Here is a 72,089-nt window from a genome sequence, read left to right as displayed (position 1 = left end):
ATGCATATTTATATCAAGTTTTAGGGGATGCTTGTGACCAGTTTTTTAGTTGGGAGGAAGGCCTTGGACTTTTCAAATGCTATTTTTATGATTTGGTGTATTATGTTTTATGTTTATGGAAAGGTTTGGTTGCTTTTTGCATGATTTTGGAAACAAAGTTGTTTCCTTTTTATAGCTGTTGTCTCTGGTCTCTGTAGACCTTGGAAAACTACATTTGGGTGGCCGAGTGGGCTACGCTATTCAGCCTTTTTCTTCGAGTAAGCTGTGCCTTGGTGTGGAAAATGGAGTTGTGTTGAAAATTAGGGCACAGTCACCCAGAGTATGGAGCCAAAATTGGGGTGGAAATTTCTGATACTAGACCTCCTTTATGGGCCCTAAATGCCCCCAACATCCCTAGCCCACTTCATGGCACATACGAGCTGGGCCTATGTAAAGAGTCCAATGGGAACTAACCCATCCACCAAACCATTCCTACTTAATTCCCCAACCGTTTGCATGGGCTTGGGCTATACAACAAAGCAAATACGCTAATAAGATACATTAGTTGGATTCGCTAAGCAATTGAGCTTAGTCGTTCTAATCGAACCATAAAAATTGTCGCGAAAATGACCATTAACAAAGTGCATTTTTTATTATTATGAATTACAGAATATGAATGTTATTAAACCAAGTCCCACCGCACTATAAAGGGTGTGCGTGTGGTGTGACTTTTCTTGCACAACTAGTGTAAGTCCAGATCCTCAACCCATGTCCACTACAATCCCTCTCCCTTCCTTGCTATGCTTGTCTTACTTCCTTTTGATCCTCGGTTAGTTCCAGACTTTTTCTTTTTAACCTTGGAGATAGATTCTCCTCGTGTTGAAGTTGATTCAATGTATCCTCCACAAACTCTACTTGATGCAGGAGCAAAACCAAAATTATTTTAGATTTTATATTTTTAGATTTTTGTATTTATCTTATAGGAAGTTGAATAATTGTAGACTTTTATTCATATAGGGATTAGATTTGAGATTAGATAGGGATTAGTATTTGAATTCAATTAGGTTTAGTTTTCATTAGTTGTTATCTTTTATCTCTTTATTTTGAAAAAGCTCTAGCTCTATATAAGCTCTTGGTTTATTTGTATTTGAGAAGAGCTGTAATTAATGAAATTTAGATTGTATATTTTCTAATAGTTGGGTGCTGATTCTTAACACCTTAGGTCTCGCATCAATTTTGGTATCAGAGTAGGTAGTATTTTTTTTGCAGCAACCATTTACCGTATCATATATGGTGATGATGCCGAAAATCTCACCAGTGAGTTGCACGACGCTTGTACACTCAAAACAACACCTGCACAACAAAAAGGAAAAGACCTCACAGAGAGCACCGGTGTGGTGTCGGCCAAATACCCTCCGAAGGTCAAGTTAGAACTTCTTTCAACTCTAGAGTGCTAGAGAGGGGTTAATTATGCGTACCTCGGTTTATGAGGGTATTGGGGTTTTTATAGTAGTAAAGGGTGGACCTTTCTTCCTTGGAGTAGAAGTCTTTTCCTTATAGGAATCCTTATGCGCGTAGATTACGGAATCCTTTCCTTATAGGACTCTGATACTAGGCGTGGAATACAAGCAATTTCCCTAAAACCCATGCGTGATGACCAAGTTATGGTCTTCATAGAACCGTCAGCCTTTAAACCGTCAGCCTTTAAACCGTCAGCCTGTACTTCCCTTCAGCTAAGTTAGTATCAGCTTCACGCTTCGTTCAGTAGCCTAGGGGCTTCAAATTGCCGTCAGTTAGACTTGGGGACTTCAGCCCGTTGGTTTCGTCTTGATCTAATCAGCATGCATTTCATTACGTTTAGCTTACGTCACAACTTGACCCGTCAGCCATAACAGAAGCTGACGGGTTAGGCTTATGGTACTTGCTATAATTCTTCCATATCAGTTGCCCTCTACTCCATATCTCCGTCGGCTGTACCTGACGGGTTATGGAGTTTGTATTCGTCACTTGCTGCTACCTTGATTCAAGACAAGAATTATTACTGCTGACACTTTTAGCATTAAATGCTAGGACAGGTGGCGTGCTTGGATTGGCTCCGTGTTTGAACGCGGGCGTCGCTTCGTCTTCCGTGCGTTTAGCTTATATATATGTGGTCCCCTCTCCTCATTTTCACTATTTCATTTCACTTGATTCCTGGAGAGCACATCTGTCGTCCACGTTCCGTCAGCTCTACCAACGTTCCCGCCGTTGCTTTTTCAACCGTCACTCCAGAACTTGTAAGTTTCCCTTCCTTTCTCGCATGCTTTCAATTTCCTCCTCTTTTAAAGTGAGGTCGTCATCCTAGGTGCTTAGTTTACACCCGTCACTTGTAGGTAGATGTCGAGTGATCAGTCGTCGGTCCGCGAAGGAGCGGGCTACGACGAGGTGTTTGGTTCAGGCTCAAGTAGTGAGTCTGAGAGTTCCTCCTGGTCGTCAGAGAGGGAGACGTCAGCACATGTAAAAAAAAAAAAAAAAAAAAAAAAAAAAAAAAAAAAAAAAAAAAAAAAAAAAAAAAAAAAAAAAAACACGACACTACAGCAAACAAGAAGCCTACAAGCCAACTAGAAATTAATAAAGAACAAAGATTCTACTTACAAAGTCACAAATATTCTACCTACAAAGTCATAAATCACCGGAGGGAGTAATACTAGGAATATAATTTTTGTCATAACTTTTTTATGTGGTTAGTTGTGAGTATTGGAGTTGTGAATCCATATGAATCCATCACTTTTACTTTACTATTCACAACTTGTTATGCAAACAAATTGTGACAAAAGTTATGGTCATAATATTTTTCTAATTAAGAAGGTACTTAGAGACCTTGGAACCTTGGTCCCTCTTGAATTTTTTTAAAAACTTCATTAGTGTGTGTGTGTATATATATATATATATATGAAAGTTTAAATACATAAAAATTGTTTTTAGCCCCCAAAATTGACCAAAAGAATCTTAAAAATAAAATGGTGACTTGATTTATTTGGGTTTAGCATTACAATTTACTAGTTCGATGTTTGAGATTTCGGAGTCAAACTTTTGAGTGATGTCTATATTTGATTCAACTTAATCAATTATTTGAGTGCATTTTACTTTTTGTCTATATGTTTGGTTTTATTTTGGATAAATTACAAATACTATTTTCCTTACGGTATACCCTTAAAATATGGAGTTATCCCATTCTTGCATTTATTTTGTGACACTTACCTCCCTTGTGGTTACTTTACGAGAAAATTACTTCCCTTGTGGGCTATTACTTTGCTTTATTCCACTTATTTTAATAGAATTTGATGATGTAGCAAATGCCAACAACATCCCTAGTAAAGAATTAAAGAAAATTATCTATTTTGAAGCTTTAATATTGTAAACATACAAAAACTTATTTGAGAATTGAAAGAGAAAATTAGAGAGAGAATAAAAAATGTTGGGGTAAAATGATCTTTTCCTTCAACGTTTCTCTATATGTGATGTTGGCACTTGCTACGTTGTCAAATTCCATTAAAATTAGGGGAGATGCTTCATAAGGAAAACTATAAAGGAAGTTAGTATCACAAAATAAATCACATGATAGTTCTATGTTTGAAGGGTATACAACAATGGTGGTATGTGTAATTTGAAAAATACTAGGGACACACCCAAATTTACAACATGTTTTATATGTGTCACACCTTGTGATTGGTGCACCTAAATGTTTTTCATTAAGTATAAGGTGGTTTTGTGTGTAAATGTTGAAATCTAATTACAAAATGACTTCCAAGAAAGTTGTGAAATTAGGTGTGGGTTTGGGTGTGGTTGTAGGCGCTATGGTGTAATTTACTCCTTTTTAAAATTGTTTATGTATATAGTTATTGATGATGCCGTAAATCTCACCAGTGAGTTGCACGACGCTTGTACGCTCAAAACAACACCTGCACAACAAAAAGGAAAGGACCTCACAGAGAGCACCGGTGTGGTGCCGACCAAATACCCTCCGAAGGTCAAGTTAGAACTTCTTTTCAACTCTAGAGTGCTAGAGAGGGGTTAATTATGCGTACCTCGGCTCAGGAGGGTATTGGGGTTTTTATAGTAGTAGTGGGTGGACCTTTTTTCCTTGGAGTAGAAGTCTTTTCCTTGTAGGAATCCTTATGCGCGTAGATTGCGGGATCCTTTCCTTATAGGACTCTGATACTGGGCGTGGAGTACAAGCAATTTCTAAAACCCATGCGTGATGACCAAGTTATGGTCTTCACAGAACCGTCCGCCTATTAAGGCGTCAGCCTGTCCTTCCCTTCAGCTAAGCTTCCGTCGGCCTTCATGCTTTGTTCAGTAACCTGGGGGCTTCAAATTGCCGTCAGTTGGACTTGGGTACTTCAGCCCGTCAGTTTCGTCTTGCTTTAGTCGGTATGCATCTGCATTCCGTTTACCTTTCGTTACGTCTTGACCCGTCAGCTAGAACAGAAGCTGACGGGTTATGTTCATGTCACTTGTTATAATTCTTCTATATCAGTTGCCCCCTACTCCATGTCTCCGTCGGCTTTACCTGACGGGTTATGGAGTTTGTTTTCGTCGCTTCCTGCCATTTTGGTTCTAGGCAAGAATCATTACTGCTGACACTTTTAGCATTAAATGCTAGGACAGGTGGTATGCTTGGATTGGCTTCGTGTCTGATACGCGGGCGTCGCTTCGTCTTCCGTGCGTTTTAGCTTATATATATATGTGGTCCCCTCTTCTCATTTTCACTATTTCGTTCACTTGATTCCTGGAGAGCACATCCGTCGCCCACATTTCGTCAGCTTTGCCAACGCTCCTGCTGTTGCTTTTTCAACCGTCACTCCAGGACTTGTAAGTTTCCCTTCCTTTCTCGCCTGCTTTTAATTTTTTCTTCTCTCTTTTTAAAGTGAGGTCGTCATCCTAGGTGCTTAGTTTACACCCGTCACTTGTAGGTAGATGTTGAGTGATCAGTCGTCGGTCCGCGAAGGAGCGGGCTACGACGAGGTGTTTGGTTCAGGCTCAAGTAGTGAGTCTGAGAGTTCCTCCTGGTCGTCAGAGAGGGAGACGTCAGCACATGTTGCCGTCGAAGAAATGGAAAGTCAAGGAAACGGCGGCCAGGAGGAAGAAGTAGGCGAGGGGAGTGAAGTTGAATTAGGGGGGAACAGTGACGGGGATGAAGGCGTCGAGGAGTCTAGTGAAGGGGATTCTGTAGGTCCTGAAGGTAGCCGTCCCTTCATCCTTCCCAAGGACTGGGCTGTGAATAAATTCTCTCCAAAGATGACGCTTAAAATTTTTAGTGAACTACGTACCCGTTTTCAAATCCCTGACCATATTCCCATCCGTCTGCCTATGGAGGGTGAGAAGTGTTACACGGGGAGAACTGCAGACGTTGGCATGTATGACGCCATGTTTGCTGCCGGGTTGAGATTGCCCCTGACGGCTTTGCACCGTCAGCTAGCTGATTACCTCGGCATCTCAATTAGTCAGATTGCCCCAAACTCCTGGAGAATTTTTATAAGTGCCGAGGTGTTGTGGGGTCGTTTAAGCGGAGGTCATCGTCAGCTTACCTTGGATGAATTCTTCTACTGTTATAGACCTCGGCACCTTTCTTCATCAAGAGGGATGTATCACTTCGCCGTCAGGGAGAAGGATTTAAGGCTGGTATCTGAAATGCCAGATTCCAATAGAGCCTGGAAGAGTAGGTTCTTTTTCGTAGAGGGGACGGACTGGGTGTGCCGTCAGGATGAGTGGGAAACAATTCCCCATGGTTGTTTTGACAATACTTGGGGTTTTGTTAAGGAGACAGGTCTTAGTCGTCACCTTTTATCCTCGTCAGTTTGCCATATATATTTTTATCTTTGAAAGGATACTAACGCAGCCAAGTTTTTTTTTCAGCTTTCGCTCGTCCATCAATAACTGACGAGCAGGAAGACTTCATCCGTCGGCTTTTGGAGATACCCATAGGAGAGCGATCGTGCCGGGACTTAATCACCCTTGATACTCTTTACACATACTGTGGGGGTCCCGAACCAACGCCTGAAGCTCGTAGGTTGGAAGATTTTGCCCGTCACCGTGAGTCTTTACCTATCCGTCAGCTTTTAAACTTTTAGTCGTCGGCTTTCCCTTATGTTTGCTTTTGTTTGCCTTTGCAGAAATGGATGCTGCTAAGGAGCGAATTAAGGCCGCTGTTGCCCGTCAGCGGGAGGAGAAGAAAGCTAAGGGCGAGGCGACGTCTACACCTGCCCCCAGGACCGTTGCTAAGGGCTCCCAGAAGAGGAAGACTGACGGAGTGGTCATTCGCCCGCCGAAGAGACAAGCCGTCACTCCCGTGAAGTCGCCCCCTACGTCGGGTCATGGAGCTGGGAAGGGCGTCATGACCTCTTCTGGTCCCGTCCTGCAGGGACCTCAGAGCTTGCTGATGCACAAGGACTTTGCCGTCGAGGCCATCCAAGCACTCATAAAGCCGACGGACATGGATCCTTGCGATCAGCTAGGGACGGAGGAACTGGGGTCGTCAGCCTTGTTCGACCTTTCTCGGGTAAGCCGTCAGTTTTACTTCTTTCTCTTTAACTGTCGTTCCCAATTTTTTCTCTTTTACTAACTGACGGTTATATCACTTTTTAGGCTTTGGTTCGTGTGAAGGCGCTGCAGGATCGGTGCGTGGCCAAGGAGGGGGTCGTCACTCGCGTTAATAAGCACAACGCCAATATGCGAAACCAACAGGCTCAGTATAAGGAGGCGGTGCGCACACTTAACGTTGAGCTGAAAACCGTCAAGAATGATTTGGAAGAGGCGAAGCGTCAGCGGCTTGAAATAGAAGAAAAGCTGACGGCTTTTTATGGTCAGTTGGAGACGGTAGGGGCTGAGGCTGTTGAAAAATTTAAGGCGTCAGATGCTTTCATTGATTCCTGTGGCAGCTATTATGGCACGGGATTCGACGACTGTCTTAAACAGGTAGCGTCAGCTTTTCCTGATTTGGACCTGTCTGGTATTAATATCGACGACGCTCGGCCCATGACGCCTGCTACAGATGCCGTCACCCCTGGTGTTGACGACTCCGTTGATTCCCCCCCTCCTGAAGATAGTGGGGTTGTGTTGGCCCAACCTGCTGCGAACCTCCCGACGGCTGCAGCCACTCCCCCTATGGTGCTGCTTGATGAAGAGGAGCCTGTCGTCAAATAGAAAATTTTTGTTGAAGTGACGTTTTCTTTTTACTTTTATCATCATTTTTATCTATGTAGAAGACAATTTTATTTAAGTGCCCTTTTGGGCACCGTTGTGTAATATTTTGACAGCTTTGTAAATGCCCTTTTTTAGGCTTGGATTTTATAATGCCGTCAGTTTTCTGTGTAGCTTATTTTGCTTGGTTTTCTTGTATGTTTTGCAAACAAGGTCTTTTTGTTAGTTAATCCGTCGGTTAACTTTAATGATCCCGTCAGCTTTTGATCACTTAATGATTGTAAAAATTTTCTTGGCAAGATCCTGCTGCCTTGTCTTATAGACTTGTCTATTTGTGGACTGATAGATTTAGCCTTTTTAAGACCGTCAGCCTAATGGCTGACGTTACTGTCTTATGAATTCCGTCAGTCTTTACTTGGGCCGTCAATTTTGTTGCTTAGCCCATCTCTGTGGACTTGATTTCTTTGTACCGTTGGTTTAATTTTTGGTTTTTTAGACCGTCAGCTTGGGGGCTGAAATGACTGACCTGGTCAGTTTCTTTTAAACCGTCAGCTTGAGAGCTGATGTTTTAGGGGTTGTGGTTAATCTTTTAAACCGTCAGCCTGAGAGCTGAGATGATTGATTTGGTCGTCAGCTTGAGAGCTGAGATGGACTGGTCAGTCAGCTTGAAAGCTGGAATGACTAACTCGGTCACTTTTTTATACCGTCAGCTTAAGAGCTGAAATGACAGTCAGTTTCTTTTAAACCGTCAGCTTGAGAGCTGATGGCTTGGGGTTTTGGCCAATCTTTTAAATCGTCAGCCTGAGAGCTGAGATGATTGACTTGGTCGTCAGCTTGAGAGCTGGAATGACTGACTTGGTCATTTTTTTTTTAGACCGTCAGCTTGAGAGCTGAAATGACTGACTTGGTCAGTTTCTTTTAAGCCGTCAGCTTAAGAGCTGAAATGACGGGGTTTAACCCATCTTTTAAACCGTCAGCTTGAGAGTTGAGGTGGTTGGGGACTTGGTCATTTTTGGGCCGTCAGTTTTTTGATCCCGTCCATTTCGTGGATGGTCAATTTGTCGATTTTTAATGTCCCCTTATTTGCAAGTAGAAACATCAGTAGTTCTAAGTAAATTCCTCTTATTACCATGCATCTATATTAAAAAGTAATTCGAAAACAAAATCTACCCATTTCGGGCTTATTGTAGCAAATACTTAAGTAGGAAAAAGAAAAACTGCCCTTTGGGCTTATTGTGGCAAATATTTGAGAATGTAGTCCGTAGGTCCTGGCGTGAACGTCGCCCCTACTGGTAGTATTTCCGTAGGTGCTCAGCATTCCATGGATGTGGTAGCTTCCGTCCGTCCAGTGTCTCTAGATGGTAGGTTCCCTTCTTCTGCCGTGCCGTGACTCGGTAAGGTCCTTCCCAATTAGGGCCGAGCTTCCCTTGAGTGGGGTCCCTTACTAAATTTTTTTTTCTAGTTTCTACATGGAATAATTCCACTTTTTTTTTTTTCTCTGACAACATCTATGTTGGAATGTTACAAGAACCAACTATGAGTCTGCAAAAAAGCCTTCAAATTGGAGAACCGTTGTCTTTCTTAGTTCACTATTGGCCTTCAACTTCTCCGTCTAATTCCTGCTAGCCCGCTAGGCAACCAAAGTCGAGATAATTATTGAATATTAGCTCTGATACCATGTTAAATGGAGAATATTATCAAACGCAATGTGTTATACCATGTTGTGTATGCTAGAGTGGATGCGGAAGAGGAAGCATAGAATAGGAACATCAAGAACATGAGGGTTACGTGGTTCAGCCTTGACAGCCTACATCCACGGAGGAATCCCTTAAGGGCTACATCTTTATTGTATAGGAGTGTAGTACAATAACCTTTTTTATAATGAATCCTAACATGAGTATATATAGGCGACTAAACCCTAGACTACTAGTACAAGCAGGAATGGGCTTGGACCTATTACATTGGGCTAATATGACTAATATATATATCTCTAACACCCTCCCTCAAACTCAAGGAAGAATCCCTTAAGGGCTACATCTTTATTGTATAGGAGTGTAGTACAATAACCTTTTTTATAATGAATCCTAACATGAGTATATATAGGCGACTAAACCCTAGACTACTAGTACAAGCAGGAATGGGCTTGGACCTATTACATTGGGCTAATATGACTAATATATATATCTCTAACAATAATTAACAAGTCAATATAACAACTTGGGATCTCTGAACGAAAGCTTTCAAGAATCGGCTGGGAGACGAGGACAGCATGGAGGAGGCCAGGGATGACACGGGGATCGATGCTCTCGATTTGAGTGGAGGCGAAGAATACGATGTATACCGGATGAAATTACTAAAGATCCGATTCAATCCCATCTGGGATGGCGAGTCTCCAAGAAGATTTATTTATTTTGTGGATGAGTCTGAAGTATTCGGCATGGACGTTAAGAAAGAAGAATTTATGAATATCTTGCTGTCCCATGATACATATGATAAAGAGTTTTCTGTAATTCCAATACAGGGTGAGTCTGGAATAGGCAAGACCACACTTGCTCGGATCATTTACAACGATCCCATCGTAAGCCAACATTTTGATCTCAAGGCCTGGTTTCGCGTTGGTGATTTTGAGTTGGCCAGAGTGACAAAAGCAATCTTTGAGTCCTTCAATTTGCAGTCTTTTGATCTCAAGGAATTAAATTTGCAGTCAGGACTAAATTCGGACCTACTCCAAGTAAAATTGCAAGAGTACCTTAGGGGAAAGAGATTTTTACTCGTTCTAGATGATGTGTGGTCTGTTAATAAAGACTGGAAAGTCTTTCGATCTACTTTAACAGGAGCTGCTGCCAATAAATGTTGTGTTATTGTAACTACACGCAAGGAAGATTATGCATCATTGATCAGTACTGTCGATGCTTATCGAATGGAGCCATTATTATATGATGAAAGTTGGTCGCTGTTTGCAAAATTTGCTTTTGGCAACCAAATCCCTAGTTCATATCCAGAACTAGAATCTATTGGCAGAAGAATTGTGAATGGATGTGACGGTGTGCCTTCAACAGTAAGAACACTAGGGTCTCTCTTGCGATTTAAGCTACAAGTTGAGGATTGGAAGACTCTACAGCAAAAACTTGAGACTTTTCCAAGATCTGTGTATTTTCAGTTTCCCGATGAATGGATTCCGGGCTTAGATGATCTTCCTACAAATCTGAAGCAATGCCTTAGATATTGTTCAATATTTCCCAATGATTATGAGTTTGAGAAAGAGAAATTTATCCTTTTATGGATGGCAGAAGGTCTTCTAGATAGACACAGAATGGAAAGATTGGTTACGAATACTTTGATCAATTGTCCCCAAGAAAATATTTTTCATCATACTCAGGTGGTGTTGGTGTTGATGCGCCTTTCAAGATGTTCAATCAAAAGGAGGACTCTAGTTTCTCTTCTAGATATTTCTTCAGATTGGAGGATAACTCTATTTCTCAATTCTCTGTAAGTATCAGGCATTTGTCACTTTTTTTCGGAAGCCAATATGATTCCACAGTGATATTTAAGGCCATTGATAAATCCAATTTTTTAAGAACCTTTTTGCCACTGGGTCATGGATCATGTCATTTAAGTAGTGATGAACTGAATAATTTGTTGTCCAAACTGCAATTCTTACGATCTTTATCCCGTTATCATATCACCATGTTACCTGTCTCCATTGGCAATTTGAAACATTTACGGCACATCGATCTCTCTCACACCCCAATTAATATGTTACCTGAATCAGTTTGTGACCTTTGCAATCTACAGACTTTAATATTGTCAAATTGTCATTCTCTAACTGAATTGCCACAAAACATGTGGAAGCTTATTAACTTGCGTCATCTCAACATTTGTGGAACTGACTTAAATGGGATGCCAAAAAAAATGAGCAGATTAGAAAGTCTTCGAACACTGTCTGGCTTTGTTGTGGGCAAAGAAAGCAGCTCAGCACTACAAGAGTTGGGGGCGCTTTTTTATCTTCAAACACTTCGCATTTCAAATTTACAGAACATGGTCTCTGCTGAAGATGCGGCTAAGGCCAGATTGGAAAAAAAAAATTTTCATTGATGAGCTTGTGTTAGAATGGGGTGGTGCTATTGTTGATCCAGAGAAGGATGAAGATGTGATTGAGAAGCTACAGCCTTCTTCATTTTTAGGGAAGCTCCACATTAATCTCTATTTTGGTACAAAATTTCCAGAATGGCTGGGTAGATGCCTAAGTGTGCTATTCTCACATTGTTCTTTGAATGATCACCTATGCCATATGTGCATATTTCAAGTTTATTCTTATTGAAGTAGTGACACCAAGAACTACAATAGAGAAATTTGCCCTAGGGATCTCTCATCTCTCATTTCCTGTGCAAGTCTTGTTCGGAAAAAAGAGAAAATTATTACAGATAACTAGTACAGATCCATGCGATGCGTGAGAATATACAACTATTTTAAAACGTGGCATAATGTATGAATTATTCTATTAAACGTATTGAAGATATTATTTCTAAAAATATTTTTATTCTCTCCATCTCTACAAATATATCATTCTATTATTTTGAGTTTTTTTTTTTTTTTTGAAAACCTTAGGTGTATTTTCCCCCCCCCTACAATTAAAATTTTTCAGTTCCAAAATTAATTATTTGAATTTCTACTCTAACCTAATCTAAGTGTATATATATTTGAAGCTCCTTCCTAAAAACTTAATTCCTAGCCCTTACCCCTCACACCCTATAAACACTTATACTTGTAGAGTGACATCATACCAAGGGTGTGTGATGATAATTTCTCATTCCCTTAAGAAGATTATTGTAATAATCAAACCCCACAAGCACTTATACTTGTGGAATGACCATCACACTAAAGGTGTGCGGTGGTAATTTCTCATTCTCTTAAGAAGATTATCATGATAATTAAACTTCATCACAAATTTACAGTTGATATGACTCAAATAATTTATAGAGAAATTCAAATACATAATCATCTCACTTCTAAAATATCTAAAAATTAACTCAAACCAAAACAATAAGAGGGATAATAAGAGGTTTAGAGAGTACATGTGATAAATAACTCAAAAAAACACGCCACCAAAGTGTATCATCCAAAAGTAGAGACACAAAAAGAACAAAAAAAAATTCATCAATCTAAACTAGAGTTGCAAGAAAGAATTAATGAGAGAGAGAGAGAGAGAGAGAGAGAGAGAGTATTCACCTTTTTGTGTGAGCAAAATATGAATGGAATGGAAGAGAAAATAACAAATTTTTATAGTAAAAAAAATGGGGAGAAGAATAGTCAAAATAAAAGGAAGATAAAGGGATGGAGAAATTATAAAGTTAAGATATAGAGTAGTAAGGAGAGAAAAAGATAAAAGTAAGTAAATGTTGAAGAATGTGTAATTGTAAAGTGACAAATTAATAAAGAAAAAAATAATTTAAAAGGACAGAGAAAGTATTTAAAATAGGTTAACGATGTGGCGCTGATGTGGCTTAACGGGAGCGCAGCAACATTAAACGCTGCAGTTCAACTTTTACATATATATAGATAGATTGGTGATTATAAAAAATTTTATTACTATAATCACTGGTATAAATACAATAAATTCTGTATCGAGAAATAGATGATGATGATGATACTTTTTTTTTTCTTTTTAACACAAATTGAAATTTAAAATAAATAAATGAAAATGAAATCACTTCCATCTTAGAAGCCGATTTGCTGCAAAATTTTATTTTTTCGTGAGATATTTGGATCCAAGTTGAAAATGCAAGAATTCGAGCACTCAAATGAATTTAAGTTGAAAGTAATGTATGCAGTTATGCACTAGAAGTAGTATAACACCAAGCACCATGGAGGAAAGCACTTCAAAGATATTGGTAACTATTATATTACAGCTAAAGAAGTAACAAAGATGTGTATATTTTGCACTTTAAAGATTAATAATAAAGTCAATAGTACCAAAAATTAGTCCAGGACTTTTTACAGAAATAGAGTGGTGTTCAATTTGGATTAAATAAGAAAGTTAGAGGTTTGGAAACTAGAAGGTTTGAAAAAATTAACTTTTTAATGAGAGGTTGTTTACCACTTGAAAAAATAATTTGCTACACCATGTCATAGAGACATAAGTTTATTGGATAAGAGTCATGAGATTATAAGAAAGCTTGAAAATTTTAAAATTTTCTTATTTATGAAAACTTTCTCCATTATTTTGTAAAGTCAATCAAAGAGATAAAAATCCATAATAATGTGAAACAACCATTGAATGGATCCTAGAGGTATGTGCATGTTTTGTTTCTATACCGCAAATTCGGGTGAAATTTTAAGAATGCTAGTTCACCGCTGCAATTTGAGTCTTTGAGATCTCCGAATGGTCAAGCTCAGCCTAAATACAAAGCATAGTTATAAAAACAGTACGGAAAGTTGATTTTGCTAAAGAATTGGTTCACTGGTTCATTGGTTCAACCAGTAGTTTAGTGGTTTAATTGTGAGTTTATTAATTAATTAAATAATATATTTTATAATTATAAAAAGCAACTAAAATAAAATAAAATAAAATTCCATTTAGGTAAATTAATAAATTATAACAATAAAAAATTATATCATATGACATAAAGTTAGAGAATATAAAATAAATAAATAAGCACATTATTCACATAAATCATCCAATAACCAAGTTATATAGTCCAAAAGTCATGAAACAACATATTATATAGAAACTCAAAATAAATTTTTAGCTTAATCATTAAACCCTAGAGCATAACAAAATTATTTAAATCTCAAAATATAATTGATGATTAAAATCAATCAAGTGTTATCGTTGTGATATTGGTCGCTTGTGTTCCATGCAAACCAATTGTTATTTTTAGTTTTATCCATAGTTTAAAAATTAACCTGTGCAATCCTTCATTTTACCTGGTTTGATAATGGGTCATTTCATATTCGGTATTTTACACCGAACTATTCCAAATAATGTTTTGGTTCACGGTTTAGCTGGTGGTTTGATATGGTTTTTATAACTATGATACAAAGCTTAGAGTCTCCCACTTCCTAGATTCAACAGTGCAAATAATATTTCTGGATATATAACTATCTTTTATCAAGCAATAGGGATGACAACAGAATCTCTATTTATCTTTTATTAGAAGCTAGCAGTGATAAATTCAATTTTACAAGGTATTGATTACATGTTAGTGTATATGACAGCTTTTTCTTTTCCTTTTTTGGGTAAGTAGTGTTGGGTGGAAGACATTTTGCACCAGAATTTATAGGATAGAAAGAATCCAATAATTTATGGAACTGGCACCAGGCTCAACAGACCTCAGCCCAGGTCTTGAATAAAAATATAAATTAGGCCCAGTCCACCTATTGGTTCACTGGACCTAGATTGAAATCAATGAAAATGGATCAGGCTTATGAGTTTTAAAGTACTTCTACAGTCCAAGTAAATCATGCAGAATGTAGTAAATAGTAATGCCTCTAATGTATCTTTTCTTTTCTTTTCTTTTTTAATTTTTTGCCATTATACAGCCAAATCCTTTTTTTTTTTTTAATTGTTAGTTCCTAGGTCCTTTGGTCTATGGACGATATAGAAGAAGTTAATTTTCCTTCTTCTTTTATACTCTCTTTCCTTCTCTCTTAATATTAACTAGGATTGAATCTCACATTTATTGTTTTTTATATATATAAATAATCTCACATTTATTTTACAAGAAGAAAAAACTTTATTAACAAGACTTCATCCAATATCCTACACTCACAAGTAGTCATAAGAGATAAAGGTATCACTTGGCCAAAAGTGCATTAGCATCCGACATCCTAATTTTACTACAGTTTAAAGAGGTTGAACATGCTTATGTGCCTCTGCACATCTGAAAGCATAAATTCAATGTAACCTATTCAGCCAAAAATAAAAATCATTTTAACCCCACTTCTTTGGTCAAATTATTAAAATAAGTAATGCTCCAACATGATCATTTTTATTTATTTTATTTTTTTACAATAGTAGAGTTGGCAAATTTTTATTGGTTCTCATGTAGTCTCATTGCCAACATCTCTATTTTAATTACATTTAACATTTACCAACTTAGCAATTGTGAATTTATAAAAAATTTTGTGTCTTTAGAGTTATTGTATAAGAATTAGGTTTTGTAGATCAAAGTTCTTGTTCGTATAAGTTATAATTATCTCCTTCCTTTTGCTAACAAAAATAATTTAAATCATTAGGTGATATGAAAGCAATGGCCTGCCCCCACGTGCACCCTACCAAGGCCATGGCAGTCTCCCGTGAGCATGCTGCCAAGGCCATGGGTTAGAATTTAATTTGCCTATGAAAGTCAACACAGATACAACATCTATCTTAAAATAACCACATGTTAACTCTGCATTCCATCTAAAAGCACCGGACGGAAGACTTACCTATGGCTCCTATGTCCTAACGCTAATAATACTTGAAAACAGGGTGAAAAAACAAAATTAATTAAATTACTTTTCACTGTTTCTTTTTTGAATATTTTGTTTTTTTGAAGTAGTAGGTCAATGTTTGGACAGAAGAGGCAACTAAGCGGTTAGTCTGACACGTTATGTACACCAGGTTGACATTTTTGTATCTTTTGGGCCTACTATAAGATGCGAAAACATATAAAAATTGCCTTATGCCTACGTCCATGGGCAGCGTAGACTTCAAAAAACAAAGTAAGGAGACTGGGTACACAAATCTCGTCTCTCTCTCTCAATGGCGGCAAAGAGAATTTTCTTGTCCTAATATCTAGTCATGCACACAAGACAGAGCACTACAATCAAAAGCACAATCTGAATATATACTCCAAAGTTGGCACAAAACTCCAATCCGAATAAAAGCCAAAGTCAGCTGAAGGTGTAAAACATATGGGATATACTATGATAATTGATATGGGTGTACAGCTGATGTTCAGCAACTTAACACCAATTCAAGCATCAACAAACTCATATACACTCCCCATAGGATGCTAAATAGGACATTGCAGCCATTAAACCAAAGATGAGTATAATACCATAAAGGACATTGCAGCCTTCAAAGCTCTACTCAAATGAATAGTCAAATCTCCACCTTCTTCCAGCAACACAACCCTGTAGCATAGCCCATGCTATCAAATTGGCGTACGAGAAGGAACAATAGAGGAATAATGAGGGAACAGAATAAGTAAGAGCATTTGTTGCTGAAGTAGCAAGAGTAATTTAAGTCACCATATAGACATCCATTAGGGTGTTCACTGGTCAGTCAAGCTCAGGAAGGGGTTAAAGCTACCGCTCAACCCAACCATGTCAATTGGGAGAGATACGAACCTGCCACCAATCGACACAATTAGGCCACTCAACCGGATTGAGTGTTCAGATCACCAGTAGGTTATGACAGTTTCATCTAGTGGGATGGCGGTTGAACGACAAGGGAGAGAGGAGAGTTGGCATTGCTCCTTGCCAATCTGGATCATTGGTGATGATCTGGGCTGCCTGTTAGGAACCTGGTGGTTCCAAAAGGAGATGGATGGGCAGTGTATGGAAATGGATGAAATTATATGGATTTGACTTAATTCATTTTATTCAACCTCCAAAGAATTATTAAGAGAGAAAGGAAATGCCAAAAGCAACAAATTGCTTTATTATTCAACACGATTCAAAGGGACTACATGGATCTATTTATAGATAACTAGCCCTAATCTAATTGGCCCACATGGCTTAAGACTATTGGTTAATTAATCTCCCATGTGCTCTAACTAATATCACATGTTATAAGATACACGTGATAAAAGTGATTAGTGTGCTAGGCTACTAACCAGCTTCTTACTTATCTAATTGTAACCAACTTTCCTAATCTAATTCAACCCTTAGGATCTCATCCATCTAAACTATATTTGGGATTCCTAACACTGCCAGATCTGAATATAGGGACACCAGTGCCAAGGTCAATTGGAAGGTTGTTTTTTTTATATAAGTAATAAAATTTATTAATAAAACAAGTTACTTCATGCTCACAATGATGAGCATTATGTAACCTAAAAGAACTACAAAAAAGTAGGCACAAAATGAAAGTGATTTTGTAAACTCTATAAGATTGTTGCTAGCTGTAAGACCCCCAGACACGAGACCAACAATGCTCCAATTGATTCATTCTTTCAGTTGTCTGTATCTTCAAAAGTATGTTACATCTCTCCTTCCACAATAACTATATCAAGCATAACGGTATAATGTACCAAATCTCCAAATTTTTCCTCCCAAACCAATTCCTCCACCCAAACAAAAGATCAGCCACATGCCTTGGTAACACCCACCGGATCCCAAAGGTTCTAAAAACCAAGCTCCACAAATCATAGGCTACTCACAGTGAATCAACAAATGATCTACCATCTCTCCATTCTGCCAACACATACAATGCCATCCAACTTAGGTAATTCTTCGCTTGATAAGATTATCACAAGTAAGAATCTTCCCTCAAGCTGCTGTTCCAACAATAGATAAGACCTTAAGAGGCTTAACACACCAAGCACTCTTTCAGGGAAAAAGTTTTTTGGTGCACCTCGAATAGCCTCATATTATGAGAAAATAGTGAAGACCGATTGGAAGTTTGAAACAAGAGAGAGGGGACACCATAGAAGGGCGGGGGAATATATGGGAGAGTCGGGTTATGCAGGTGGCAAGCACCTACACCCCACCAGCCGACCGATAAAGTCAGGTTTAAAGGCCAAAACAACCCATTGCAGATCAAGTTGAAACCATTTGTTTGCCATTGGGTCAAGTCGGATCAAAAGGATGAATCGAATGGTTGAATTCTGTGAGCAACACTATGATCCATTAAAACTCAACTATATATAGATTCCATTGTAGCTATCAAAACCAGCTCCAAGCTTTGCAATAAATTTGGGTGCGTATAGTAAAACATGAAAAGTGTAGTATAGGACCAAACAAAGCTTGGTTACTCTATCTAAAAGCAATGATGAGTGAAGCATAAAAACATTTTATTTTTATTTATTTTTATTCAATTCTAGAAGTCAATTGCATATTCATTGCTCAAGTAGATTTTATTTAAGGTCTTATTAGTTAATTAAGTTAATTTCTATTTTATTTAATTTCCTAGAGTCAAGAGTGTATTTTTGTAAATCAATAACCAGGCTTCCCTAAGTCAAACATCAATACACCATAAAAGATCATCCAAAAAGACCTCAAAAGATCTTAACAAGAAACTTTTTAAATGTATGGTAGATAAGACTAGCAACAATCTCATTAACAAACAACGATCAAAGATTCCCACAAGTACTAAGTAGAAGACTTTAATTAGATATCACCAACTGAACAACCAAAGTCAAACATTAGAAAAGCAGAACCAAGACTAAAGAGAGTCATATGAGCACAAATAGAACACAAAAAGAATGTTTAGTTATACCTTAGAGTTTCTGCATCAGCTCTAACATCAATTTTCTCAATTTCTCTAGAAATAATAGTCTTCAGCCGTAAAGCATATGCAGTAATTAACTGAAGCAACTGAGGAGGACTCTTCAAGCAATTTGCAATAATGGTTCTAACCTCATCAGGTATTTCACCATCAAAATCAAATCCTAACTTGGCTGCTTCCAATTGAGGATTCAAATGAATGCCATTTCCTTCATAAGCAGGAAAAGAATTGCGTATTTTTTCAATCATATGCATAGCAAGAGATTCACATGCCTTTCGGATATTTCTTTCCTGATTGGTTTCGATAACAATGACGTCATCTGCAGATTTACTGCCCTTAACAGTTGAATAAACGGCTTCTTTCTCACTGTTTAAACTGAAGCTGTTAATAAGCTCAACTGAAGAATCAACACTTAACCTTTGAGAATCCCTTGCTTGATTAACATAGTAACAGAGTCGTTTGTGATACTCTGCAAATATTTTTGCTGCTTCATCACACTGTTGATCATAAGCCTTCAGCATCACCTGCTTGTGCCTGCACTATGTGTAAGCATATATGAGACCTGTCCACATTGAAAACTCCAGATACATATTACCCTTTAGAAAAATCCATTCACAGAAAAGGCCATGAGTTTCACATATCAATGTGGACCACATATCTCAAAAATATACATAATCATATGAAATTCAACACTACAGTTTTATTCTTGAACATGTAGCCATGCACTTATTTGTTTTCATATGGAATAGATTCTCTATATATATGAATAAGAAATAAGATGGTAGCTTATTTGAAAACGCTTCAGCACCTGATTCTTCAATAAAATTTACCAGGAACAACACATAATGTTTAATTATTTGAATATCCATTGCAAGTAGGGTAGGTGTAAATAGGCTATGAAGCCAGCCCAATTAATTGCAGTATATTGCTTTGTAGGATTGAGTTTAAACATTAAATTGACAAATTACGAAAACACACCAACAGAAAAAGTAACACAGTTAAAACATTAACTACCAATATTGGGAAAAGGCCTATGCAATTCAATTTATGGTAATTCATACTAATGCTGCTTATCTTCTTTCTTTTATTGATAAGTTATACACATTATACCCAATGGGTCTTGCAATCAAATCCTCACCCTCCACCCCATTATTATCAGAGCAGGAAGTGCCAGTTGAGCTATCGCTCATTGGCATCCTCCATCTACTTCAACAAACTCAGCGCACTTTCTCTTTGCTTACAATAAGTGGGTTGTGGAGATTTGAATTCAAATTCTCTACATGGGAGAAACCCAGTAAAGCCACTAAACTACAAGGCTCTTAGCACTCTATCCACTTTCCAACGACCAAGAATGTGTTCAAAAATATTAAGTCAATATAACTATGTAAGTACTAACACAAACTACGCAATGTGTAGAACTACAACCCTACATAATACACTCATTCCATTCCCCAATCTCTTCAACAAGCAAAAAATACATACGGTAAATGACACATTTTATAAAAAGTGAACAAACAAACCTGTAATTGGTGCGCTCATCAAGCATTCTCTTCCGCTCGGCCTCTTCTCTCGAAACCTCCAACATCTTAGCCCTCAAATCTTTTCTCTGTCTCCTCACAATATTCCTCAACCTCTCGACTTCCTTCGCCGCCGCCTCCCTCTCCTGCAAGGCCGCCTCCCTCGCCTCCGCCGCGCCCAATCCCTCATCCACCGCCACCGCCACCGCCTTCTCCTTCCTCCTCCCACCTCCTCTACTCCTACCCTCCTCTTTCCCAAATTCACCGAACTGCCACCCTGCCACTCCTCCACCACCACCGCCACCGTGAACCGTGATGTTGCGGCGGATATTCTCGACGGTCTTCTCGGACTTGACGCGGGTGAGGAGGAAATTCCAGACGGGAATCATGTTACCGCGGCAAATCTTGCGGAGCGAGTCAATGGAGGGTAACTGTGACTTGTTGCTCGACCCGGTGTACGGACCTAATGGTCTGTAATTCATCTCCTTCTGAAGCCATTCCAGTATGGCCTCCGGTTGCGCCGCACGACGACGAGCTCGTCGAGCCCTGATGCTGCATTGTTGTTGTGAGTGAATCAACCAAAACCCTAGGGCTTGCTTCGATCGGCGACTAAATCGGCATTAGGGTAAAATTTGAGACAAATCTATCGAAAGAGAAAGCGGAGCTGTTCGCATTTCGTGGAATTCGAGTTAGATCCGATTCAAATTGGTACTACGACTTGTAATTCCCAATTTTGAAAATGATAATATATAGTATATAATAGAGAGAAGTGGCCGGCGAAGGAAAGAAGAGCGAGTGTGTCTGTGTCTGTGCCTGTATGTGTACTGTTTGTCCTTCAAGGCTGAAGAAGAGATCAGAATCAGATTTTTTTTAAAAATTGCTAAAATATATATAATTAAACCGTATGTTATTCCCGCTCTTGTATTTGTATGTACAGACAGACTACAGTCATTGGGGTAATTTTTAATTTTATTACTTAAATTTCAAATGTTTTAATTTGGTCCTAATGTTATCTTATCTACTGTCATTTTAATTGGAGACATTCAATCCATAATATCTGTTACTTTGCTCCTAAGGTCATTTGCTTAGGAAATACTTTTATAGACTTTCTATGAAAAAAATAATTTTAATTTATTATTTAATAATTTTGTTATATTTTCTATAAAAAGTTGTATCAAAATATATCTAAATTAGTTCATTAAAAATATCTTAAGAGCATTGGTAACCTGACCAAAAAATAAAGATATAAATTAACATAACTTTGTTTTTGGATATCCTCTTAGTATATTGAGATAACCAATTTTACAAGATCAATAATTTATTGCAATCATCAACACAAACACTCCAAAAAAAAAAAGGAAGAAGAAGCATTGGATGACTCGTAAAATTAGTTAAAAGGTAAAAACTAGAAAGAGGTTGTTGAGACTTTGGTTAGAATGACCAGGTTGATGCCACAAATCGATGTATATAGCAGCTTGGATCTCATAACATAAATTATGATTTATCTTGATGTAAACCTTATTAAACTAGTATGTAAACTTTTTTTTTTTTTTTTTTTTGGATAAGAACTAGTATGGAAACTTGCGTTAAGAAAATATAGATGTGCGGTTTCAAGAGGGGCTATTTGATGAAGATGGAATTTAGCAAAGAGGTTGATAGAGCTGTGGAGGGTGTGGTGCTTAAATATTATTCTGACTTGCTCAAGTCTTCTTGCCCATCAAATTTTGTTGAATTATTGGAAGCCATTGTTCCAAAGGTCTCTACAGATATGAATGAAAGACTTACAGGTGATTTTCAAGGAATAGAGGTTGATAAAGCTCTTAAACAAATGTATCCTCTTAAATCTCCTGGTCCAGACAGTATGCTCCCCTTATTCTTCCAACATTTTTGGCCTGCTATTGGGAGTGTGGTTACTAAAACTGTTTTGGATTTCCTTAATCTTGGTACTATTTCACCAAAAATTTAATGTAACTCATATTGTTTTAGTACCAAAAAATAAATATCCAAAGCATGTTACTGATTATCGTCCTATTAGTCTTTGTAATGTGATTTATAAATTGGAGACTTAAAAAAGTTTTATCATAAATTATTAGTGATACCCAAAGCGCTTTTGTGCATGGAAGGTTAATTACTGATAATGTTTTGGTAGCTTTTGAGTGGGGAAATGGAGAGATGGCTTTAAAGCTGGATATGGGTAAGGTATATGATCGAGTGTGATGATGCCGAAAATCTCACCAGTGAGTTGCACGACGCTTGTACGCTCAAAGACAACACCTGCACAACAAAAAAGAAAAGGACCTCGCAGAGAGCACCGGTGTGGTGCCGGCCAAATACCCTCCGAAGGTCAAGTTAGAACTTCTTTCAACTCTAGAGTGCTAGAGAGGGGTTAATCATGCGTACCTCGGCTCATGAGGGTATTGGGGTTTTTATAGTAGTAGTGGGTGGATCTTCTTTCCTTGGAGTAGAAGTCTTTTCCTTGTAGGAATCCTTATGCGCGTAGATTGCGGAATCCTTTCCTTATAGGACTCTGATACTGGGCATGGTGTACAAGCAATTTCTAAAACCCATGCGTGATGACCAAGTTATAGTCTTCATATAACCGTCAGCCTTTTAAGACGTCAGCCTGTACTTCCCGTCGGCCTTCAAGCTTCGCTCAGTAACCTAAGGGCTTCAAAAAAGCCGTCAGTTGGACTTGGGGACTTCAGCCCGTCAGTTTCGTCTTTGGTTTTGTCTTGGTTTTAGTCAGCATGCATTTTATTGTTCAGTTTACGTCACAACTTGACCCGTCAGCCAGAGCACAAGCTGACGGGTTAAGCTCATGGCGCCAGTCATAATTCTTCCATATCAATAGACATCAACCTGTAGCTCCTCCTGTCATGGAAAAGCTCTGAGAATTAAATATTTCCTTTTACTTTCATATACATTTGCTTTTGTACCGACAATGGATATGGATCTTGCTTGTATGGCAAGAAAGATCAAAAGAAATGAAAGATAAATAAATAAACAGATAAAATTATGTTTTTCTAGAATATGGTAATTTAAATATAACCTATTACTTTTAATTTTTTTTTTTTTTTTATGAAATAGTTTCTTGACTTCAAAGTTTTGGGAAATATTAACACTTCCTAAATCCTAACTAATTTCTTACATATTACCTTATTTTTTAAGGTTTAGGATTTTTATTCTTTTTAAAATGTGGACTCATTAGGATCTCACATTATGACAGAGGACCCATCAACGTTTGGAGCACTCTTTTATTATTGAGTTTAAAATTTTCATAATCCCGTTTCTCAAAAAAAAAAAAAAAAAAAAATTTCATAATCCCTAAAATAGAATAACTAGTGTACGCATATAATATGCTTTAGAGTGTGTCGAAATTCTTCGAACAGTTTTAAGACAATATTGTTATGTTAGAACCCACTTTGCACTTTCTTTTAGCATTTAAAAATTAAACAAGTCAACAACATGAATATGTCACTCCTATGAATTTATTTATTTATTTTTTAATTTTCTGCTAAGTTGAGTGTTGAGTTTATCATATAAAGTTTGTGATCATTCACTATAATCTTGTTTCATTTCTCAAATTTCTTCTTAAAACTCTTATTGTAAGGCTCAATTTGCTTGAAAGGTGACATCTTCGGCTAGTCCATATCAAATTTACACTAGAATCTAAGTTCTCCGTTCTGTATCTGCTAGTTGTCTGACACAACATTTTATTTCCACCTTTGTCTCTTTACGTATTTTTCCCCATGTGACCATTACTTTCAACGGTCATAAAGCTTAACTTTCTCCCTCTATTTCCATAATGTTCTCCCTCTTTTGTTCTTCCTCCTTTTCAGATTCCCACCATGTCAATACTCAATACCACTTTTTGTCCAAAAAAGTCACAATATAACATTTTTCACTTTGGGATCAAGGTAATCATAAAAATAAATTAAGTTTCCCCAATTAAACACTAAATTATTCAATATCATGAATTGAGGGTCAAAATGACAAAAATACTACTTTTGACCAACAGTCAAATGAAAGTAAATTTCCATTCAACCACCAAATTACACCTATACATCACACTCAAATACATAAATCAAAACACTTTGACCAAGGTCAACCAAGGGTTGACTAAAATCTATTAATGATTAAAGCAAACTCTCGCTCATATAAAAGATAATTGAATTCCTTTTTAAAAAAATCGTTTACAAACTTAGATCGGATTTAAAATGAGTAAAATATTACAAAAACATTGAAAATTTAATTAAAATTGTTATAAAATTTTATCATAATTTAATTATCAAATTTTAAATATATTTCCAGGGGCGTAGCCAGAATTTTTTACATAGGAGGGCCAATTTTCAATGACGATGATTATCATCATTGTATGGACAGTCTATATATTTAGGTTAATATGAACCTTCTTTGAGATAAGCTCGTCAGATTTCATTTTGTTTGTTGATAAGAAATTCACATATTTGTTTACATGATCCTGGATCACAATCTATCTCTTCAGATTAAATTCTTGAACATTTGGAGGGGTGTTCATTAGACATTGAAGTATCAACATTTATTTCTATAGCCACATTTGTTTCTATAGCCACAGGTGTTCTAAATTTTTAATTTCTAACATATTTTTTCATTAAAAATGCATCAATTATTTTTCATTTGCTCATAATTCTTTTAGCTTCAAGAATATGACTCAAAAATTAACCTGAAAAGAACTTAAAAAATAAAATCTTAATTGGAAATTTTTACTTCATTATATGGATGTTATTCAGACTCAAGAAAAAAAAAATCCACTATAATTTAAACAATCAAACCATCGTCATTCCTATTTTTCAAATTTTCTTGTATTTTAATTTTTTTTTTTAATTAAGAATAACCCCTCAAATAAAAGCAAAAATTAAACACACAAGTACAGAACATAAACCAAACAATTTAACAACACTCACTGCCACATGATATCTAACTAATCAAAAATAGGTAATAAATCAAAAAAAAAATTACCTTAGAAACTTTATTTTCACAAAATGCAAACTTTACCTTCCCTTCAAGACTCATCGCAAACAAGCTCCCCATACCCATGCCTTCAACCATATATTTCTCTAAAAATCTATGAAAAATTAAAAAGCATGTGAATATTTAAGTGTAGATAGTTGAGGGAAAAAAAAAAAAAAAAAAAAACACTAAAAAGAGATGAAGCGGAAACTCTTTTTATAGTAGTAGTGGGTGGATCTTCTTTCCTTGGAGTAGAAGTCTTTTCCTTGTAGGAATCCTTATGCGCGTAGATTGCGGAATCCTTTCCTTATAGGACTCTGATACTGGGCGTGGAGTACAAGCAATTTCTAAAACCCATGCGTGATGACCAAGTTATAGTCTTCATATAACCGTCAGCCTTTTAAGACGTCAGCCTGTACTTCCCGTCGGCCTTCAAGCTTCGCTCAGTAACCTAAGGGCTTCAAAAAAGCCGTCAGTTGGACTTGGGGACTTCAGCCCGTCAGTTTCGTCTTAATTTAGTCGGCGTGCATTTCATCACATTTACCTTACGTCATGTCTTGACCCGTCAGCCAGAACAAAAGCTGACGGGTTAAGTTCATGGCGCCTGTTATAATTCTTCCATATCATCATGTAAAGGTTTGCATTTTGAATTTCTCAACTCCAAATATTTTCCTTGTTTATGACCTTTATTTGTTTTATTTATTTTGTATATAATACAACAATCACACTCATTACTTAAAATTAGGACTCAGATTCATTAACTTATAATTAGAAGATTTTTAATGCACCAATCAAAATGAATACTCATGGCAGTCTCAATTTTCAATCAATCTTGTATTCCCAAAATAAGGCTACATTGAACAAAGCAGAAATCTAACAAAGAGGCAAATGAATTGCAATTTGCACTTCAATTTTCTTCAATTGGACAAAGACATAGGAAATGAAAAGATGGAAAAAATGACATCGACAAAGACAGATGTAAGCAAGAATCTAACTAAAAAACCCTATCTCTATAACTGAAATTTTGCAACCAACATTAGGAAAGAATTATAGTTGGATTCAAAATTGGAATCACATATATTACAGCACTTGCAATCATGTTGATATAAGAGTCTAAGGATGCTCAGAACATCCTATGACAAAACTTAAAATTGAATGAAAAAGATGGCATAAAGAAATTGAAACAAATCCTCTAACAATGACAAAACCATAACCTAAATAAAGAAAACTTTAAAATCTCACAAAAGTATACCAAACAAGGAAAAACATTCTAACCAAAAAACAATAATTGACAAAATAGATCCCCATAAATTGGAAAAATAAAATGGGAAATCAAGGTACCTTTAACGTTGATTCAATTATTTTTTTTTGGCATATGACCCAATGTCTGGTACAAAAACACGGTATATTGCAATTGGAGAAAAAGACAAAAAAGAATGAAAATAAGAAATCAGAAATCAATTAGAAAGATGGAATCTTAATAACAGTGAACAATATAGAAGTATTAAGGCATAAACAATGTAAGAATGGAACCTCTGTTGTTGCAGGGAAGGAACGGCACAAAAGCAGGAGAAGAAACTATACAGCATGAAAGAAGGGAAAAAAAAAAGAAAGAAGCTATACAACAGTAAAAACTAATTTGAACTGTAAATTTAAAACTATCTTCACATTAAGACATAGTTTTGATTGAAATTAACGAAACCCACTACGGGCTCCAAACCCATCAATCTAAAAGAGAAAACACTCCCAAACAAAACCCTAAATCATATTTAACAAGAAAACTTATAAAACAAAATTAGAAAACTTACTGGTAATAGTGTCTGAGAAAGACTGGTCTTTGATGGTGGTAAAAAGAAATCACAGAGTCGACCTAATTTCTGAGCTTTTCTCTACAACCAACGGCAACAGCTAAATATACATAGAAAACATTGTAGATAGAAAATAAAATTGTAGTATGCCTCAACTTGATATACAAACCTTGTAGATATCAACGGCTCGACATCTAACAACTCCTTTGACAATGTGGAAAACATTTCATAAATAACTTATTGACAATGTGGAAAACTATTAATAATTGATGAAAGTTTTTAAATAATAACAACTTGTATAAATCAAAAGTCTAAATTACAAAAATTTTAAAATAAGAATATAGTTCTTGTAATCTAGATTCAATGTGTACTAAAAATAATGAATACTCAACAAAGCAACCATAATATACATAACTATAAAAAATAATACTCAATTCTCACACGACACAACAACAATAGCAAAAAAAAAAAAAAATCAATAATACAAAGCCAAGAATAGCCAATAAATATTATAAAATGATATTTATAATACAAAAATAATTCTAAATTTAAGCGTGATTGGAATACAAAACGTGATGGGGCTAGGAAAACAATTAGTATTAAAGTGGGTTGCGCTTGGAAACATAAATTTTAAAAAAATTACCACGAAATTTGCCTCCGTTGATTTGGTTGGAGGGGCGGTGACAATCTTCAAAGAAAATTGCAAATGGGTGTGTTCAAAGTTGAGGCTTTGGTTGATTTTGGAACTTGATAAACAGAAAGGCTGAGAAGAGGAGGGTGTGGGATCTGAAAATTTAAAGCAATGCAAATCAAGATCAATAACAAAATCAGAAACCAAACCTAACATACCATATCGTCCCCCCAACAGCAAGATGATTCTGGCGAAAATCCATTAAGAGAAATAACTGTAGCCCCTCTCCAATGGAATCGTTTTAGTCTTTGAAACTTGATTTGTCCCAATGTCCCATGAGAGATGGTCTGTTAGATCTTATTGGCGTTTGGGTTCTGGGGAAGGAGAAGGGTAGAGAGATGTAGAAAAAGAGAGAAGGGTATAGGTCTTGTAGTGTTTGTTGGGCTGAGTTTGCATTTGGAGGAGAGACAGAGACTGAGAAATAGGTTTTCGTATCGGGTATTGTTTAGAAGTTGAAGATTATCGGGTTTGTTTTGGGGAGAAATAGTTATTGGGTTAGAAATAGTTTCGGTGTTTAGGGTTTTATTTTTTTTTTTAAATATTTTTATTTTCTATACTCTATACTATTCTTTAAGGGGCTTTTCCTGTTTGGATTCCTTAATTTTGATGCCTAAAATACCTTCATCATACTCACTTACAAGTTTTCTACATCCTCTTTCTTTCTTCTTCTACTTTCAGATTTGGTTTATAAACAATGTCAGAGGCTCCAATGGCATTTCAGGTTATGTCTTTTGCAAGTTCCTTTTTTTTTTTTTTTTTTTTTTTTTTTTTTTTTTTTTTTTTTTTTTTTTTTGTTTACCATTGACTTTCTTTGAGTTCATACCTACCATAACTGCCAAGTATTCATAGTTTGAGGAGTACTTACTTTTGGGTGAATGTGATTAGGGATTCAAGGGTGTTTGAGGGTTGCTAATTACCTGTGATTGACTTTGAAATTTCAACAAGGAATGTTTGTGCTTGAACTGTCCTTATGTTACTCTCTATCAATTTATTCTCTGTGTCTACTCTAGACTGTCGCAACCCCTTTCTATTTCTATGATTGATTTATTGATTTTCAGCATATTTCCAAGTATTGGCTCTACTTTCATATCAAATTTTTAAATTTTGATTTTTTTTTATTACACATAAAGATGGTGGATGTTAACCCCACATCCTTGCCCTCCACCTTAACTTTTCTAAATTTGTTGTGGGCTTTCGATCTAGATGAGTTCTCTAATTGAAATTGTATATGGGTTTTTTTTTCTTTTTTTTCTTTTTTTTTTTTTGGTATATGCTACATTTTTTTGAACAAAATTATCAATTTTCGTTTTCTTAATGATATTAATTTTAGTTAAAAATTTAATTTAGTGAACAACGAGATAAACAAATTTATTTGTATCACAGTTGCTAATCCTATCCATTCAATCAGTAGATTAACTTTTGTAATGTGATGAACGTTTTAAAATAAATTCAAATAAAAAAAATTTAAAAATTAGTTATTTATTTAAATAGTTGATGATGTGGTGATAAGATTTTAAAGACTCCGTGATAGAGTTAAACTCTAAAAATTATTTATCTTTATTCTAAACAATTTTATTAGGATTTTCAGGAAAAAATATTATTTATTTCCAAACTTCCACATTTATGGTAGATCTCATCAAAAAGTTTTTTTTATAGTATCTCATCAAAATATAAATCAAACACAAACTCTAACAAACCTATACTATTATCTTTAATAACACGCATGCTAGCTTTGGTTTGTAGATTAATTTTTTTTTTTTTAAATACTTGGTGTGGGGTCTCAGTTTGTGGCCCAAACCCAAAAGATATGGGATATCAGCCCAACAAGCCCAACACAATGAATTTGTAGAGAGTGGGTGAAAGAGCTAGATTGAGTGATCTAAGCAACGTCTCATACAGATCACCAAGGATGAACACTCATAAAAACTTACGTGAAATTCAATTAAATTGACGCCCGAAGAGACAAATTAATGTTTGAAAGGCTAATACAATTCTCAGAGCTACATTCCTCTTTTTTTCTCTTTTTTCCTCCCCCTTTTTGTAAGGGGTCTCTTACATTTATATAGTTTTCTTTTAGACTATCTTGATCGTCCACTTGTCTCCATCTAAATGTTCACTTGAGTATACGTCCCATCAGGTAGCTTCGTCGGTTCTCCATGAGTGGCGGTAGTTGAGATTACACTGTTCAGAGGTCTTCTTCACATTAATGCAGCCAGAAAAGTTGTTGCAGTGCATTTAATGCGGTTAGATATTTCTCTGTTCTTATCATCTCCACACATGCCTGAAGTTCGTCTTTATCATTGGAGCCACTAGAAAGGTCAATCGAGCCTCCGAGGTGCTTGCTTGATCAAGACTCTTTATGTTCGAGGAGAACATACTCTTTGGACTATTGATGCTCTCTTCGAACTACATTCCTTGGTCATTTTCAGGTATATCTCTCCCACCTGGGATCCTTCTCAATCATTTTCTCCTCTTCGGACATACCTTAATCTTCAAATAGGGCCTTAGGCCCAATAAACAATTTTGGGCTTTTACCCCCACACTTGGTTTAACCCTAATTCTTTTATCTCTCTCAAGTTCACGTATACACAGATTTTTTGGATTGCATTGAGGAGTCATTGGAATTGAATATTAGATAAGTTCAGGTGAGAGACTTTACAAGAATTATTATATGATTCAAACCTCACATGAATTTGTTGTTATCTAAGAAATTGTTGTAAAAAAATTTCTTTTGTAACAGAAACTACAAATTTTACCGTAACAAAAATAAATAAAAACTATTCAAATTTTGTACCCTTTTTTTTTGTAAATGTTAGGATTAAAGATAAGTACTAATAATAAAAAGGAATAGATATGGACAAAACAAAATACTAACACAAAAAAATGGCAGCCTTTTACCATAACAAAAATAAATAAAAACTATTAAAGAGTAACTAGACATGTTTAAAGATAAGTACTAATAATAAAAAGGAATAGATATGGACTAACAATTTTAACTTAGTAATACTATTATTTAAGCATATTTTATATTTTAGATGGTAGACTTGAGTTTAAATATATTCTCAAAACTTCTACCTAAAATAATAATTTAATAACTAGCCTCTAAGCATGCACTCACGTGCGTGCTCAGAGGTTCTTCTATTTTTTGGGAGAAAAGTTAATAATTTCCATCCATTATAATTTGGGATTACTACATTTTTTAATGAAAAAAAAAAAAAAGGGTGTAAACCTCAAATTAGGATAAATGAAAAATTATGACACTAAACCCAAAAAAAGAAAAAAAAAAAAAAAAAGAGAGCCTCATCGCACGCGTGAAGCGAATGCAATGAGGCTAGTTTTAAATAATGTTGATGTGTAAAAATGTGAGAGCTTCAAAAGTTTCGGTTATATATATATATATATATATGGATAGATAAAGCTAATTATAAATTATAAGAGTAATAAATATTTTTAACACACAAGGAAAGAGGGGATAAGGTTTCTTAAAGAAACTTATAGTAGTGAATATCCAAAAGGGCCTTTATAAAAGTAATGTTATTTTTGTTGTATGTAACTTTTATGTTTCTCATCTAAGTTCATTATTTACATCACTTTTTACTTACTAATAATAATTACTCACAATTGATTATAAAATAATTTATAAATCTAATATTTTCCAAATTATATAATAACTCTTATTTTTTAATATCCTTTGACATCCTCGTGAGTCGTGGCCACTTGTAAAGTTGCAAGTTGCTGAATAAGAGCTTATAATACCAAACTATCAGTCTTATATTAAGATTAAAAAAAAAAAAAAAAAAAAAGGTATACCTCACATGATTTTTTTTTTTTTTAAACTCCCTCACATGATTTTAATGTTCCCTAATCAAGTACTTTTATTATCTCATTCTCAAAAAAAAAAAAAGTATTTTTATTATCCTAATGAACTCAATACCATGTGAAATAGTAAAATACTGCTATTAAAGGGCAAAAATAGCCAAATAACATGTTTTGGTAAAATTTGTGTTAAACTAGCACTGTTTTGAAAATATGTAGAAATGTGGCATTTTTTGGTACTCGAGTTCAGTGAACTAGAGTTCCTAAGTGAGTCACCAGCATGGCACTGTTGACCTAAAATTTGATCAATTAAAAAAGCAATGCAGTACTCGATATTGTGAAAATCTAGTACTTTTTTAAGGTACTCGAGCTTAAAAAAGTCAAGTACCTTGTTTTGTTTTGTTTTTTGTCTTTTGTTTTTGTTTTTTTTTTCTTTTTTTAACCTTTTGTCTCGAAATCCCTTTTATCCAAAGCATTCATGAAGAACTACAACATCTCTCGAGGGTCTTCAAACAAACATAGTATATACAAACAATTCACTAGATGATCACAACCATCCATCTGGAGAGGGTGGATCCCGTCACCTATCCTTTCATGGTCTTTACGTCCAGGTGCCAAGTTCCACCCCCTTCCTTTCCTTGCTTACACCACACTAGCAAAGTTATCTAAGCTCCATACTAACTAGAAGTTACAACACTTAACTGAAACAAAAGAAAATGAACCAAACCAAAGAGTTCAACTTTTAAAAGTAAAAAACTAGCTGACTGACTGACCCATAATGAGAAATGACAAGCATATATAGAACTTTGTCAAATCAGAGCCACCAAATCCAACAGAGCTAGATTTGGATAGTCCCAAGTGCCTCTCAGTACACTTCCATGCCGTTACATTTTTACACAAATAATAATTAGGTCTATACTTTCATCCACACTGCCATCAACAGCAACCACCACATTCTGTGTCAAAGAAGATGGCTGTAAAAGCCTCCTATCCCTAGCTGACAACCATTCTGGCCACTTAGGTGCGGTTTGGATAGTTGAAATGCGTTCAACGTTTTGCGTTTTCAACCTTTATTTTTTAACCAACGCCTGATGCACTGTTCATATGACATGAACAGTGCAATTAGGCAAATGAACAGTACCAACCAATGAACGATAACTTTTTTATTATTTTTCTTTATTGTTTTCAATTTCAGCAAATAAGCTGTATTCAAACAGACCCTTAGTATGCAATTGGGAAGCGTGTTTTACTTTTCCCACGTTTGCGTTTTTACGTTTTTCCTTTTTTTTAGCTGTGATTGTTGACTTTTCTTCAATGCACAGTGCACACTGGTAGGTCCCATGCACTGTTCACGAGACCCACAAACTTCACTTTTTAACAACTTTTTCATTAAAAATGAGTCTCATGATACTATTCACTCATTTAAAATTTATATTGTTACAGTGTTTTCAGTTTTCAATTGTATCCAAATGGACCCTTAATCCTTTCATCCACGCTATCATCCTCCTCCTTCAATTTCCGATTTTGCATTTTTATTCTCTGAAGGGCTATATCAGTATCAGTCATGTTTTTTATCATGGCCAACGCATTACTACACATATGCTCCATATGCATCTGTCACGGTAACAGTTAAATGATTAAATTCATCATTTCCAAAGAAATTAAATTTTCTATATAAAAAAAACATGACATCAAGAAATGATTTTGAGTTTGAATATTATTTACATTTGATCTCATATTAAAAAAGTTAAAAACTTTAGAGAGAATTAGAAAATTTATAGATACCTGCCCAGCTAGCAAGTCCTGGCAGACGTGTTTATCAGCATCATCGTGAGAGAAGCCGTCTAGGCAAGTTTCTTGGTTGGTAATTGTAACACCCTGACCCAACTTTATAGTTAAACTATGTGTTTGAATGGTTAATTATTATTTTAAGCCATCTTCTTTCTATAATTAATAGAAGAGTATTTAATAAGCATATTATTTTATGATATCTTTGAATAAGAATTGTAAAGATTATAAATAATTGAATGGCTAAGTGGTTTAAGTTTTTTTCTTTTTTCTTTTTTCTTTTTTGGTTAACAGGGAATTTTATAAACAACAACTACCTAGCAATAAGAGCAACTAGGTTAGAACAAAGTCTAGTACAAACAGACCCCGAAGAGTCTCTAAACAAAAGCTAGATAATCTCCACAGGCGGAGTTTCCAATATAACAAAATCCTGCCCACCTCTAGAGGGGTATATGGCTATCAAGATAGACCTTGAGAAAGCAGATGATAGATTGGAATGGAATTTTGTTAGAGACGTGCTCCTTTTATTTAAAGTCCCTGATCTTCTCAATGGTGGTCAGCTTGATCCTTTCCTCCCTTCTCATGGCATAAGATAAGGAGACCCACTCTCCTGGGTGGGAGATTGACCATCTTCATCTTCCATTTGACTTTCAATGGTTGGAGCTTGAATGGTGTAAGGACATGCCTCACTTTTGCGACCAACTCTACCATAAGAGAAACATAGGGTACTAATACCTTCATAAACCACAGCCTATACCAACCTTCCTATTAAAATAGTTCAAATGAGTGGGTTGTCAAGATTCACTTGAACGCATATCCTTGCATAGCGGCCACGCGATTCCGTGGCTGTTTGGGCATCAATTCTTAGCACCGGGCCAACGGCTTGCCCAATCTCCCTCAATACACTTGGCTCATAATATTCAATAGGAAGTTGTGGAAGGTGGGCCCAAACAGATTAGATAAAAGCCCATCTCTAAGTCAATGCATTCCAACCTCCCAGTAGGCTACTAGAGGGCCATAATTCTAGAATGCAAGAAATGAAACCCCACACTTCGACCAAAAGGTTTGATGATAATGGCATGTGCCCATCTTCCCCTGATTAAGCGTTTAGAAGAGCTAGAGAGCTTGACAGCCACAATACCATCAAATATCTCCTTTACCTCCACCTCAGATGAGTCTAGATTAGACACCTCTTCATGGAGATTAAAAGCTTGGGCATAGGCCCCAGGCATATCTTCAACTAATTTATCCTTGTAAGGCCCATTCCCATGGGATGATCCTGGTGGCTTGTCAATGCTGCCCTTAACTTTCTTCGTGCTCTTTAGCACTCCGATAGCAGCTCAGCTTCTTCTTTGTAGGACTTTTTTAGTATCCCCGTGAACTCACACTCCATGTGGTTACCAGATTGGAGATAACATCGGAGAGTAGTGTTGGCAGAGGCGCAAATGAACCTAGCGTCGTTTCCCCAGAGCTCTGTTTTTCAACAACGCTACAGAGTTAATTAGGAAGACAAATTTCAATTGTTTAATGGTTTAAGTTATTAGATACATAGATGGTGGTGTTTTAGTTAAGTATGATGCATGAGACATTATAGTTGTAATTCTACCCACACATGCAACCAATTGAAATTCAACACATGTAAGGCCAAAGCATCATGCATGTTGACACATGTTATCCCCTTTAACCTTGGTAAGGTCAAAAAAATCATGAAACCAAGGCCCAAAGAAATAACACAATGGGCCAACCTCATGACAAGTAATCATAAAAGGGATGAATTCACCATAAAGAAAAAGGATGGTAAGCCCAAAATATTTGAAGCCCACGAAAGGAAAAGCTTAGCCTACCAAGATCAAGGGATCGAAGGGAGTACAGTAGAAAAGGCTAGGCTAGGATCCCTAGAAGTTACCAAAGGTTTGGGATCCCTGGGACGCACAGCACAGCTGAGGTAGGATTGAGACAGCTCAAAGGAAGTACCAAAAAAGTGCAAGGAACAAAGGACAGATGTGTCCTTCTCAAGCACCCAGTGATATAGTAAGGAATCAGAAGGCGTGAAGTAGCCATTCGTGAACAAATGGGGTGGTATTACAGGGAATCCAGAAGGAAGAACTATAAGGGGAATTGGCTGGAGAAACCTTCAACCCAATAGGAAAGGATTCCAACCAATTGGGAAAAATGACAAGAAAAGGAACAGCAAAAAGCTAAAAAAGTGAGGAGCTAAAGCCTGCGTTCGGATAGCAATTTTTCTTACTCAAAGTAAAGTTGCGTTTTGTGTATTTTTTTTTTTTTTTTTGGCCGGCTTTTTTGATTTTGGGGGACAAAATTTACTGTGCATTTACTGTGCGTGCACTGTTCACGCACTATTCATGCACTGTTCACACATTAAAAATATTAAAAATGGGTCCCACGGTACTATTCATATATTTAAAAATTATTTTGCTACAGTGTTTTCAGCAACAATCAGTTATTAGCAACTTTCAGCAACAATAAGTGCTATCCAAACAAACCCAAAAAAGTTGAGGTCAGCTACCTAAAGGCACCTTGGAATGGAAAGTCAGCGCGGGACTTTCAGGGAGATAGCACCAAAAGGAGAAAATTATGAGGAATAAAGAAAGGACCAACCCTCTGAGTAATTGGCAAAACATGAGCTTTGATACTTAGGGGAGCAAAAGAGAGAAATTAGTGGTACCCTAGAATCCTACCATGACACTATCAAAGGGGAAGGCAGCCAGCATTGAAGGGGCAATTCGGCAGTAGTGAATCATAGCAGATTCGTTGAGAAAACTCTATCAAAACTTAGAAAAAGTAGTAAAAAGAAAGAGATACTCCTCAGTATCCCAACACTGCCACTATAGAACATACTCAGATTCAAAGAGATTCAAACTTTGCAAGTCTTGGAGGCTTGAATAGCCATCTAAGTTTGTGATTTTTGAGCTTATTTGGACCTTGTAACACGTCTTAGTGAGCACATTGTAATCCATAATTAAGAAAATTATCAAATATTTCATATTGATTTGAGGATCCCCAATAGTCACTGTGTGCTTTTCCTTATTACATTGTTTTCCTTTTGCTATTTTTCTTGTTGTTCAATACATATATTCTTACTTGCTAGTGTATACGTGTTGTAGGATCTTTGCTCTGTGCACCACTTGGTTCGTATATAGCCTATTCAGCTACGGTGAACCAAGCCTAGTCCACCAAACAATATATATTTCACCCAGGATCCTTGGGCCTGTGTGCTAAGAAAAAAGGCACCCACACAAACCTCAAAGACCAAGACTTGGCTAGCCATGCAATGAACAAGCTCCACCTCATCTCTCCCTCTCACAAACCCCCGGGTCCACTCATCAAAAGAAAGATAAGGCTCTATCTCATTTCTTCTTTCTACTCTTTCAAAGCAACTAGAACAATAAAGAACACTCTTCCTTTTATACCTACGGGTCCAACACCAAAAGAAAGAAAAACTCTCACCAACAGCCCTCCCTCTCTCACCGAAACCATATATCTTTCTCTAAGAAGGAATCAAACTCTTACTAAAGTTTTAGCTCAGTTGTGGGTAAGTATATATATGTTTATTTTCTGTTATGGGTATTTTAATTGTGGTATGGTTTGCTTTAGTTTCACTTCTATGTTCTCTAATATCATTGTTAGAAGCTGAAATTTATGGTTTGTAAAATTAAAAAATCATGAATTTGTAAGTCTATATATATATATATATATATGCTGTTTTGAGAAGTTTTGAAACTATTTTGGTGTCTTGTTGAAGGTAGATTAGAGTTTTTACTAATTAATGATTGTATATGATTAAGGAAGTAAGAAAAAGTTAGGATGTACTTTTGATGTTACTGCTAGGATTTTTGTTGTATTTAATTTTGCTATAATGATTAAATGACTGCATGTTAGTGTTTTCTAACATGTCTAATGAGTGTATAAAAATCCCTATAAGATAATAAGACTATTTACAATCATTTTATGATTTTACAAGAAAATGTTGCCAAGCTGCCACTGTAACAGATTCTGTGTTTATGCATGATAAATTATGTATTAAATTGTATACAGTGAATTAGGATGCAAGGAGTAGTTCTTATGAATGCTAAGATACATATGGTTGTTATGGAAGTGATCACACAGCATTTGGATCAATATAAAAATAAGGGTTTAATTTCTAAGTTGCATAAAATTCTGCCAGGATAGATTTGAGCAAGTTGTCTTGTATGATTTTTAGTAAATCATGGTTTTATGTTTTGGCTCTGAAAATGATAATGAATTTACTAGACATCCAGAGGAGTGGCTCTGTAAAATTTAATGAATATTGGATGTGTTTAGATAGCCCATTTGTATTTTACAAATGAGGCATATACTGCTGAAATGAGCAGTAAACAGTAAATGATAACTCTAAATTTGAGAATTTAATTCTAAAGTTAGGTTCAATGTTTTGAGCTATAATTTATAATGCTTATCTTTTGGTATGTCTAGATTATAGATAAATTTTTTATAACTTGATTCAATGTTTAGTACTCAAAGGAGAGGCTCTAATCCATTCTACTGCTTTTTCATGTTGCTGTCTTGTTCAATGTGTTGTATGTTACCATGCGAGTGTATATGGTTACATAACCATGCTTAAAGGATTTTATGTTTATGCATGCATTATTGCCCTAATCTCAAGCACATCTTGAAATCACATCTTGAAATGAAATTGGCTCCTCTGTCCTCTGGAGATATGATATAAATATGAGAATGATGGCTTTTCTTTAGTTTGGTACACCATTTGTTAATGTGTGCATAATATGTTTGTGGGAATCTCGTTGAGGTGGGATTAGTATTTCCATGGTTCTAAGATACAGGTTTTGAGATGAATGTGTAAGTTTATGATAAGATATATTTGATAGTAATAAGCTTTGATATTTGATTTAGATGTTACCAGTACCCAAGTCTAAGCTCTTTCAACTTTAGGCTCTCGGTTCCTCTGCTTTCAGGTAACATATAAGTTATATGAGTATTTGGTAAGTCATGAGGTTATTTTAAAGTGTATTATGCATTAAAAGGTTTTTGATTAAAGGTATGACATATAATCATGTTTTAGACAAAGATATATTCGTGAACTTTCAAAACCTTATGTATATGATTTAAGCATATTGATGCTATTACTAATTCCACGAACATGATGTTTAAAAAAAAGAATGAAAATACTATTATTATGAAATGCTATACAAACTATGAATTTTAGTATGATATATAAGTAAGAAATGTTTTTGGGTTATGTCCTCTAGTAATCTGAACTCAATTAAAGTATGTATTAAGGATTGCGATTTGTCCACACTTGATTAAAGTATGTATTAAGGATGGCGGTTCGTCCACGCTCGATTAAAGTATATATTAAGGATGGTAGTGTGTCTGCGCTCATAAGTACAGACTTATCAAATATGGATTAACCAATATATTATGAACAACTATATTATTTTATTGATCATGAGAGAATGATTTTTGTTTAAATGCATTATGAAATGTTAAAAGCTTTCATGAAAAGAAGAAGTTTCTGATGAAAAGAAATGTTGTTTTTTAAATATAAAAGTTTCTGAGGTTCTGTTGTGCTTTAAAGATAAAGAATTTGATGAAAATGTTTTAGTGTTCTATAAAGATAAAGTTTCTAATGAAATTTCAAGTTTATGTTAAAAAGTTATTAGATATCTGTTCTTTATGAAACGTTAAGTTTTATGACAATGAAAGTTATAATATTTTACAAGAAGAAGATTATAAAGAAAAGTTTTCTTATTCCTCAAGATGTTTCTAGTTAAGATAAAGTTACCAATTATCTGATTTAAGTTAAAATTATTATTTTGTAAATATATATATATATATATATGTATGTATGTATATGATTTTAAATAATCAATATTATATTTGGTGACTTTGTAAGAAATGAAAGAAATTCTATCCGAAGGGTTTTTGTAATATTATTCTGAAAAGAAAAGGGAGAACAATTATTTTCCTACGAAAAGCGTATAAGTTATCATTATGAATAGTACAAAATACTATGCATGAAAAGATGTTCTCCGATTTGAATATTTATAAAATGAAATGATTTGATTTATATGCATTCTTATTAAATTCTTATGTATCTTACCCTTACTGAGCTGTATAGCTCACCCCTTCTACTCTTTCAGTCAACAAGTTTTAGTTTGGAGTGGAGGGAGCTTTTGGAAAGAGTTGGTTTTAGTTTTAAAAGTATAGATCCCAAATTAGCAATTTGATGTTTAGTTTTGCAGTATTGTATAATTTAGGATCTAATGAAAGTGTGTACCTTAAAGTATTAAGAGATGTATTATGTGAAATTTAGAAATTGAATAACTGGTGGATTGTGTTATCCTTTGAAGTACAATGTAGATACTTTGAATATCAAGTAGAAAGTTATATTATTTAAAACAAAAACAAAACAAAAAAGAAAAAAGGAAAAGAGGGAAGCTTTTGTAAAAGTTTTGTAAAAGTTAAGTTGGTTCTTGTTAATATCAAGTTTAGGCTTGATATTAACATGCCGGTCATGGTCACAAATCCGGGTATCAGCATGCTAGGACAAAGATTAGGTTTGGAACGTGACAATAATTGCTGAGCTTATTAAGGTTTTGAGGTCATCAGCATGTTGGGACAAAGATTTCTTTGTTGGGTACAAGTGGAGATCTTTCACAACATCGTGAAGCTCATCTAAGGTTTCATCAATGGTCTTAAGGCAATCATTGAGAGCAACCTTTTCACGCTTGGTGAGATGCTTTGTTTTTTTTTTTTTTTTTTTTTTTGAGCTTGTTAATGGCTTTGAAGTTTTGTTTGACAGCTTAGGTTGTGAGGTTCTGGGACTTTTCTATAACATCCCTTTTGCTAGCCAATTGAGCGGTGGCTCCAAGAACGGTGGCAATAGCTGAGTAACAAAAATCAGGGCACAATATGCTACTACATGAGTTTTTGTGTATGGCATGGGCAGCAGCTGAGATCTCATTATGGGAGCTGTTGTTGTGGGACTTGGTAAATAATTGCAGCAACAACCAATAGAGTGGCAAAAAGAGCCAAGAACAGCGTCTTCTTTTTCTTGGTGATGGAAATGTATTCGGTAGTGGATTCAAATTTTGTGGCCAAGAATTCCTTTAGGTGGGTCATTTTAATTTGTTGGTGGGTAAATCAACAAAGGGTTACAAAAAAAAAGACTAGCAGATATGTGAGTGTTGTCAGCTAAGTGTGAGTGGTGATATTTATAGACTTATGGTCATAGTGCCAGGCTGCTCTTGCTCAACTCAGCGGACAACATCAATTATCATCAACTGTACAAAAATTCTTCCTCCCCGTAATTTACCTCAATTGGTCATAGTAGTAGAAGAAATAGAAAAAGCGATGGCTTTACGATGAAAATAATTAATTTACAGTTAATTATAGTCTACCATATAAGGTTGGAGAAACATCCACGAAGTTCAAGCCGCTGGAGACAATGGTCTTGTCCTTACCATCCCCATACATCATCACATTCCACTTGCTCTTGTCCATTACTACATTCTCCACATACTTCCCTTCCTTCACATATATTACAAACCTCATTTTACTCTGTTAAAAGCAATGCTGAGTCCAATGCATGTCTTTTACAACAACAAGCTTCCAAGCAAGATGATAGCATACAATTGCAAGGGAAGCAGCAAGTGGGTGCATCTGATCATGTATTGAGGCATCAAGGTGCATCCTGTGCTACACCACAGAAGCGTGAAACACTGCAGTTGGATACAGGGCACGATGCATCAGAGGGTCAAAGGAAAAACAGAGACCCAATCCTAAGGAATGAAGACTTAGAGGATTTAATAGAGTCAATTCCACATCATGATCAGATTATACATTCAATACAGGAAATGTACCCAAGTGGGATGAATTACACGTGTCATAGATGGGTTGTTTTACTTGTTTCCTTGATTTCAGGGGAGTTTGTTAGGGAGTTGGTTATTGTTTCTTCTTGTGCACGATTGTATATAAATACATTAGCGTTCATTGTATAGTTATTTTTTCAATCAATTCAATTCAGATTCTATTTAGAGAAAGTGTTTTCTTTTACATGGTATCAGAGCACAGATATTTTCTCTTCTAGAATCTTCTCCTTCTTCTAGTTTCTTCTCTCAGCTTTGAGATCCTTCAATGGCTTCCTCAGAAACTGATGTTTCCTTAAATTCTCACAACACACAATCCACACATGCAAATGCAAATTCCAATGGTGAATCTAATGCTCTTAATCCGTATTTTCTCAGTTCTAATGAGAATCCAGGAAACACACTTGTTACTCAGCCACTGCTTGGAATGTGAAATTATCAATCCTAGTCCAGAGTTATGGTCCTTGCTCTTATTGCCAAGAAGAAAATTGGTTTTATTAATGGCAAGATTCAAAAGCCAGATGTTGATTCACCTCTGTATTAGGATTGGGAAAGCTGTAACACCATGGTGCTTTCATGGTTAATCAACTCCATGCATGTTGATGTCTCTAGCAGCATCATGTACTATGAAACAGCAAGAGAGATGTGGCTTGAGTTACAGCATGTGTTTTCACAAGGCAATGGTCCTAAGGTTTACGATTTACAAAGGGAAATCTCTCACATTTTCAGAATCACATGTCAGTCACTGAGTATTACCCAAAGTTCAAACGATTGTGGGATCAGTTGTTGAATTTTGAGCCTCTTCCCGAATGTTCTTGTGGAGCAATGAAAATCTTGAGTGCTTCACATGAAAAGGCCTATGTTATGAGGTTCTTGATGGGCTTGAATGAGAATTATGGGACTTTGGGAAGTCAAATTCTCATGTTAGAACCATTTCCTTCAATGACCAGAGTCTATTCCTTGGTGCTTCAAGAAGAATCTCACAAGCATATTGGTCATGGAGTTGCTGCATCTTCTCAGTCAGATACTACGGCTATGTACACCAATTCCTAAGGCAATTGCAACTCTAATTGGAAAAAGGAAATGGTAAGAAGGAGAGGCTTTTTTGCACTCATTGCAACATGCAAGGGCATACAATTGATAAATGTTATAAGTTGCATGGGTACCCTCCTGGTTACAAGTCAAAAGGGAAGTCTGGTGCCAACCAAGTTTCATGTAGTTCAGTCAATGGAGTAGACAAAGCTATGGTTGCAACCACTCAATGTCCAATTTCTAAGACACAGTGTGAGCAACTTCTGGCCTATCTCAATTCAGGAAATATTTCTTCAGGAGCTGCTCTTGGAGATGCATCACATGTTGCAAGTGTAAGCTCTTCTTGTACTTCTGCTGGTGTGGAAGGGATGTCTAATATGACTTATGATATGGTGGGGATTTCTGCACAAGCTAATTCACATTTCAATGCTGATCTCATGTCAGGTATACATTCTTATATGCCTTTTACTCCTAATCTTGATCATTCAGTCTTTTTAGCAAAAATTGTTGATAGAAAAGCCTTTAGCACTTCTAATTGGGTAATTGATACAGGAGCAACGGATCACATGGTACATTATGTATCATGTTTTACTTCTATTGTTGCTACCTTAAACACTTTTGTAAATCTTCCTAATGGTGAAACTGCTCTTGTTACTCATATAGGAATTGTCACATTATCAGAAAAATTAACTCTTACAAATGTTTTGTGTGTTCCCTCCTTTAGTTTAAATATTCTCTCAGTTAGTCAATTGGCTAAAGCTCGTGTTTGTTGTTTGATTTTCTTTGGAACTATGTGCTTTATTTAGGACCTTGCTCATTAGAGCACAATTGGTTTGGGTAAGGAGTTCAAAGGGCTTTATCTGCTGGAAAAGAGTATATCAATTCCCTCAAGTTGTTTTTCTGCAGCTGGATCTGTAAATACAGTTGTAAATAATGTTGTCAAGCCAGAAATTTGGCATTCTAGGTTGGGACATTTGTCAAATGCCAAGTTGGCTTTGATGAGAGATAACAATGTACCTCTTTTTCATGATAATAAAGATTTTCATTGTGATATTTGCCCATTAGCTAAACAAAAAAGGTTACCTTTCAATTCTAGTACATATGTATCAAATGAATGTTTTGAATTGATTCATTGTGATTTGTGGGGTCCCTTCAATGTTTCAACTATTAATGGTTGTAGATTTTTTTTTTTAACCATTGTGGATGATTGCTCAAGATGTACTTAGGTTTATTTGCTCAAGCACAAATCAGACACTCAATCCATTTTAGAGAAATTTTGCATCATGGTTGAAACACAATTTTCTAAGAAAGTTAAAAACCATTAGGACAGACAATGGAACTGAATTTTTCATGTCTGCTTTCTTTGAAAAAAAAAAGAAGGTATATTGCATCAACTTAGCTGTGTTGAAACCCCCCAACAAAATGCTATAGGTAAGAGAAAACATCAACATATTTTAAATGTTGCTCGAGCCCTCAAATTTCAGTCCAATGTACCTTTGCATTTGTGGGGATATTGCATATTTATTGCAGTCTATTTGATTAACAGAACACCATCCTCACTTTTGTCAAACAAAACACCTTTTGAAGTTCTTTTTGGTTTTCCACCAAGCTATGCTCATCTAAGAGTTTTTGGCTGTCTTTGTTATGCATCCACTCTTTCTCACAATAGGTCCAAGTTTGCTCAAAGAGCAAGAAAATGCATTTTCTTGGGATATCCTTTTGGTGTTAAGGGATACAAGATGTATGACTTACTTACCCAATCTGTGTTCATCAGTAGGGATGTATTGTTTCATGAGAGTGTTTTTCCTCTTTCCATTACTGCTACTGATTTCACAGATCCATTTGCTCTTGGGATTGATCATACTACAGAAGGTGGTTTAGACACCTTTGTTACCCCTGTCAATATACCTGATGTGCCAAATAATTCTGATGAGTTTTGCTTCATGCCTAATCCTACTTCTTTTCCTACTACTTCCTCAAATAATGATTCATTACCTTCTGATTCTATTATGTAGTCAAATTCTGCTCTTGTTGTTGTTCCTAACTCTTCTGCAGGTCCTCCACCACCTAGAAAGTCTACTAGAGTTCACAAAACACCAGTATACTTACAAGACTATGCTTGCACTGCAACCACAGCATCCCCAAGTTTAGTTGTAGGCTCTCATGCTTCAGGATCTCCTTATGACATTTCAGCTTGTTTGACTTACTCTCATTTGGATCCAAAGTACTTATCCTATGTCATTACTGTTAGTAATGGTCCTACTACTCCTCAATTTTTCTCTCAAGCTGTTCAGGATCCATTATGGCGAGAGGCATGGATAAGGAAATTGCAGCATTAGAAGCCACCAAAACCAGGGTGCTTACTCCACTACCTCCTGGTAAAAGACCAATTGGGTGCAAGTGGGTCTATAGGATCAAACTCAACCCTGATGGCACTATAGAAAAATATAAAGCTAGGTTAGTGGCCAAGGGCTACACTCAAAAGGAGGGTCTTGATTTTTTGGAGACATTCTCACTTATTGCCAAGACTGTGTCTGTCAGAGTGCTTATTGCCCTTGCTTCTACTAAAGGATGGTCACTTTATCAAGTTGACATCAATAATGCTTTTCTCCATGGAGATCTTGATGAAGAAGTGTATATGGCATTGGCCCCTGGTTATCACAGTAAGGGGGAGCCTTCTTCAGTCAATCCTACTACTCCTACGGTGTGTAAGTTGATCAAATCTCTCTATGGTCTTAAGCAAGCTTCTAGGCAATGGAATGCCAAGCTTTCTTCCACTATCTTAAGTCTTGGTTTCATACAATCTCAAGCTGGCCATTCATTATTTGCTCACTCTGATGGTTCTCATTTTACTGCATTGTTAATATATGTTGATGATATGATCATCACAGGGAATGATCCTACCTGTATTGCTAAGCTAAAAGGGGTATTAGACCAGAAGTTTGGGATTAAAGACCTTGGTTCTCTTAAGTATTTCTTAGGTCTTGAAATTGCTAGAAGTCCTAAAGGAATTAGTATTAACCAGAGAAAGTATACTCTTGATATACTCAAAGAAGCAGGCATGACTGGTTGTAAACCAGCTAAAACACCAATGGAGCAACAACTCAAGTTGTCCAAAGGTGATGGAGAGTTGCTCACAGATGCTGGTCAGTTCAGAAGGCTGGTTGGAAAGTTGATGTACTTAACACTAAGTAGACCAGACATAACCTATGCAGTTCATAGGCTTAGCCAGTTTTTGGCACAACCAAGGGTTCCACACATGAGAGCAGCTACAAGAATCCTACAATATCTCAAAGGTACACCAGGCCAAGGGGTGTTTTTCCCAATAGAGTCAGATTTACAACTTAAAGCCTTCTGTGATGCAGATTAGGCAGGCTGCCCTGACACTAGGAAGTCCTTGACTGGCTACTGTGTGTTTTTAGGTGATTCGTTGATCTCATGGAGGTCAAAGAAGCAAGATGTGGTCTCAAGATCTTCTGCTGAAGCAGAGTATAGATCTATGGCCACAACTGCTTGTGAAGTAACATGGTTATTGTATTTGTTAAGAGACTTACACATTCCACATGGCAAACCTATGTTGATGTACTGTGACAACTAGGCTTCACTTCACATATCAGCAAATCCAGTCTTCCATGAAAGATCTAAACACATAGAAGCAAATTGCCATATAGTGAGGAACAAGATTCTAGATGGCACTCTTAAGACTTTTTATGTTTCCTCAAGGAATCAGTTGGCAGACATATTCACTAAGGCACTTGGAGTTGAAAATTTTATGAGGTTATTATCCAAATTGGGAGTGATTAATATTTTTAGTCATAAAGTTCAATTTCCAGATTATTCAAAGGATGATGGAGATGCAAGAGCTTTGCTCTTGAAGGGAAGTGTTAAAAGCAATGCTGAGTCCAATGCATGTCTTATACAGCAACAAGCTTCCAAGCATAATGATAGCATACAATTGCAAGGGAAGCAGCAAGTGGGTGCATCTAATCGTGTATTGAGGCATCAAGGTGCATCCTGTGCTACACCATAGAAGCGTGAAACATTGCAGTTGGATACAGGGCACGATGCATCAGAGGGTCAAAGGAAAAACAGAGACCCAATCCTAAAGAATGAAGACTTAGAGGATTTAATAGAGTCAATTCCACATCATGATCAGATTATACATTCAATACAGGAAATGTACCCAAGTGGGATGAATTACACGTGTCATAGATAGGTTGTTTTACCTGTTTCCTTGATTTCAGGGGAGTTTGTTAGGGAGTTGGTTATTGTTTCTTCTTGTGCACGATTGTCTATAAATACATTAGCGTTCATTGTATAGTTATTTTTTCAATCAATTCAATTCAAATTCTATTTAGAAAAAGTGTTTTCTTTTACACACTCTTTTTAGGCATAGCCTCCACTACCTCGCTGATACTCGTATAGTCACCACTTCCATCCTTAGCCATAGTCACATGAGCAGTCACGTTAATCTCCTGGAGTAGCCTACGGTCATTGTGGCTAACCCAAGTGGGAAATTCATCTGAACCTTCAGATTCTTCGAATCGAAGTAGCCTACGATGGATGAGAAGGTTAAAGTCAGCAAGTAAGAGCATTCACATCAGCATGTCTATTTTACACATTCATTTTTACACTAAAGACCTACTTTTTCTATTTTACACATTCACTTTTACAAAACACCCACATCAATTCATTTATTTTACAAGATATTTTAATAAAATATTAATTACACTCTATTTTTTTATTATTTCTTTCTACCTACCCCCTCTTAAATACGCACCCTCTCACTCTGTTTCCCCTCATTTTTTGAGTTCTTGCTCTCTCTCTCTACACCCATCTCTCTACCTTCCTCTTCCAAATCACAAAACCCATTCGCTGAAACCGATCCAGCTCTCCGTCGATCCACTCGCCGCCGATGTCCTCCACCGATTCGACCTCCCTCTGGCGATCCAGCTCTCCGTCGATCCACTCGCCGCCGATGTCCTCCACCGATTCGGCCTTCCTCTGGTGATCCAGCTCTCCGTCGATCCACTCGCCGCTGATGTCCTCCACCGATTCGGCCTCCCTCTGGCGATCCAGCTCTCCGTCGATCCAGCTCTCCGTCCCTCTTTCCTTCGCCCCTCCCTCTCTTCCTCCACCACCGATCCTTCGCCTCCCACCCCCAACCTTCGCCTCCCACCCCCAACCGACGACAGCAATGGAAGATCTGGCGGATCGGGTGGTAGCACTGGTAGCAAATCCGGCTCCGTTGGGCATTTCACGTGAGTTTTCCGTTGAGTATGGTTTGAGCTGGGTTTTCCGGTGGAGTTGTATTGTTTTTGGATTGGGTTTACCGGTGAGTTTTGGTTTAATTTTCTGTTATTTTTAGTTTAATTTTCTGTTGATTTTGGTCTAATTCTCTATGCGGTGGTTGGTGGTGGCGCTGGGTTTGGTTGTTGGTGGTTATTCTGCCCCGCTGGGTAGTTGATAATATTATTTTAATGTATACACGAGCTACAGTACCCGTGTATATTTACACGAGTACTGTAGCTCGTGGAAATATATATACGGGTTTACATATTTTTACACCCACTGATGTGGGTGTTTTTTTCCTCAAAATGTGTAAATTTTGTACTGTACATCTATTTTAGAAGATTATAGCGGAGCTGGTGCGAATGCTCTAAGCCCAGTATCTTTGCAACAATGGCTAGACTATTGCTTGTAAACTCAGTTGAGTTTTTCGTGGCTATCTTCATATAATCAACAACCGCGGAATTGAGGTCTTGGAGAGAGTCCAAGCAGGTCTCTTGGTCAGTGATTGTAGTGCTTAGCCATGTCTTTATATCATTGATTTTAGCCGAGGACAACAGCTTATCATCTGATCCAACTTCCATGGAAGTTATAGGGTCATTAAGTATATCCACTGCGTCTTCGAAAAGGCCTTGTCAAACGGTTAGAGCTTCTTTCACTTTGGGGTCATTGGTGATAGCAGTGAGCTTGGAGGGTATGTTGTTGGCGAGCTTGGAGAGCTCGTTGATGGCTACGTGTAAAGAGAGCTTGAAAAGGACTTTTGGGTCGGTAGTGTTTGCGGTTTCTAAGGAAGAGATGCTAGAGAAGCACGAGTTTGGGAACTGAGTCACACTGCACACGGCTTTGAGTAAAGCTGCTGGGGTTACTTCGGTTGCTGGGACTGTGTTAGATGAGGGTGATGATTAATTGTTTCGTTTGTGGGTAATGGTTCCAGCAACTACACCAATGACAAGAGCTAATAGGACGATGGAGGGGATGATGACGATGATCAAACGCCTGCGTGTCTTTTTCTTGAATGCTTGCTCTTCAATCTCATCTACCTTGCCATAGCCCTGAAAGGACTTGATTGATGAGTCCATTTCGAATTTTCGATCGATGATATAAGCTTGTATGAGAGAATCTCTTTTAGTTTTTGTAGCTGAGGATGTGCGTATTCTTTTGGTAAAGAAAGCGTGATTGAAAAAGAAAAAAGGATTGGGAGGGTTGGGCCGGGTGGGTGTGTCTCTTTATACGAGTGAGTGAGAGGCAAAGTCAGAAATAGAATCCCTTTTCTTCGATGCTTCTTGTTCAAGAATTGGTATAGTCATTAATCAAATCAACTAGTAAACATCATCATTTTCCTCTAAATTAATCTCTCTCTCTTTTTCTGTCTTATTAACTTTGTATACCAAACATTTTCCCCCGTTACTATTTCATATAATTTTGTTGTTTATGCAATAATAAAATCTAGTTAAACACTTTCTCCAAAAAAAAAAAAAAATCTAGTTAGACAAATAATTTTATAATTTTTTTTTTCACAATTTCTAAGGTGCTAGGTTATAATTAGTATACAATATATAAAAACAATGTCAATAGTATAGTTATATAAAAGGTATATGACGGGAATGACAAGTCCGTCTCACATGGACGATCCCATTAAGACGGACGAATATACCATCAGGCATGATGGAGTAATTGTTCACACTAATGACGAGGACATCCAGGCCATTCAATGCAGTCAATCAAACTTGGGACGGTTACAAAGATCAACTCTGTAGACCATTGGAGCACATTGATACCACGTTAAACAGCACCAGACATTTCAAAAAAGAGCATTAAGACATTCATAACTACTCCAACGGCTAGAAGCCATGAAAGCATATATAAAGTTCCTACATCACCAAGAACTAGGTAGACATACATCAAGAGATTTATTTTTGCTTTATTATTTTACATTGCTCATTCTCATCTAGCATCCTATATTGACTTTGGCATCGGAGTTGTTGTGGCAGGCACCACACCGATGACCACTTTAGAAGGCCAGAGATAGCTTCCATCTGAGAATCTCAACTAACGAAGTTACACTTCATCAGTATATAAAAAATAACTACAATATTCAATGTGAAAAGCACATGCATTTCATTTTCATTTGTATGTCTGTCTTTATCAAATTATGCTACGACAATTTTTGGTCTGGCTTCACACGATATTTCCTTCTTTCTCTTTCTCTTTTTTCCGCTAACAGGTTTTGGTTTTCACATTCAAATTATTACCCACCTTAGACTAGTGAGTGTCGAGTCAATTATTGGTTTGGTTTCGATATTTTAGTGTTCATTTATTAGCTAGCACAACAATGTTTTACACTAATGTCTTTCTCAAAAAAAAAAAAAAAAGTTTTACACTAATGCTTGCTAATATATAGTTATAGAAAGACCGCGCGCGGTTTCGTGCACTATAAACTTACTTTATAGTGGATCGAGCTGTATATTACATAGCTAGGCTTTAGAGTGATAAATTAGTATTGAAAGAAAAACTATAGGCGTCAGCCACCGCTATTTGGGGCAATTTATTGATGCCAGATTTTTGGAGAGGAAATGGGGCAGACACGGCTTCTAATTTCTATAGGAAACACCAATGACACTGAACCACCATATGTCAAGTCATTTATCCACATAATTTTTGTGACCCGCTTGATTAAAAAAAAAAAAAATGCTAACGAGTACCTTTAAGGTACTGGTTAAGAATCAAGTTAAAAAATGTTTTTGACATCACTTTTATGAGAAATAAAAAAATCTGTCAAAATATTGATTGTTTTTTTTTTCTTTTTCCATAAAAACTTTTTTTAACTAAATTCTTAACCAGTACTCCAAGGGCACTTGTTAGCATAACCAAAAAAAAAAAAAATTGGAACCTGGTTTTGCCTAACACTTGCTGCCAAGGCCATTAAGGAACAAGTAAAACCTAAGCGTGGGATCCCATATGCTTGACCTTTTAAAATAATATATATATTTGTGTCCAGATCAATGTGGCCAATTTTTTTAATTAATTAGTATATCCCTATACACCGTTGCAGCTAGCATACAGCAACATATTTTATATATGGTCTTCCGCAATCACTCCAATACCTTACATTCTTGAACTACGTTACCGTGCTAGCCGTCTTGCCCGTGTACTTCTCGAAGGATTTCATTCATCCCAAAAAATAAATTAGGACCGTAAAGCCTAACTGAATATAAAATGTTCATACTTATTACTAATTTAGTGAATTACAAATTTACACAATTCAATTTCAAGTTTATATGTTTACTCAAAAAAAAAAAAATTAAGTTTATATAATTTTTTTTTTTTTTACAAGTATACATATAAAAAGTATGATATCATATATATTTAAATTGACCGATCATATTTACAAATACATTATTATATTTGAGCTTGACTCGTTTAATAATTAAGCCTAAACTTAGATTTGAGTTAGGCTTATTTACTGAACAAACGAATATAAACAAGTATTTTTCGAACCAAGCTGAAGTTGTTTATAGACAACTTAGTTCATTTATAACCTCACCAAGAGCTAAAACTTTTTTTTTCTTTTTCTTTTTTCTTTTTGGGATGAAAAGTCTAGTAACTTTATTAAGATGAAGATAAATTCAATACATCATGAGCCAAAGTTGACTCAATGAGAACTAGATTTTCTCCTACCCAAGTTATATAACTATCTATCCCCTTAACATATTAAGCTAAAATATGCGCTGGTATATTCTCTTCTCATTTAACATGCAAAATCTACACAGAACGAAAAACTTTCAAGCAATGACAAATCCCATAAATAATATTGCTGATAGAAACTTGTGGAATAGACAGTCCTCTCATAACATAAATTATCAATACAACCACAAATTGACATAATTTCAATTGGTGCCACATTATAAATAACATAATAAATACTTTTTACAGATTTTTTCTAATGTATCTTGAATGTAAAAATTGAGGTTAATAGGTCAAGAGTTTTGTAACTCAATTAAAGCTATTTACTATTTCTAACGAAGATATTCAATATTCAAATCTCCCGCACCCCAACTATTGATTTATAATAAAAAAAATAAAAAAAAAATTTTAAGTAAATAAAGTTTGTAAGAGTAAGAGCACAATTTTTTAGGTACATCCGTACAGGAACTGGAAAAAAAAATGTACATAAATTTTGTCTAATAACTTGTAGCTTTGTCTTATAACTATCTAGAGCATCAATATTTTTGTACCCAAAAAAAAAAAAAAAAAAAATCATCATTTTCGGTTAGAGATACCGATAATTTCATAACCCCTGACAAGAGAAGCGCCAATCTTGTGAGAGATATTTCTCTTAATAATTTTTTTTATTTTTTATGAGTGATTGGCTAATTGTGTCTCTACCATGCACTAGCAGCAACGATTATGGCACGAATAGCGAAAACTAATTATTTTAACGGGAAACTTCTTTTTCCTCCCTTTTTTGACATGCTCCATAGTATAATTACATAGGTTCAATCTTGTGCTCTAACGTAATTGATTTTTCTCAAGAGTGGGAAAGTCTTTAACAAAATATTTATTTGAAATTGAAAAGGATTGAATTGAAAGATCCATGCATATATTAATATGGGTGGATTTGTTTGCACTTGGATCGACAGAGAAAGGTCAATACGCGGAGCCGATAATTACGCCAATATATGATTTTAATGATTTTGCATTTTGATTCTTGAATTTTATTATCATTTATTTTAATGATTACTGGAGTTATCATTAAAAACTAAAGAGAAACCAAAAGCTCAGGACAAAGCCTTGTTTACAACCATCCCTTGGCAATCAACCAAAACAAGAGGCACCAAGTCCACAGGCGGACAAAAGAGGAAATAAAATCTAAAGATTGACACCTACCTAAAAAGGCTAAACGATCAACACATCTATTAGCTTCGCGATAGATATGCTTGATAATTAGGTGCGGAATCTGAGCAGCTAGACTTCTGCAGTCATCAAAAAGCAAGGAGACTATAGTATTAGTATATGAAGGATTTGTTAGAGCATCAACTAGAGCTTTGGCATCAAGTTCCACCATCATAGCGTTCAAATTGAGTTGAATACAAAGGAGTAGACCATCACGCAGGGCCCACGTTTCAACCAAGAAGCTGTTAGTTTTTCCGATTTTCCTAGTGAATCCCATGATCCAATTGCCCTGGTCATCTCTTATCAGCCCTCCTCCACCAGCAGTCCCTGAAGCAACATCCGCGAACCCATCAGTGTTGAGCTTGACCCAACCCATGTCTGGCTTTTCCCATTTGATTTGTCTGATAACCATAAGCTTGCTGCACCTTGGTTAAGTTACACACAACACAAACTCCATTGCTTAAATAATAATCACATTGGTAATGTTTGGGTTGACTCCTTTGTTGTTGAAGACAACTTGATTTCTTTGCTTCCATAATGACCATATGGCAAATGAAAATAGGGAGTGCCAGGGAACACCTTTGACAGTGTGAGAAGACTTTGAACTAGCATTGGAAATCAGCCAAAGTTTAAAATCTTGGAAAAAAAAAATTGGCATTGAAGTGATGAGACCCCAACTGTTGCCATATCGGTTTCACAAGGCGACAGTCACGAAGGGCATGTGAGATAGATTCAGGTTGCTCTAGGCACAAGGGGCATGCAGTGTCTAATGAAATACCTCTTCTAGCTAAGCACTCCTTGACACCAACACTGTTGTGCATGCACCTCCAAATGAACATTTGGATTTTTGGCAAGGTCTGGAGTTTCCAAATCCATGAACCCGAGAAGGAGACATCTTCCATATGATCTATGGCTAAGAGATAAGCACTCTTCATATCAAAACTTCCTTTAGCAGAAAACGTCCAAGCCAATTTATCACAACTTCTAGCAGCTACCGACAATGGGACCTCTTGAATGTCAGCTTTAATTTATAAGGGGAGTTTAAATGGTATGGCAGCCCAATTCCAACCATAAGGTGCACTGAGGTCTCTTAATGTAAGGCTGGCCGAACCTTGGGGGAGGGGGCCTTGAATGCTAGATCTTATGGGACCACTACTTAACCAACAATCTGGCCAAAAATTAAGATTACTCTCATATCCTGGAACCCATATAACCCCTTTTTTGAAAACATCTACGCCTTTCCTCAAACCTTTCCAGGTAGATGAACTTGGAAGTTTTGACTCATTCCTAAAAATTAATTGCTGCCTCGACCCATACTTGAATTTGAGAACTTTGGCCCATTGAGAATCCTTCTCAATGTGAAATCTCTAATTGAGTTTAGCTAGGAGAGCCGTGTTTCTCCCTTTTGCATATTGAAGCCCCAAACCACCTAAATCTTTGGGCTTGGTAACTATATCCCAATTGATCCAGTGCATCTTCCTTTTGTGCTCAGAGGACTCCCAAAGAAAATTCCTATTGACTCTATCTATGCCATTAAGAATTTTATTGGGCAAAGAATTACTTTGCATAACATAGCTAGGAATGGCTAAAGTCAAAGCTTGGATAAGAACCATTCTACCCACCATAGAAAGCAGATTGGCCTTCCAACCTGCAAGTTTCTTTTTAACCCTATCCAAAATGCACCCAAAATCATGTCTCTGCCTCCCTGGGTGTTTTATAGGAAAACCCAAATACTTGCCGAAATTAGTGGTAGCACTGAAACCCAAAATGCTAGTTAACACGTCTCTTTGATCTGGGTCGACATTAGGAGAAAAGAAAACATGGGACTTAGCTTCACTAACTTTCTACCCAGATTTATTACAAAAATCTTGAAGGACGGAGTCGATGGCAGCATAGTTTTCTAGAGTCGCACTGGCAAAAAGGACCAAGTCGTCTATAAAGAATAGGTGCGAAAAAGCCGAACCACTTCGGGATGCTTTAACAAGGGCCCATAACTTGGTAGCACATTTCTCCTCAATTAGATGACCCAAAAACTCCATGCAAAGGATGAAAAGATAGGGGGAGAGAGGATCACCTTGCCTTATACCTCTTGAGGGCAGGAAAGGGTCAAGACTGCCACCATTTAGGAGGAGGGAAGTGGACACAGAGGTGACGCAGCTCATGATAAGCTTAATGAGATTTTTCGGGAAGTTGAAAAGAGTGAGCATCTCCCTAATAAAGCTCCACTCAATTCTATCGTAGGCTTTTTCCAAATCAATCTTGATGGCCATGATCCCTTTATTTCCTCTAGTTCTCCTAATGGTGTGAATTAATTCTTGGAAAATGATTACATTGTCAACACCTCTTCTTGCTGGAATGAAGGCAGTTTGGTAAGGAGAGACAAGCTTGTCTAAGTGAGGTCTAATCCTGGCAACTAATATCTTGGTGATGATCTTATAGACTGAATTACATAAACTGATTGGTCTGTAGTTTCCAATAGTTTCTGGACCTTGAATCTTGGGAATGAGAACAATATGAGTGTTGTTGAGATACTCGGGAATTTTTCTATCAATGAAGACTTTTCGAACTCCTTCCTCACTGACTCCCCCACAATAACCCAAAACCTTTGGTAGAAACCATCATGTAACCCATTTGGACCCAGGGCCTTATAAGGTTTCATGGACCAAAGAGCCTCCTTAATTTCTTCTGTGGACACCATGGCATCAAGCGACTGCTTTACCTCCTCTGGCAGCTTAACATGCCACTGGTCCAAGCAGGGGTGGTTCCAAGGGACCATATCTTGTGCAGTTGTGTACAAATTATGGAATCCTGTCCTAAAATGCTCCATTACCCCCCTTTCCTTAGTGAGCCACAATTCCCTTTCATCTTTGACTGCCACAATGTGATTTCTTTTTCTCCAAGCAAGGGTCAACACATGGTAGAAGGAGGTGTTCCTATCTCTTTGAATCATCCAGTTCAGCCTAGATTTCAACATCCAGAAATCACGCTCTTGGTCCAAAATAGTCTCCAACTCACTAAGGAGCTAATTCTCGAGACAAATAAGAGAGGAGCTAGGATTGTTGGACAACGCCTTCTAGGTGCCATAAATTCTAGCCAAACTTCTCTTTTTCCTTTTATGAATGTTACCAAAATGGTTTCTATTCCACGCTGATGCATCCTCTGAGAAACAATCAATGGACTCTGCTAAATCCCTATTTCCATTCCAAGCTTTGGACACAATGGAGGGAAAGGAGATGTCGGAGAGCCAAAATTCTTGAAACCTGAATGGCCTAATGAGCTTAACTATACTGACTGGTAGAGCTTCCATAAGAACAGGGCAATGATCAGAGTGACACCTAGGAAGATGGGTTACTCTAGCATTTGGGTAAATGACGCACCAATCCGGGTTCATGAAAAATTTTTCAATCCTTTCAAGAATCAAATTGCTGAAATCTCTCTTATTGGTCCAAGTATATCTAAGACCAGAAAATCCCATATCCACCATACTGCACCTATCAAGGCAATCCTTAAACGCTAGAGATCGATTAATGTTTACGCCTCTACCTTTGAATTTGTCCTCATCAATTAACGGTTCATTAAAATCACCAGCTAAAACCCACGACAACTTATGTAACTCAGCAACTTTTGTTAGATTTTCCCACAAAATACATCTCTCCTCACTCCTAGGGCTAGCATAAATAGCAGAAAACAACCAAATAAGTCGAGAGGCTCGTACCTTAACTTCAACGTGGATTTCCTACTCTGTCTTTGCAAGCAATTCCACATCCACTAAGTCTGAATTCCAAAGAAGCCATAGACCACTAGAGAATCCTATGGTATTCGTGTGGATGGCACCATCAAATGGCAACTTGTTAGTGATTGCCTTCACTCTATCACCCCCTAATTTCGTCTCCATAACCACAAGGATGGTCGGATTATGCTCTTGGGCTAAATTACGGATATGACCCTGAAAATTAGGCTTCAGGACGCCTCTACTGTTCCAGATAATAAAATTCATGTTGGAAAGTAGGTAACAAGCAGTGAAACATATTTTAGAGGAGAAAAGCGGCTCCACTTCCCTCATCAGACACCATATGGTCCTCGGCCAGACTTCCAACATCAAACGCCAAATAACCTTTAGAAAAATTCCTAACTTCGCTGTCCAAGCTCTTCGGCATGACTCTTCTCTCCGACAGGGCCGGCTGGATAGGTAAAGCAATTGATGCAATCGCCTAAGGCCCCAAATAAAAAAAGGCCCCCACTTGTTAAATTTTTTTTTTATATATAATATATTTATCTATATATTTTAATTTAAAAAAATTTTAAGCACGTTTATTGGTCAATAAAATGCATTAAAAAGGTCCCATTGTATCCTAAAATGCAAAAGATTAAAAAGGAAAAACTAAAAATAGACAAACTTCAACTAACAAAATTAAATTGTAGGTGACAAATTTATTAACTCATTCTTGAAATATGCTAAAATCAAAATTAATATACCATCAAATGGCAACTTGTTAGTGATTGCCTTCACTCTATCACCCCCTAATTTCGTCTCCATAACCACAAGGATGGTCGGATTATGCTCTTGGGCTAAATTACGGATATGACCCTGAAAATTAGGCTTCAGGACGCCTCTACTGTTCCAGATAATAAAATTCATGTTGGAAAGTAGGTAACAAGCAGTGAAACATATTTTAGAGGAGAAAAGCGGCTCCACTTCCCTCATCAGACACCATATGGTCCTCGGCCAGACTTCCAACATCAAACGCCAAATAACCTTTAGAAAAATTCCTAACTTCGCTGTCCAAGCTCTTCGGCATGACTCTTCTCTCCGACAGGGCCGGCTGGATAGGTAAAGCAATTGATGCAATCGCCTAAGGCCCCAAATAAAAAAAGGCCCCCACTTGTTAAATTTTTTTTTTATATATAATATATTTATCTATATATTTTAATTTAAAAAAATTTTAAGCACGTTTATTGGTCAATAAAATGCATTAAAAAGGTCCCATTGTATCCTAAAATGCAAAAGATTAAAAAGGAAAAACTAAAAATAGACAAACTTCAACTAACAAAATTAAATTGTAGGTGACAAATTTATTAACTCATTCTTGAAATATGCTAAAATCAAAATTAATAGCAAAAAAATTCATTAATAATTCAACATAATTGTCTTGAAATATGCTAAATTAGAGATTATAAATTTCAAAAACAAAAGAAAAACCTCTCATCTCTTTATCTCTCTGCCTATCCATCAGTATTCTTATGGTCTTACCTTTCTTTTCTTCATCTTCATCTTGATTCTTGATCTTTTTTCATAAACTCAGTCAGTTTAGCTTGAAATTTCTCTTTGTTGAGTCCAGGCTCCAGCGTACCAGTCTACAGTCACGGGTATTCTTCTTCAGTCTCCCCCTCTTTTTCTTTGTCTTTCCGAAAATGAAGACTCATAGTCTTCTTCTTTTTTCTTTTTTTTATGAGGAACAAGACTCATAGTCTTCTAGACTTCTATTTATTTGACTTAAATTATAAATAAATATATATATATATATATATATATATATTTTGTTTCACACTTTCATTGCTGCACTTCTTTTTTTTTTTTTGTTTTTTTTTTTTAATCTGACACTTTATCTATTATTATAAATTATTATATCAATTAATAATTTGATGTGTATCATGTCAACTCATTTATATTATAGTGACACTAATTTATTAAATCATATATTAAATTAATTTTTATTTGTGCAAGTTTAAACTTTAAATTGGTCATGGCTTTAAGGTCTACTATGTCACAAGAAAAATTAAGTAAATTAGCTATATTATCAATTGAAAAAGAAATGTTAGAAGAACTTAAATACAAAAACTTAATTAGTCATTTTGCATCTCAAAATGCAAGAAAAATAAATTCTAAATAAATAAAAATTCAATATATATATATATATATATTATTTGATTAATATTTAATTATAAGAAGACCTCATTTAAAATTTTCGCCTAAGGCCCCAAAAGTTGTTGAGCCGGCCCTGCTCTCCAACAAGCTAGGTTTGCGATTTCCGATCACGCATGCTCTCGACAATTAATCCAGTCTCAGCATTGGTATTTGCTGAGAATTCAAAGGTGGCACCAGCAGTATGGTTGGGCTGAGAACGAGGTAAAGGAGGTTGGGTGGTGGAAGGATTGGTGATTTTTCTTTTAGACCCTTCCACACACAGAGGGTCGGCGCTCTTAGGTAAGGAATCAAATGCTAATTTCCTAGCCAAATGTTTTTTATTTTTCACTGAGGAAGGGTGGGATAAGGGAACACGGGGAGATGGGCTTGGGCTAATATCTTGTTTTAAACTAACCACTACAGCCTTAAAATTATCCACAGGAAGTTTGGCCATACTTGGGCTTGGAATGGGCCTATCCTTAAAAATAAACATTCCTGGAGTTTTTGAAGCCCACACTTTCTCCTTCTTAGACTCAGCCCCATACTTAGGAATGGCATGTCTACGTGGCAAACATTTGCTGGATGAAGGACCACCAACGAACATGCTCGTACCTTTCGCAAAAACTGGATTTCATTGGTTAGTGGAAATCCATGTCGAGCTGCCAGCATTCCCTGTACCATGCCCAATACAATTATCTGTCCTTTTCCCTTTCTGTCCGTGTCCTTTCCTGCGCACCAACATCCACAAACCATAATGCCCCTCCACATCCGTTGCCTCCCATGCATTGTGCATGACAACGTTGTGCACTTTCTAGAGATTAGCGCTTCCGTCACCTAAAGTTTCCTCCATCGGAGCTTCCGGTTCCTTGTCCTTATCCTTGCGAATAGTGAATGGGAAAGTTTCAATCTTATGCCCAACTCTGCCACACGAAAAACACAACTTTTGAATTCCCTCATAGTAACCACTTGCTCAAAAAGGCCAATAAGAATGCTGTTAACAATCAGCCTGTTGATATCAATCTGAACACATAATCTAGCATATCTACCACGCGCCTCTAATGCAGTATACGAATCAATCCGTAGCACCTTGCCATTGGATTCACCGAGTTCCTTAAGCACCTCTGTTTCATGTAGTTCGATGGGGAGCTCGTTGAGCCTAATCCAAACAGCAACTAGAGAAAATTTGCTGTCGACGGCTTAAAAAATGGCTCCCATGGTCTCAAGGAGAGGAAATGGTCCCAGATGAACCACGGTCCCCTTTTGATCACCCTCTCTAAGTCTTCCTTGGAGTAGAATTTGACTAGGAAGAAGCCATAACTAAGGTCGATGCAATCCATTCTCCCATCAGGTCTCTATAGTTGCGCCAACTTGCTCTACATATAAGAGAGACCCACTGTTCACCCAACTAGCTTCACAATGACAGCCTTAGACCAAGGACCTCGAATGTGCTTCTTAGTTTCTTTGGACAGCGTGATTTTCACCTGCCCTTCACGGACGAAGTTGGAGGTTTCACTGCTCTCCTCATCAGAGACCAAGTCCTCCTCCATTTGGTCAGCCAAGTCGAAAGCTTGTGCAAAGGCACCTGGTATCTCCCCCACAAGTTTATCTTTGAATGAAGGTTTGGTATTGGAACCCCAATCCCGGTTTCCCAACAAGGGCGAGGTGGCCCGAGAGCCTTCGTTGAACTCCGCATGATTGAAATCTTTTACCTTCTTATTGCTCCGGGCGAGCTCAGCTTCTTCCTCTTTAGAGAGCACTCGTGACATCATGCTCTTATGGTATATACTCCCTCCTTTTAATGATTACTTCTCATTCTCAAATGAGGAAAAAAAAAATATATATATATATATATATATATACACAATAGAAAGAGTTGGGTCCCGCAGGTTTGGCAATTTCTTATTAGTGAAATATCTCTTTCTATACAGAAAGAATACGAGAAAGTAAAATGGGCAGGAAGCTGCAAACAAAGTACAACATATGTCAACATATATTATATCTCAAAATTCTGAATAGGAAAGGGGTAGTGGTTCACTTTGGGTCGAAGCAAGGAAGGTGTAAGCTTTACTCGCTACAAACAAAGGAAACAAATCAAGTAGACAAAGTCAACCAAATGGAAAACACATGCTATATAGCCTATAGGCAACCCAAAGATCTTAGGCACCAACCAAAGTGCCAACAGACAAATAATACCCCCAATCTTTGGGAGGAATTAAGAGAGGATTAGAGGGAGATGAGCGTCTATATTTTGAAAGAGACATATACGTGCAATATCAATTGCTCATTATAAAAGTAACAAAAATACATTAAATTGAATGAATCCAGTATATATATCGCGTAATATTGTACATGTTGTTGGGTGGGTTATACACCTTTTAAGTGAAGTCTCACAATTTTATTTTACTTTTTAAGAATGGAGTGATCTCTCTCTCTCTCTCTCTCTCTCTCTCTCTCTCTCTCTATATATATATATATATATATGAAATTTGTGAAGTCTCACATTGATTATATTAATAATAACAAGTTCATGCTCTTATGGTATATACTCCCTCCTTTTAATGATTACTTCTCATTCTCAAATGAGGAAAAAAAAAATATATATATATATATATATATATACACAATAGAAAGAGTTGGGTCCCGCAGGTTTGGCAATTTCTTATTAGTGAAATATCTCTTTCTATACAGAAAGAATACGAGAAAGTAAAATGGGCAGGAAGCTGCAAACAAAGTACAACATATGTCAACATATATTATATCTCAAAATTCTGAATAGGAAAGGGGTAGTGGTTCACTTTGGGTCGAAGCAAGGAAGGTGTAAGCTTTACTCGCTACAAACAAAGGAAACAAATCAAGTAGACAAAGTCAACCAAATGGAAAACACATGCTATATAGCCTATAGGCAACCCAAAGATCTTAGGCACCAACCAAAGTGCCAACAGACAAATAATACCCCCAATCTTTGGGAGGAATTAAGAGAGGATTAGAGGGAGATGAGCGTCTATATTTTGAAAGAGACATATACGTGCAATATCAATTGCTCATTATAAAAGTAACAAAAATACATTAAATTGAATGAATCCAGTATATATATCGCGTAATATTGTACATGTTGTTGGGTGGGTTATACACCTTTTAAGTGAAGTCTCACAATTTTATTTTACTTTTTAAGAATGGAGTGATCTCTCTCTCTCTCTCTCTCTCTCTCTCTCTCTCTCTCTATATATATATATATATATATGAAATTTGTGAAGTCTCACATTGATTATATTAATAATAACAAGAGTGAGTAGTCAGTATAGAATAAGTGGAGCCAAATTTATATGCTTAAATATTTAGTTAAGTGGTGTCTTTATATATTATATAAATTACTTAATTGGAGTCTTTTCAAACTGTTATATCCCGACATATTGAGTTCCTATCAAAATAGAAATGATAGAGGATTAGAATATATACTTCCACTTAAGTTGATCTGATGGTGATTAAACTTTAAAATCCAACTTTTATCTATATGAATAGCTTTTGTTTGAGTCTTTATAGTAAGAATAGCAACATGTAAAATTTGTTTATTCCCCTTTTATTCTCTTCCCTTTCTTGATTGTCTCACTTTCTATTTTTTATCGGCTACTTTACTGTTAAAGTAATATTATTTTAATGTGATGTATTGTTACATAAAAAAACAGGATGTAGAGTGTGTTGTTAATTAAAATGATGATGTAAAATAATTATAGTTTTTTGGTAATGCAAAATACCTCTTCTCTTTTTCTTTTTCTTTTGAGCATTTCTAGATGGGAATGCTCTCTTTATAAGCACTCTAGTAACATGCAAAATACCTTTTGTGCATTTCCGGATGTAAAATGATTATAGTTTTTTGGTAATGCAAAATACATCTTCTTTTTTTTTCTTTTTCTTTTGTGCATTTCTAGATGGGAATGCTCTCTTTATAATCACCCTAGCAACATGCAATTTTTTTTTTTTTGGCATTTAGCTCCCCAGATGTGTGTTTTTTGTGCAATTTTTATGCATAGTGTTATTTGTATTGCATTTTAATGGGTTATGCATAACCCAATGAGAATGGCCTCTAAAATTAATTGGGCTTGCTAACCAGATAGGTAAATAAAATATATGGCATAATTATCTGGCCCATTGAGCTTTAGTAATTGGTGTTTGGGAGCTGTTACTCCTCCGATCTGCAATTTATTTTTCTCAACATAATTTTAATTTGCTTTCTCTAGAAATTATTGGGACAAAGCAATTGGCAATTAGTTGTGTAGGAGGCAACTGACCGAGAACTAGCCCTAACTGATGATGTGGTACATTTATTTTAAGGACCCTCTCTTAGCTTTAGAGCATACTTCCAATAAATTAATACAAGTGTGTGTGTGTATATATATATATATCATTGGAAACTCCTTTGTTGAGGTAGCCAAACATCTTATGATATGTTTTGATTTTTGAAATTCACATATCTTTGAGGAAATGTTATACTAGGCCTACTTAATTAAATACGATAACCCTACTTGTACTACATTGATTAATGCATACACATGGCTACATTTAACTAGAAAACTAAGCATTTAAGGAAATTTACCTAAATTTTGGGCATTCTCTTATAGTTGCAACTTGTTCGTTTTTATATTTTGCCTGATTGCAAGTTAATTTTTTTTAAGTCCAAATAATTCATTCAATTAATAATAATTGAGACTGACATTCTATCTCTTCCCACTCTCAGTCTTAAAATAAAAAGAAAAATAAGAAAGAGAATAGAAACTAGTCTACAGACTCTACACACATAACTTGCATTGAAGTTTTGAGATTCACTTTCTCTATGAAAACTCCCCAATTTTTTGTGCTGAAGATGACAATAATATTCATTTAAAAAACTCATGTTAATCAACTTCATTTCCTAGTGAGCAATGCCGCACAAGACTCTAGCTCAAGTCTTCACTAGTATGTAGAAGATTATAAGCCAAGAGAGAAAGGAAAACCAGTTGAACCTAACCAACTACTTCCACCAATGAAGTTCCCAGCAGTGAAAGATTGAGCATCGGAAGCACTCATCACTTTGAAACCACCCCAATTCACCCTTTTAGCGGTTCCAGCACCAGCCCCAGTGTTGAGATACTCCCCATAAAACAAAGTTTTAAGTGCAAACTCCCCATCCCAAATGTGCCATCCCTCAGGGTGAATCACGTCACTTATAGATGTTTGCATGATAACAGTCCTAGAGTATGCTTTCCATGGTCTACCAAGATATGTTGGGAAGCTACTTTGCACTGATTTCAAATCATTTGTGGCTCCAATCCTGCATTTTTGGATTACAATTCCGGTGTTTTGATTTGGGTCAATTCGACCTTGGGCTGTGACCATGTTCTTTTGGCCCGCATTTGGACGCCTTGCATGGATGTCACAATCTTGGAACAGAGCTGCAGCATTGCCAAAGATGAAATCAACAGTACCTGCTACTAGGCATTTCACGTAAAATTGACGGTTGGAGTGTACGTAAAGGGTGTCTTGGTGGGCAAGCATGTCACATTGGTAAAATGCTGAGAAGTCAGAACCTACACGGAGAGCTACAGCTTGGTGTTTTGAGGAACCTGCTGTGTTTTCGAAGGTTAAGTCCCGAGCTAGAAATCGTTCTCCAACCACGGCTGCAAAACCAAATGGAAAAATTCAAATATGTCAACCAATGTATATAAATTTAAGTTATTGACACAAAATAAAAATAATGTACATCTCCTATTGCTCTAATTGGTCTAGGAGAGCAAAATACAAATCCATCATACCACCTTTTATACTTGTCTTTATATACCACCAATCATGATTTATCATACTTTTTTTTTCCTAATAAAATTACTGAAATTTAAAATGGAAAAAAATCAAATCTAATAAGTAATAAACAAGAATGTTATAATATAAACACAAAAAATTTCACAACTATTTAAAGTAACAAATTATTATTTAAAAAATTCATTTTAACATAAGTTTTATTATTAATTAATACCATTTTTATAATGAATCAATTACAATGTAAAAACTTTTTATGTTATCCACAATTTATCGCTACGGGAAAGTCAGAAAATCTATATATATCTCTAAATGCAAATAAATATTTCTATTAAATAGAAGAAAGTTCAGCCTGTGGTGTGGCCCATACTACGGACTCTAAATATGCTACCAGTTTAATTAATAATCCATAAACCATAGAGAGTACAACATATGGGTGGCTAGGTTAAAAAAGCTTAGAGACTTTTCTACTTTTATTTTAGAAGCTTTGATTGCAAGTTGCAACCCCTTGTGAGCTGTGGCCCAAGACCAGGACCAAAAACCACGTACAGCTAGTAGAATGGGTTGGCCTGGCCTAGACCTAATAATTTGATTTTCGTATTGAAAAGAGGTAGAGTGAGAGTGAAGAGAGAAAACAAAAGACAATGACTATGACTATATATATGACTTGTTGCTTTTTGGACCCCACCCCCCCCCCCCCCCCTTCTGCCTCTGCCTGGGGTTACCTTATTAAATAAAATTAAAAGATGCAATTAAAACGGGTAGGACCTTTCTGGGTATGGAGGTTTCCTACAACATCATCCCTCATCATCTATGACTATGACTATGATTATGATGTTGAAATATCTTTTAAATTTTTTTTTTTTGAGAAAAAAATATCTTTTAAATTGGACAATTGGGATTACTGTACGTCTTATTTATTTTGAGATCAGATGAGATTAGTAACAGAGTGACTCTCACAATTATATATATGTTACATATATGTTGATCTCTCCAACTTCGAAAATAATGTGAAAACGATGAAGATTTCTCAGATCAGTTGTCAAACATGCCATTTGCTCGTAACTTTAAAAATTGAAGAAAACAAATACTTACGTACACAGTAGTAAAAGGAATATATGGCCAAAAAAAGCAAAACGATAAAAAGTAAAAACTAATAATAGAAGGAAACATCCCGGAAGGAAGCATCCTACTTTTTAGTTTTGGAAAAGGGAACAAAATTAGAGGACACGTGAAAGTAGTACGAAAATTCAAAGTGTATATGTATGTATTTAATATTTTTTTTTTTTTGAAATGCGTACATAATAATAATAATGTGAAAAAGACCAATCACTAATGTCCAGCTGCAAACCACACTTTTTTACCAAAAAAAAAAAAGCTGTAAACCAAACTTTTTGTATTTATCTTCAGCAAGATTCTTTTATCTTTTTTTTTTTTTTTTTGACTATAAGATTTTTTTATCTTGAAGTAAAGTCTTCAGAGGCATTAATAAATTTATTATTATTATTATTAAAATTAGCAAGTAAAAGAATTGAGTGTTTTTGTTTGCTTCTTTCTAATCTCGTGCTACATACTTTTCTATTGTTTCTTTTACTGTGCAAATTATTGTAATATGTTCCGCAATTAATGTGGTAAAGAACGAAAGGGCATGACTTGGGAAGTTGGTTGTAGGTCCCAACATCTATAAGTTGATTTTGTTACATGTTGTTGACAACTTGACATGAACCATAATTTCAGTTTGAAAAAATGACTAACTTTATTATAATCATATACGTATATGGAAATGACTTTAAAACGCTGTTTACTTCTTAGTTAGGACAAGCGGACAAAGAGCATGCACGTCGTCTCAAATTTCCAAATGAGAATTTAATCATCCATCATGAAAAGTCTATAAAAGATTAACAAAGATAGTATATGATATGGACGCCGTAGCTATATAGTAGTAGCTAGAATCAGATTCATACTATATATCCACTTCCCTTTGTCTACTTGATTGGTTTGGGTGGGTCTCCGCAACCTGCGATTCTCTGTACTAAACACAAGCATAGAGGACCACAGCTAGCTGTCGGCTGGAGCACTTGATCAAATTAAACGTTCTTTTGTTTGTTGTTGGAATTGTAAACACTACTCCAATTCTAGCTCTAACAATACCGGAGGCTAAATTATTAAGGGATCATGCCTATATTAACTCACAGCTGGGACACAAATTAGAGACATCTTTTAGTTTATCTTCAAAGCACAAGATATACGAATGCATATATTAATTGTTTATCTATTCTGACAGTTTTACTTTGGTCAGGCCAACAGATCTGTTTATTTAACCTTCCAAGTTTATACCTTGTTTTGCCATTAATGACCTTTTTTTTCCTGGCACTGACCCGATTCCATTGTCAGCAAACAAATGCATCTCAAGTTGCTTCCTTTCTCTACCATGTGCATCAACTAAAGCATGTGCAATAACCAACTCTAACCTACCATATAGACAGTCTACAGAGTACAGTAATTAAAGACACATATGTCCCATTCCCTCACACTGAAGGAAGTAAACACTGTTTTAAGGGTATGCTTCCTCTCTCTCACGAGCTGGTGAGACCCACCAGTTATGAGAGGAGAGAAACATTCACCGTAACGGAGTATTTTCTACTCACATTGGCATATATAATTAATATATCCGAATATGCTAACAGGATTTCCAATAAACTTAAAAATTATCAATTTTTTTATAAATAATTTCCACCTGATATTAATAAAATGAGATCACCCCCTCAATATGATATTTTAACAAATGAATGTTTAAATTATAATTTCTGGTTTATGATAAATCAGATTTATAATAACTAAAATTTACAGTATAATTAATTAGAGATATGGCTAAGCTAAAGAAAAGGAACATGGACTTACCCACTGTGGCAGACTTGAAGGTGGTGCTTCCATCGACCACATTCTTATTACCCGTAATGATGGTGTTAGATCTCCCATCTCCCAAAAACATGATAAACTTCTTCTTCTTTGTCACCTCCACATTTTCCCTGTACACACCAGCTTTGATCTTGATTATGTATCTTGTTTTACCATTATCTGGTGCAGCCGCCACTGCTGCCGACACAGTCTTGTAGTTACCACTGCCATCAGCAGCGACCACCACATTCGGTGTCAAAGAAGAAGATTGCAAAAGCCTCCTATCCCCAGCTGACAACCACTCTGGCCACTTAATACTTTCATCCCCAATATCGTCCTCCTTCAGTTTCCGATTCTGCATTTTCATTCTCTGGATAGCCATATCAGTATCAGTCATGTTCTTGATCATGGCCAACGCATTACTACACATACGCTCCACATGCGTCTGTTACAGTGACACAGTTAAATGATTAAATTCATCATTCCCGAATAATTAATTTAAATTTCTATATTAAAAAAAAATGATATCAAGAAATAATTTTGAGTTTGAATATTATTTACATTTGATCTTATATTTAAAAAGTTAAAAACTTTAGAGAGAATTAGTAAATTTATAGGTACCTGCCCAGCTAGCAAGGCCTGGCGGATGTGTTTATCACCACCATCGTGAGAGAAGCCGTCTATGCAGGTTTCTTGGTTGGTAATTGCTGAGCTTATTAAGGTTTTGAGGTCATCAGCATGTTGGGACAAAGATTTCTTTGTTGGGTACAAGTGGAGATCTTCCACAGCATCGTGAAGCTCGTCTAAGGTTTCATCAATGGTCTCAAGGCAATCATGGAGAGCAACCTTTTCACGCTTGGTGAGATGCTTTGTTTTTGTGAGCTTCTTAATGACTTTGAAGTTTTGTTCGACAGCTTTGGTTGTGAGGTTCAAGGACTTTTCTATGACATCCTTTTTGCTGGCCAATTGGGCGGTGGCTCCAGGAACAGTGGCAATAGCTGAGTAACATAAATCAGGGTACAATGTGCTGCTACATGAGCTTTTGAGTATGGCATGGGCAGCTGCTGAGATCTCATTATGGGAACTGTTGTTGTGGGACTTGGTAACTCCGGCGACAATGCCAATAACTGCAGCAACAACCAACAGAGTGGCAAAAAGAGACAAGAACAGCTTCTTCTTTTTCTTGGAAATGGAAATGTGTTTGGTAGTGGATTCATATTTTGTCGCCAAGAATTCCTTCATCTGAGTCATTTTAATTTGTTGGTGGATAAATCAACAAGGGTTTAAAGAAAAAAAGACTAGTCACTAGTGTATATATGAGTGTTGTCGGCTAAGTGTGAGTGGTGATATTTATAGACTTATAGCCATAGTGCCAGGCTGCTTAGATTATCGTACAGGACTGATGCAAGTTGTATGGATGGTTAAGATTTAAAGTTATAAAAAGCAACTTTAAATCTTAACCATTAAATACAAAAATGTGTAAAAATAAAAATGTAAAGGTCAAAAAGTATTAAAAAAAAAAAAATTTGTGAAGGAATTGGGTGGATTGCACGGTGCACCGGATCCCAATCCTAACATCAAATACACATTTGGGTACAGCTGAAATACAGTACTTTATTTTTTTTTATTTTTTTTTATTGAGGAGTACATTTCAATATTTTTTAGTGGGTCTTGTCTACAGTTCATGGAATTCATAAATTTTTTTTTTCAAAATAATTTTCATTTTAAAAATTATTTTGTTATAGTATTTTTAGTTTTTAACAAAATAAATGATATTCAAACAGACTCAATTATCATGAACTGTACAAAAATTCTTCCACCCCGTAATTAACCACAGTTCTTAGTACGAGTAACAGAGGAAAATGTAATAGGTCTGAATGAAAATAATTAATTTGCTGTTAATTTTGGTTCTTTTAGTCTATCCGTATAGTTGCCATAAAAATTGTAATTTATTAGGTGAGTACTATAATTTTGTTATTTTATTTTTTGGTCTTTACTTTTTGCTTTTTTTCCTTAACTTATTTTATTGCAGCAAATCATAGAAGCAGCCAAGCATGGGGCTCCCTTACTACCGTATGCTTTTTTCTATCCATTTTTTATTATTACTTTTTCCTTTTTTTAATATTTTAAAAACAACTTTATTTAATTTCTTAAAGCTTAAACTCTGCAACTTGCAAAATTTTAATGGAAAAAATGTAGGGACGTGATATCTGATTTGTTTTGTCTTTTATTTACATGCAATTATCTTTATCGTAAATTACCATTATATATCTCACGTATAACCCATCACGTTACATGTTGCTTCTTTTGATAACACACGCAATCAAAATAACACGCCATTTCTAAAACTGCTACCAACAATTGGAGTCACAGAGCCGGTTATAAACACACACACCATGCAACACACTTGTTTGCTTCTTTTTTGTTCGTAATTAAATAAATAAGAGTCTGGTTAATATGTACCCTAAGTCATTTATTTTTAAAAATTGAAAAAATTGTCAATACTCTTTTAATTCTCAAGAAAAACTTTTCCAAAAATGAAAAATAATGTGTGCCCTTAGGACACACATTAACAAAATCCAATAAATAAAGCTAGTTCACAAGTTTCTTTTTTTTCATAATTAAATAAATAAAGCTAATTGTTTTTTAGGGGAATAAATAAAGCTAATTATAAATTATAAGAGTAGTGTTATTATTAAGAGTGGTATAAACTTATCATTTATATCACTTTTTGCTTACTAATAATTAATTATTTGTGAAATAATTTATAGATCTACTATTTTTCAAATTATAATAACTCTTAATTTTTAATATCCTTTGACATCCTCGTGAGTCATGGCCATTTGTAAAGTCGCAAGTTGCTAAATGAGAGCTTATAGTACTTTCTCTGTTCTAATTTGTTTATCTTGTTTAAAAAGTCAAACTTTTTAAGGAAATATTATTTATTATCCTATTTACCTTATAAAAATGCATAAGTTTACAAAACTACCCTTAAATAAATTTATTAGCAATTCAAAAAAATAAATAAAATAAATAAATTTATCAGCTTTTTTAAAAAAAAAAAAAAAGAGTTATTCTTAATGAGGCAACTAAAAAGGTATCCCAATTAGATTGATTTTTTAAATATTTGTTAGTTTTCTTTTCAAATAGTTTTGAAAATAAAGTAGGGGTATAATAGGAACATTAGTAAATTAATGGTTTTTATTTTTAGAAACATAACAATTGTGGGGGCATTTTTTGCTTCAAGAAAACTCATGTGTACTCCTAGGCAATTTCTGCTTTGTCCCACATTGGAAGAATTGCCTTCCTCTTTGCACCTTATAAGGGATGAACCAATGGTTGAAGAGTACCACTAGTTTGGTTAGTTTTGAAAGTAAAATAAGGGTATAATAGAAACACTAGTAAATTAATGGTTTTTATTTTTAAAAACATAACAATTGTGGGGGCATTTTTTGCTTCAAGGAAACTCATGTGTACTCCTAGGCAATTTTTGCTTTGTCCCACATTGGAAGGATTGCCTTCCTCTTTGCACCTTATAAGGGATGAACCAATGGTTGAAGAGTACCACTCCCACATTAGAAGGATTGCCTTCCTCTTTGCACCTTATAAAAGATGAATCAATGGTTGAAGAGTACTAGCCACTCCCACATTGGAAGGATTGCCTTCCTCTTTACACCTTGAACGGTTTTAGACCCCTTAAAACACAACCAGATTGGTTAACCTAGATTAATTAGCCAAGTTGTTACTTAGTCAAATTATGCAATTCTAGGTTAGTCAAATTATGCAATTCTAGGTTAAAGTAATCAAATAATCATATCAAAATAATAAAACAGCGGAATAATAAAAGACACAATGATATGATCACCCAGGAAACCACACAGTAAAAACCTGGGGAGGATTTGACCCACCGATCCTCAAGGCAAACCTGAATCCACTATGAAAGAATCGAAGTTCATACAAAAGGACTACAAGCTCCCCGCTCGACTTCCTAATGCTACCCACCAGTAGAACTTACTGACACGACCACGTGTAAACTCCGAATCCACAGACTCCTTCTTTCTTGAATTCTTCAATCAGCTACAAGCGCCCACGCTTGATATTCTTTAAGTTCTTGAATCTGCAACTGAATGATCATCAAGGTTTTGATAATATCTACACCTTGAAAACCCTAAGCTTTGTGTAAAGGAAGGCTCCTCAAAGATCTCACAAACAGCAATATGAGCAACAAAGGCTTAGAGAGGTTTGGGTACAAAACCCTAAAAATAACATGAGGCACAAGAGGCACTCTAATCTCTCTCTTCAAAAGTTCTAAAAACGTTCTAGGGTTTTCCTTATATATAGGAGTGTTTTACTTGAACCCCAAGACGTTTAAATAGAGTTTGGGCTGAACTAGAACTCTACAGAAAAATAAATCTGTACGTGGTTCGATTGATCGAGTCTAATTTTCGATCGATCAAGCCTTACAGATTTAGTTCAATAAATCTGCAATCACTCGATTCCAGTTTTACAAATAAACATACTTTGAGCAGCCTAAACAAGACTAAACATATTATTTTGATCATGGTTTGCCAACATTACACATTAAAGTTCTAAATACATAAATTCCTAAATCTTTAGAACCTAACACACCTTATAAGGGATGAACCAATGTGGGAGTGGCTAGTACTCTTCAACCATTGGTTCATCCCTTATAAGGTGCAAAGAGGAAGGCAATCCTTCCAATGTGGGACAAAGCAAAAATTGTCTAGGAGTACACATGAGTTTCCTTGAAGCAAAAAATGCCCCCACAACAATATTTTGGAACTTTCCAAAATGGAATAGATGACAAACAAACTAGGACGGAGGGAATACTAAACTATCAGTCTTATTAATTTTAAGATTAAAAAAAAAGTAGGATAAATTCTATTTACACTCATGCTAATGCCAACTAGGTTCAAAAAATTTCAAAACTAATCATTTGGATCCTTAAAGTCAGTTTAGTTCCTTAAACAATCGAGAAAAAATAACTAACTATTTAGAGATTAAGTTGGCTTTAGGGACCAAATTGACTAGTTTTAAAAAATCTTAGACATGGTTAGCATTAGCCAAAACTAGTAGAATATGCCCAAAAAAGTATACCTCACATGATTTTAATGTTTCCTAATCAAGTACTTATTATCCTAATGAACTCAGTACCATGTGAAATAGTA

General features: G+C 36.0%; 3 protein-coding genes and 1 pseudogene across 3 annotated transcripts; all 4 read right to left on the bottom strand.

Moving 5' to 3' along the window:
• Nucleotides 1–18,553: 18,553 nt before the first annotated feature.
• Nucleotides 18,554–20,986, bottom strand: LOC112023843 (AUGMIN subunit 5). Its single transcript, XM_065771797.1, has 2 exons — nt 20,119–20,986; nt 18,554–19,132 (listed from the first exon to the last, which is right to left on the bottom strand). Exons 1-2 carry the CDS (start codon nt 20,595–20,597, stop codon nt 18,580–18,582), a joined length of 1,032 nt encoding a protein of 343 aa, XP_065627869.1. The 5' UTR covers nt 20,598–20,986; the 3' UTR covers nt 18,554–18,579.
• A 26,243-nt stretch (nt 20,987–47,229) lies between these two features.
• LOC111989166 (pectinesterase 3-like) lies at nt 47,230–48,602 on the bottom strand (annotated as a pseudogene).
• A 6,781-nt stretch (nt 48,603–55,383) lies between these two features.
• LOC111989165 (uncharacterized) lies at nt 55,384–56,307 on the bottom strand. Its single transcript, XM_024020954.1, has 2 exons — nt 56,051–56,307; nt 55,384–55,978 (listed from the first exon to the last, which is right to left on the bottom strand). The coding sequence occupies exons 1-2, from the start codon at nt 56,305–56,307 to the stop codon at nt 55,384–55,386; spliced, it is 852 nt and encodes a 283-aa protein (XP_023876722.1).
• A 6,705-nt stretch (nt 56,308–63,012) lies between these two features.
• Nucleotides 63,013–68,226, bottom strand: LOC112014123 (pectinesterase-like). Its single transcript, XM_065771796.1, has 3 exons — nt 67,522–68,226; nt 66,904–67,345; nt 63,013–63,866 (listed from the first exon to the last, which is right to left on the bottom strand). The coding sequence occupies exons 1-3, from the start codon at nt 68,149–68,151 to the stop codon at nt 63,178–63,180; spliced, it is 1,761 nt and encodes a 586-aa protein (XP_065627868.1). The 5' UTR covers nt 68,152–68,226; the 3' UTR covers nt 63,013–63,177.
• Between the last annotated feature and the right edge of the window lie 3,863 nt (nt 68,227–72,089).

Source organism: Quercus suber, unplaced genomic scaffold (genome assembly GCF_002906115.3).
Source record: "Quercus suber isolate HL8 unplaced genomic scaffold, Cork oak 2.0 scaffold_49, whole genome shotgun sequence".
In the NCBI taxonomy this organism is placed as follows: domain Eukaryota; kingdom Viridiplantae; phylum Streptophyta; class Magnoliopsida; order Fagales; family Fagaceae; genus Quercus; species Quercus suber.
Note: the sequence above shows the minus strand (reverse complement) of the source record. Positions and strands in the feature narration are given on the sequence as shown.

Coding starts and splice junctions, on each gene's coding strand:
- LOC112014123 (XM_065771796.1), bottom strand. CDS start 68,151: ATGACTCAGATGAAGGAATTCTTGGCGACAAAATATGAATCCACTACC. Junction 67,346..67,521: donor AGGCCTTGCTAGCTGGGCAG/GTACCTATAAAT, acceptor TCACTGTAACAG/ACGCATGTGGAGCGTATGTG. Junction 63,867..66,903: donor CTTCAAGTCTGCCACAGTGG/GTAAGTCCATGT, acceptor TTGGTTTTGCAG/CCGTGGTTGGAGAACGATTT.
- LOC111989165 (XM_024020954.1), bottom strand. CDS start 56,307: ATGAATTTTATTATCTGGAACAGTAGAGGCGTCCTGAAGCCTAATTTT. Junction 55,979..56,050: donor GAATTGCTTGCAAAGACAGA/GTAGGAAATCCA, acceptor TATTTATGCTAG/CCCTAGGAGTGAGGAGAGAT.
- LOC112023843 (XM_065771797.1), bottom strand. CDS start 20,597: ATGAATTACAGACCATTAGGTCCGTACACCGGGTCGAGCAACAAGTCA. Junction 19,133..20,118: donor GATGAGCGCACCAATTACAG/GTTTGTTTGTTC, acceptor CACATAGTGCAG/GCACAAGCAGGTGATGCTGA.